The 72,089-nt window shown below is 39.1% G+C and overlaps 3 protein-coding genes and 1 long non-coding RNA gene across 6 annotated transcripts; all 4 read right to left on the minus strand.

Annotated features, from left to right (window-relative positions):
• Positions 1 to 12,505: 12,505 nt before the first annotated feature.
• Positions 12,506 to 13,072, minus strand: LOC137574910 (uncharacterized). Its single transcript, XR_011032068.1, has 2 exons — positions 13,003 to 13,072; positions 12,506 to 12,946 (listed from the first exon to the last, which is right to left on the minus strand). It is a non-coding gene; the product is annotated as an uncharacterized lncRNA (long non-coding RNA).
• Positions 13,073 to 26,344: 13,272 nt separating this feature from the next.
• GluRIA (Glutamate receptor IA) lies at positions 26,345 to 37,446 on the minus strand. Of its 2 annotated transcripts, XM_068287070.1 has the most exons (13): positions 36,924 to 37,446; positions 35,371 to 35,523; positions 34,896 to 35,023; positions 32,427 to 32,556; positions 29,653 to 29,906; positions 29,265 to 29,450; positions 28,874 to 29,122; positions 28,428 to 28,800; positions 28,108 to 28,370; positions 27,609 to 28,049; positions 27,308 to 27,552; positions 26,840 to 27,242; positions 26,345 to 26,740 (listed from the first exon to the last, which is right to left on the minus strand). In XM_068287070.1, exons 1-13 carry the CDS (start codon positions 37,081 to 37,083, stop codon positions 26,705 to 26,707), a joined length of 3,021 nt encoding a protein of 1,006 aa, XP_068143171.1. In that variant the 5' UTR covers positions 37,084 to 37,446; the 3' UTR covers positions 26,345 to 26,704. The 2 variants fall into 2 exon arrangements, with proteins under 2 accessions (XP_068143171.1, XP_068143181.1); XM_068287080.1 differs by lacking the exons at positions 34,896 to 35,023; positions 36,924 to 37,446 and having other exon boundaries at positions 35,371 to 35,455.
• Positions 37,447 to 52,192: 14,746 nt separating this feature from the next.
• eIF4E4 (eukaryotic translation initiation factor 4E4) lies at positions 52,193 to 53,554 on the minus strand. 2 transcript variants are annotated; one of them, XM_068287198.1, is made up of 5 exons: positions 53,473 to 53,554; positions 53,011 to 53,388; positions 52,846 to 52,945; positions 52,677 to 52,764; positions 52,193 to 52,588 (listed from the first exon to the last, which is right to left on the minus strand). In XM_068287198.1, the coding sequence occupies exons 2-5, from the start codon at positions 53,367 to 53,369 to the stop codon at positions 52,428 to 52,430; spliced, it is 708 nt and encodes a 235-aa protein (XP_068143299.1). In that variant the 5' UTR covers positions 53,370 to 53,388; positions 53,473 to 53,554; the 3' UTR covers positions 52,193 to 52,427. The 2 variants fall into 2 exon arrangements, with proteins under 2 accessions (XP_068143299.1, XP_068143290.1); XM_068287189.1 differs by having other exon boundaries at positions 53,461 to 53,499.
• Positions 53,555 to 54,012: 458 nt separating this feature from the next.
• Grl65a (Gustatory receptor-like 65a) lies at positions 54,013 to 55,387 on the minus strand. The gene is given in 4 exon segments (XM_068287353.1): positions 54,013 to 54,104; positions 54,256 to 54,355; positions 54,421 to 55,302; positions 55,304 to 55,387. Coding segments are annotated over 4 exon segments (1,158 nt in total).
• Positions 55,388 to 72,089: the final 16,702 nt, after the last annotated feature.

Below are 72,089 nucleotides of genomic sequence, written 5' to 3' on the forward strand. Positions count from 1 at the left end.
TTAATGAGCAACAAATGTAATTTATTTATATATCACATACATACATAAATACATGGACCCGACAACAACATTTGGAAGCCTCATCCCGAGCAGCAGGAAAAGCACACAAAATGCTTCAAGTTTTCAGCACAATTACCATAAGCACATATAGGGAAAGAGCGAATCAGAGATTGGGAATAAAGGGGAGTGAGCAACGAGGATAGAAAGATAGAGAGAGAGAGAGAGAGAGAGACGGAAAGTGATGGATAAATCGTCGGCTTCTTTTGAGGTGGGCATTCTCAAAAGTGTTGATATTTATGGATCATTTGCATATGAGAAGCTATCGCCACACTCCACTTGCCACACAATGCCATGGAGACAGAGGGAGTGAGAGCGAAAGACGGAACGAGACAGAAAGTAGCAAAACAGGAAACGCAGCAGTAGTCGGAGCAGAAAAAATGCCAACTGGCGAGACAGTAAAGCATTTGCTGCCACTTCCTCAAACACACACACCACTCACACACTCACACACAAACAAACAAACATACAAACAAGATGAAGCAGTCGGACTTGGAGCTGGTTGAAGCTATTGGAGATCAAGCTGCAGCAAGGAAGCGGGGGGAGGAGGAGTGTTGGAGGTGGAAGCTGCTTTCGAAAGTTGTCCAGTTGCGGTAAACATAAATTCTCGTTGACACGTTAATATTGTTCCCTTTTGGTTTTGCCATCTCTTTTCCATATTCCCCCTCTCTCTCACACATACACTGTCGGCATATGTGTGTGTGTGTGTATGTGTGTGCTTCTCTTTCCCTCCATTCAGACCTCTCACATTACAGCTACTGCTTTGGCTTGTGCTACTGCTGAAAATGTCCAACAAAAGCTTAAAAACATTTAAAAAGGATTTATAGACATTTGGGGAATATGCTACAAGGCTGTACATACACAGAGTACCGAGTACCGAGTACATAGCAGGACCAGAGCACACATCAGGACGAACAGGACGAGCTGAATCCAGATTCAGAGCTTTCTCAAACACACTCATACGAAAAGTCATTTAGCCAGTCAGTTGGCCAAAAACAATAACAATTTTCAAGCTCAAATCTAATTCATGATTTCATTACCAGGCACAAAGTTCGTTCTCGTTTTCATTTTGGCCAGAAAATCATTTCCTGTTTAGCACTCAATCTCCTCCTCCCCTTTGGTCCTTTGGTAATTGTTGTTTTACTTTTTCGTTTTATTCTCTCCTTTTTTTGTTTTTTTGTCGTGTTGGCTTAATTTTTTTCCTTTTTTGTTTGTAATGGCATCATGATAACAATTGAAAGTGTCACTATCGATGAAATGAAAAGCCATTAAAGGAAATTACCCAACTTGACTTTGCTTTGCCTCGGTTGCCTCGCTTTGGCCTCAGTTTCGTTTGGCATGGCATGGTTTTGGTTTACTTTGTCATTGGTCTTTTCTTAACAGTAAATGGCACATTAACCAAAGAAGACAAAACCCCGGGAAAAAACAAAAGGCAAAAAGCTGTCTATGAAGTCATCAAAGTGCCTGCTAATCACATTGCAAGGCGTTGCTCATACGGACCGTAGCCAGAAAACAGAGTAAGTGACTGCGGTTGGGCGGCGGGCGGGGCTATGTGCCAGAGTTCACTTTGATTCAGTGTAAATTGAATTGGCTTTTGAGGTAGGCCATTAAATTTGATTACAATTGGAAACAGGAAAGGGCGTAGCTAAAGAAGCATATCTCAGTCCTACCGAAAAACTTATAAAAAACAAAAAACAGAAAAAAAAGGAGTCAAAACATTTTTGAGATTGACTTTAACTGTGATAAGAAAGAATGCAAAACAAACAAACCTTAAGAAATATATACATATAAATGTGATATAACCCGTAATATCAGATACTTTGTATATTTAGTCATCTCATGTCTAGAGAAACCAAGAAGAATGTGCTGCAATTTTAAAACAAAGTTTCGATAGGGAAAAAGTGCATCTTTTTTCAAACAGTATTAACCTTGAAGAACTGAAACTGCCCTCGTAATATTTGGCCTAGTTCCGTATTAAATACTTATTGTACTTATTTACTTATAATTTTTGTATAGATTAATCTGCAGATTTTGTTGTCAAGTATAGAAAGAAATTAATTTCTTAAAAGTCTGCAAGGTCCTTTATGATTTTAAGCATCCTGAACTGAAAAGTGTGACTTCAGCTGGTAAAATATATGAAATTTAATCGACTTATATAGTTAATGACCATATTATTTTTAGTTTAAATACTTATCCATCATTCAAATGTGAAAACTTGGATCTATGAAGTATTGATTACATAAATCAGGTTTAATATTTAGGCAAAGTTATAATTTCCTTCTAGGAAATAATAGTAAAGAAAATAATAGTTTTAAAGAAATTTTTGATAAGTCACTCTTTTGAGATATTTTGCTGATGATCGATTTCGTACAAGTTCTCATTTCCTTCAACATTTGCACGGCCATTTTCTAGTCATTTTGGCTCTTTAGCGAAAAGCTTCCAACTAAAAACTGCCTTAAAACGGTTTTTTATTTGTGCAACCCTTTTGAGTGTGCGCGTGTGAGGTGTTCCTGGAGGCCACGTCCTCATCACCTTCGCATCATCATCATCATCAGGCTCGCTGATCACATGCCAAGACATTTTATAAGTGCCCTGCAACATTTGACATTCGTGTCACGCAGCAAAGTTGTTACTCAAAAATATTCTTCGAGGGCCATAAACGTGCGACAAGTTGTGGGAGGTATGTGCGAGTGCTACAAATGAAACGATGGCGAAAAGGAGACATGGGGATATATAGATACATAGATAAAGACAGGAAAAAAAAAAAGCCATCATATAGTTTTGTGCTGCAAATTGGCAGTTGTGTAAGGCAAATTGTAGTCTGTCTGTTTCGCCGCCGTCTGCACAATCTTGCTACCGGCTTGGCCCACTGCCTCATCTCCTTTCCTCCATTTTTTTTTTTCTATTTGTGGCTTCCATTAGCCAAGCGCAATCTCAAGAAACTTATCATACTAAAAAAAGAATGAAGTTAGTAAGTCTTAGCACCGACTTCGGTACACCAAGCATATACATTCGGCTGTACACAAATCTTGAAAGTAGTCTATTAAGGTACTAATCTTAAACTCTATTGTTCCCATGAAACCTTCTTAATACATATCAGTTTATATATGTAGATTCACCTGACTGCAGTAAATAGAAGCTGTTTAAGTATAGAGTTATACACATGTATGTATGTGTATCCTTTGGTCGGAGGTACATACAATTTTTTCAATGGTATATAACAATTAAGTGGGAATAATTACATTACTTTTCACCATATGGCTGTCGGTTTATTATACCCTGCACTCATATGGTGAAATGGCATATTAAAGGCGCCGTAATTTATGTAGCAGGCAGAAAAAAGCTATTCCCCATAAGGAATATATGTTCTTAAGAAGCAGCCAAGCTGATCTAGCCATATCCGTTCCCCCTAAATATCCGAGACTACAAGAGCTAGAGCCATTATTCTCTAGGTGGGGGAATCAAGGCCCTCATCAACTGGTACATGGTATACCGAATTCGAATAGACTTACTTTACTTTTGGTCTGACTTTGATGATGGTCTCAGATTATAACTTTGAATGTTATGTAATTAACAGATAGAGGCGAAAACTTTTGCCTTTGTTTCTGCCACCTCACACCTTTCATTCCCATCCAGAGAATGGACACGCACTCCCCCGAAGGTATACTACATTCTCGAACGATTGTTACTCTCGCCCCGCCCCGGTCTCTCAACATAAACCAAATTGATTCACTTAACGCTATACGCCATTAATCTGCCAATTCTGTTTCTGGTTGTTACTGTTGTTTCTGTAGTTGGACACGTGTGCTGAACGGGGGGGGCGGTGGAGAGTGTTGGGTGGGCTGCGGTGCTATTTTTACTTTTTGTGGTCCTCGGGGCGTCTTTAATCAGTGCGGCTTTTTGCAGTTTTTGGCCGTAGGACCCGGAGCCTACCTGCATGATGAGAAATTCTCTTTACCTGGCCAACAAATCAAACATATTTCAAAAGCGGTCCGCATAAGTGTGCGTGTGTATGCGTTTGGGATTTGAATTTGGTTTTGGATTTTGAAAGGTTTTTTCTTTTATTTTTCTCTTATTAGGTAAAATAAGCACTGAAGTTTTAGCAAAATTGCATAAAATATGTCTTTAATCAATTAGACCCCGACAGAGCATTTTAAAGGTCTTAACAAGCATTGCAGGGAGTTGGAGGTGCCTCAATAATTTGTTGTGTACTCTAATTTGGAAATATAAATACACGAGTAATGCAACTGTGAACAAAAGTATTTACCTTTCGATCTACTTAAATATCCAGTGGGATAATACTTTTCTATTGTTGTTGTTGTTCTCATTCTCATTATATATATTTGATCTCAGGTTACGTCTGGAAACCAAATGTCTTTAGTAATCTATTGTTGAGCCTAGTCAATGGCAAATTAATCCTTGGCAAATAACTCCTTCACGATGAACAAGACCGTATTGAATGTAGTGACATTAACTTCACTAAACATAATAAACTTTTTCTATACCTTCGATTTATAAGACCGACTTTTCGAATTCGTCGTTTAATCTGTATTCTTATGTAGGAATAGAATAAGAATATAGATATATTAAGCAACGTTTTCTTATAGAGTATTTAACGAATTCTTTGATACCCCTTTTATTATAAAAGTGGTCAGGTGAGTCCGCACCCTTAATTGAAATGCTATTGGGATCACATTTGGCATTTTAGCCTTTGGAGCTCTGTATGTATCTCTTGAGAATAGATTAGTTAATGAGCTTTGACTAACTTTCGTCTATTTGCATATAATGATGGATTTTTATGGCAATTCAGTTTATTTATTTAATTCCACTCACTGATTTTGACAGTTTCGATTTGTATGAGTTGGTTTTCTAATTTAGCAAGTTGTCAATTTGAAATGGCAAAAACAAACCGTAAAAATATTTCATATATTAAACTAAACAATAGCAAACATTTTCACTTTCTCTCTCTTGCTCTATCTCTCTCTCTCTCTCTGTCTGTCTTTTATATATATTATATATGTGTATTTTCTACACAATCTGCAACCACACAAAAGTAATCCAGAAGGAGAAAAAACACAAAAAATAAATGGCTTATGCGGCAACCGCAAACGTATGCCCCCAATATGTACGAGTATGTAAGTGTGTGTGTGTGTGTGTGTGTGTGTGTGTATGTACTATGTATAGGCAGAGAATAGCACTTTGATTTTGGCAATTTTAATATTTTTGGGTGCACTTACTCCAGCTCCATCAACCATCACTCTCTGTTCGTAAGTAAAATTTACGCATCGTTGCATACAATACGCCAAAAATGCCGCACCTTCTCCGGCCGCTCACAGGAAATGTTGCCAAGGACGATAACTAATATCACTTATGTAATACCGTGTTACCGTTACCTGGCATACAAATTTCTGCCAAATATGAAAGCTTCATGAATTATAACCTCAAAGTTGAGGTTGAGATTCAAATTTGAATTTGGATGCGGATACAGAAACAGATATAGAGACAGATGCATATGCAGATACAAATACGGATACTCAGTCCTTTGGCAGTCAAATCAAAGTAAATGAAAAATTTCATATTTTTTTCTTACAATTTGTGTCAACAGCCTACACACTTACATACATACATATGTATATGTATACATTGGGCATATACGAATATATTTTATATATTTATTAGAATATGGAATGATAACGATTTCAATTTGCGACATGATTTTTCACATAGTCAAATTTACACAATGCGTATGAATATTGTGAGTCTTGTTATTTCTTCATTGGTTTTTATCAAGCCAATAAATTACAACTGAGCTGGGCGAACCGAACGTGGGTGGAGTGGGGGATACTGACACTGGGGATATGGCAGAAGTGTGTCTCGAAACAGAGCGTCTGTGTGTGAAACCTGCAAAATTTTGCATCTATAAGCGGCTTTTATTTGGCCTGCATATATTTCATGTTGAGGTCCAAAGGCACACAGATACATACATACATACGTACATAGATAAAGCCGGAGAGTCAGGTGCATAGACAAATTTATGGGAATGAATAGTTTGTCTCATCATCTCATCAACCTTAAATAGTACTTAAAACATTGCAACCTACATATATGCATATAGTCGCCTTGGCTTATTTAGTTCAGTCTCTGTGAAACTTTGAAATCATAACAATTTCAAAAAATATTTTGGTTACCAATTGCAGCAAGTTCCTAGTTTCCTATTCAGTCGAATCCCTTTTAAGTAAGTGGCATTTATTACCCTTGTGGGATAGAGAATGAAAATCTATATAATCTTCATTAAATTTAGTATTGAGATCTATTTTGAACATGACTTTTGACTGCCAAAGGTAATTCTCGGAAAACAAACAAAAAGAAAAAAAGCTTAAGTTTCAAATACTTCGTTGGGTGTGGATTCCTATATCTGTAGGACTATCATCTAGCCTTGTTATCCAAAGGCATATTCAACATGTATCAGCTATAAGCTCTAGGGCTAGGACTATGTCTGGCAATTGACAATTTAGTCGATGTGGAGCATAACCAGTTCTTTAGGGGTAACTCCACAAACAAGGCTTTCTAATCTTTATTCTTTCTTTAGTTTAGTACTTAAGTTTAAAATTGATTGATTAATCGTTCTCGTTCAGCGTCAGGGAACTTTCTATCAAAGAGTTTTCTTTATTGTTTCCATCAATGCTCTGCTCCGATCCTCTCTTCTTTTTAGTTTTCCATTAATTAGTTTATGCAACTTTTTGTGAGCGCGTTGGGGCTTCTAAATAGCAAATTAAATGTAAACAACTAATGTTTCGTTAGCAGCATAAAATGTGTGTTTAATTATCATGGGCAGGAGTACCTACCGACCTTCTTAGCACAGCTCACCACTTCCTACCCGTCTTCACTATTACCCACTATTCTAGAGCCATCAGCCATCACCCCCGCTCTAAACTTACCTAAAAAAGTTACTAAAAGTTAATTGCGTATGTGTGTTGGTTTGGGAATGAGTATGTGTATGTTTGTATGTGTGCATGTGTGTGTGTGTGTGTGTGGGTGCACTTTTCTATGACCAACTTTTTGTTGTGCATTTCATCTGAACTTTTTCGTAAATAAAATACAACACAACTAAAAAACAAAATGTAGAAAAGTAAAATACTTTTACATATTTTTAACTATTTTGCCCTCCGCCTCTCTCGGCACCACTTTTCCGATATGGGATCCCACTCCCCCGCCCACCCTTTAAGCTTCCCCCCAATGCCATTGAGTCGAACTTTATCTGCGCAAATGTGCAACGCTTTGTTTGCCAGCTAACCGCATTGAAAAGTAGCTGCTAATGGAAAGGAAGAAATAAGTGGCAAAGGGAGCCAACCGGAAAAGGGGAATCAGGGCATGACAGGGCAGGGTGATGGATCTGGGGGTGCGCCCAAGTTGTAGGAAAATTTAACGAATTGCCAAAGGCAATTTTATTTTGTTCTTTTCCTTTTTCTTTTGTTGCTGTTGTTTTTAAAATTAAGCCCTATGATGTGGGTGACCGAGTCCAAGAGTCCAATTCAACTGACTGACAATTGAAATCGAAAAGGGAATTCTACATATATTCGTCATATGCGGAGAGTGAAGAACAAAAAAAGTTCCCAATAATTCATTACACACTTTATAAGCTTAACCACCACGGCTACTGAAATGTTCTAACGGAATGGTGAATGTTTTCTAAGTCGGCAAAGATGATCTTTGGTAGAAACATGGTTGAGTTTTTTTGGAAATTGCATTCAACATTCATTCGAGGATAATAGGATTCAGAGTGTTCTCACATCTCACAGTAAACATAAAGCAGTTCTGTCTTTGTACTAACCAAAGTCAACGTAAAATGTATGCATGTTATGGTTAATAGAGTTAGGAGTGGGAAACTCATATTTCATTTGCCTAATTTAAACCCTTTGGTCAGTTGCTCGTAGCGCTGATATCCCCTATTCAAATGGCAAAGTCACGAACAAGGACTTTTCTCAATAACTGTTGATCAATGTAGCAAGTTTGATCGAAAGCTGATGACTAACAGAGAATTGGAAAAACAACTTTGTGAGTCTGTCTCTTTTCAATCTACTTAATTTAAAGATCTTCATCCTTTTAAAAGATTTTGTTAACATTATTATCATTAGTATGTCTTGTCCATAAATGAGTTTAAACAGTTGGCCGAGAAGGCTAAAGTGCCCAATCGTAAATGGGTAAGACTTTTCAAAGCTTTCGCTTAAAACACCAGGAAAATGACATTTAACTTTCTGGACCGCCCCCATAAAACGCGGAGCTAAAAGAGTGAGAATACGTCGAAGTGGCAGGGCGTGGTACAATGATCTCTGCAGTCGGATTTTTCAAAATGTCCACCATATATGGACAGTGGCTCAATTAGCCAGTTAGCCAGTGGCTATTTTATATTAGAAGAGGCAAGGCAGCCACCCTGTAAGGCGATGAGACAACGCTGATGACGATCTAACATTTTCACATTACAAGTGAATATGTTTTAAGGCTGCGAAATGGACAAATCAACCACTCTTCAGTTTTCGTACATTGAAGACACTTCCAATTAAGCTAGTTAGTTCCTATTGCATTTAAAGATGTTCATCCTTTTAAAGTTTGACTATCGCATTTAAATTTGGCAGACTAATTTATCTTATCTATTTCTACCAAACTACCAAATTTTATTGAAATCGGACTAGAAACATGTAAAATATGCGTATGAACGTATTTTACTACGCGGTCCACAAGGCCAGAATTGGACGTTGGCTAGTAGTGAGCGAGCGAGATAGCACATAGTATAAGACATGTAAAAACAATTTAATAGACATACATTTGGTCTTCGAAATTTGAAATATTTGTTTCACCAGGTGTATGGGATACCCAAGTCGACGAGTCGACTTACTTGCTTCATTTAGGTTACATATATCGACTACCAACATGATCAGAGTTGCCAGTTCAGAATACATATTCCTCAATTTTATGATTCAGAGTAAAATATTTGGCTGCCAGAGCGGTCAAACAACGCGCTAAACAAAGCAGCAGACTGGCAGCACCATAATTTATAAAAAATACCGTTTGTCAACACTTAAATCTAGCTTTGTGATGTTTCATATGAACAAATTCAAAACATTATGAAATACGAAACTGAAATTGCACATTAGTTTTCCGACAGCCGGGATATGATACCATCATCAAATTACATACTCAACTTTGTCTTTTGGCTAATTGAGTCACTGTCCATATATGGTGGACCATTGTGCCACGCCCTGCCACTTCGACGTATTCTCACTCTTTTAGCTCCGCGTTTTATGGGGGCGGTCCAGAAAGTTAAATGTCATTTTCCTGGTGTTTTAAGCGAAAGCTTTGAAAAGTCTTACCCATTTACGATTGGGCACTTTAGCCTTCTCGGACAACTGTTTAAACTCATTTATCGACAAGACATACTAATGATAATAATGTTAACAAAATCTTTTAAAAGGATGAACATCTTTAAATGCAATAGGAAATAACTAGCTTAATTGGAAGTGTCTTCAATGTACGAAAACTGAAGAGTGGTTGATTTGGCCATTTCGCAGCCTTAAAGCATATTCACTTGTAATGTGAACTTTGTCTTTTGGCTAATTGAGTCACTGTCCATATATGGTGGACATTTTGAAAAATCCGACTGCAGAGATCGTTGTGCCACGCCCTGCCACTTCGACGTATTCTCACTCTTTTAGCTCCGCGTTTTATGGGGGCGGTCCAGAAAGTTAAATGTCATTTTCCTGGTGTTTTAAGCGAAAGCTTTGAAAAGTCTTACCCATTTACGATTGGGCACTTTAGCCTTCTCGGACAACTGTTTAAACTCATTTATCGACAAGACATACTAATGATAATAATGTTAACAAAATCTTTTAAAAGGATGAACATCTTTAAATTAAGTAGATTGAAAAGAGACAGACTCACAAAGTTGTTATTCCAATTCTCCTTTTCCCTACACTTCTTGAAGGTAGTCGCTCAATTTCCTATGATGAGTAGAAACATGGGACAAGTGCGGATATTAATAATGCCTTATGCATGGTGTTATTAACTATTTCTCAATTTGCTAAAAGGGAAGTTCCAACAGTTACTACCTGTGAATAACATCATTTTCCTTATTCATCGCCTTTTTTAAAGCGATTGTGTTTTATTTTCCTTAATCTTAAATATCCCGCCCACCTGCAACTGCAATAGGAACTAACTAGCTATAATGGAAGTGTCTTCAATGAACGAAATGTGAATAGTGGTTGATTTGGCCATTTCGCAGCCTTAAACCATAATCACCTGTAATGTGAAAATGTAAGATCGTCATCAGCGTTGTCTCATCGCCTTACAGGGTGGCTCTTCGTTACATCGTGGCTGCCTTGCCTCTTCTAATATAAAATAGCCACTGGCTAACTGGCTAATTGAGTCACTGTCCATATATGGTGGACATTTTGAAAAATCCGACTGCAGAGATCATTGTGCCACGCCCTGCCACTTCGCCGTATTCTCACTCTTTTAGCTCCGCGTTTTATTGGGGCGGTCCAGAAAGTTAAATGTCATTTTTCTGGTGTTTTAAGCGAAAGCTTTGAAAAGTCTTACCCATTTACGATTGGGCACTTTAGCCTTCTCGGCCAACTGTTTAAACTCATTTATGGACAAGACATACTAATGATAATAATGTTATCAAAATCTTTTAAAAGAATGAACATCTTTAAATTAAGTAGATTGAAAAAGACAGACTCACAAAGTTGTTTTTCCAATTCTCCTTTTCCCTAAACTGCTTGAAGGTAATCGCTCAATTTCCTATGATAAGTAGAAACATGGGACAAGTGCAGATACTCATAATGCTTATTGCTGACCCTTTCAACATGCCTTCCGTGAAGTAGTCTTTACTGTGGCTTTGACAAACAAAAGTCTGAGCAGGACAGTTGCCTCGGCCTTTTAGAGCAGTAATTTGTTGCAGGTGCTGAGCTCAGATCTCAGCCACCAAATTTGGTATGTATACTCGTGTAGTATGCACATGTTCAGAGTTAATTGGAATTTCGCCCACGCCCACATCCGCCCCCATAATTTAGAAAAAACCGATTTCCTCCTGTAGTTTTTAAAACACAATCGCTTTAAGAAAGGCGACATTGTAATTATAATTTATGAATAAGGAAAATGATGCTATTCAAATTGAGTTTTTTAAAAATAAGTAAAATGTTATGCGAGAAGTTTTTAAATAAGGAAAAGTTCATTTTAAAAAAGCTGGTTTTCAACCTTTTAAAGAATAAGGAAAAACTGATTCAGTTGTTGTCCAAGCAGAAGGAAGTAACTGAATGAGAAAACCTGTGAGTCGTCCCCGTATTTATACAGTTTTCGATAGAAATTTCTCGATGCCTACTTGATGAAAATGAAAACAGTGCTGTGTAATAGGAGTATTCGGTACTGTGCAACACTGACATTTCTATCGATAACTAGTACGTAGAAATCAACGGGAAACGATTTGAATGTTGGAAGTGAAACACTGAACATCCAGACACCAAATCTATTACTTCTATAGCCAAGATAATACGAGTAACTTTTCAATAAATATCAAAAGCCGACCTCTTAATTGATTTTGAAGTAAATATTTACTTAACAGTGTTCAAACGCGGAAAAATGTACTGAAGTTAGATTTCAGTGTTGGCAAACGGTATTTTTTATGAATTATGGTGTTGCCAGTCTGTTGTGTTGTTTAGCGCGTTGTTTGACCGAGGAATATGTATTCTGAACTATATTTCTAATATACCTATAAAATTCTCGTGTCACAATTTTCGTTGCCATACTCCTCCGAAACGGCTTGACCGATATTGATGAAATTTTTTATGCTTATGCGGTTATCTATAAGAATCGGCCAACATCTATATTCCACCATTCTACGATCAACTCTTTTTCCTCTGATTTGACCCGCAGAACAAGTAAACAGAAGAACAAATCCAGCAACAAAACACTGATGCACGTGTCAGAATAGCGCAATTGCATCAAGAAGAGCCAGAAGATACACGAGCTGAACGCAATGAAGTCAGAAGATCAGTACAACGACATCACGCTGTTTCACAGTCAATAGACGAAGAACAAATGACTCACAAGGACAGGATCTGATTCATTCCTGCGTCCATCATTCTAGTATGAGCCCGATATTGAATATTATGCTTATTCAAAAGTGGTAATTGGTGCTATGGACAAGGAATGTCCGCATTGTCATGCTCTGAAATTCAAAAATGAGCCAGCTGGGATGTGTTGTGCGTGAGGAAAAGTGCAACTACCTGAAATTGAAACACCTGAACCATTGAACGGCTTACTTATCGTCACGGATCCAGATTCTAACGTGTTCCTGAAGTCAATTCGAAGATTCAATTCATGCTTTCAAATGACATTGTTCGGAGCAACAGAAATAGTCCGAAATACTAATGCGAATGGTGAACAATTTAATTTTACATTCAAAATCAGAAGCCAAGTTTATCATAAAATAGGCTCACTGCTGCCAATTCCAAACGAACCACAAATCTACTTTATGGGCGGCGAAGATTCCGGAAGCGCACTTGCCAATCGTCTGAATGCACGTTGTGAGCGAGCTAGATGCTCTTTTGAAAACATTCAAATCACATATTCACCAATTACAAGGCGATAGTTACGCTATCGTCATTAATCCTGATAAAACACGGTAGTCAGCCGTAAAAATTTACCGCCCATGTCTGATGAGGACGTCACAGACATTTGCATTAACGAACAGGTCGAGATATGGATGGTTATGTAGAGTGTGGATGTGCTCATGGAGCGCTGTTATCGTTTGAAATACCGTTTCTGGAAGATCCAATTTGAGTTTTGCGATTAGAATGGACGTTTACAATTTAGTTTGAGTTCGAGCATTGTCCTAGAAGAGAAAACTTGAGAAAACTAAATTAAATCCTTTCTATTGTTCTTACTTACATGATTGGTCTTGGGGTTTTGGGTTTATTTTTAATTTAATTTTGTTTTCTTTACTCTGTTTTCTTTACGCTGTTATTTGTTACTGAAATGAATCCGAAACGGATTTGGGCGATTGAAAATTCAAATGACAGAAGAAACACAAGGCCTACTTTTCGTTTCAATTGAACTTATGTTTTTATCGATTCTTATACCCTTTCAAAAAGGGTATATACGTTTTAGTCAGAAGTGTGGAACGCCTAGATGTAAGCATCTCCGACCATATAAAGTATATATATTCTTGATCATCACGACGAGGCGAGTTCATACAGCCATGACCGTCTGTATCGAAGAGATCTCCTCCTAGTCCGTAACAGCTACAGTCAATTCCATTTTGATTACTGTCGTATGTTTCTTCCAGTGAATTAGCTGATTTCTTGCAAAGGAAAACTCTGGTAAATCAATTAAAGGATTGAGTTTATTCACTTAGGACTAAGGTGTTAAAGAATAATACAAGAAGAAAGCCAGGAATGCACTTGTTTCGTCCTTTTGGTCGAGGTATAAAATCACTTCGGAGGTATAACTTTAAGTTATTAATGGGAAAGCTATCGATAACTTTGCATTCCACTGTTTCGATTTGAAACCAAGAACTTGGCTTGGAATCCGAATCCGACAAAATGTCACATACATATCTGAAATATTATACTTATATAATTTTCTTTCGTGCGTTTGGATTTTTCTTGCATTTCGATTTTTAACTTTAAGTTGTAATTTCCATCTGTTTTCCCTCAGTTTTTCGCAAGACTTTGTGTTTGTTTTTGTTGTTTCTTATGTCTTTTTACAGACCGTTTAAATGCGTTTTATGCTCGAACGTTTTTGATATGAATGACACCATAAATATGCATGAACTTTTAACACTATGCAGAACAGCTGCAACCATTGCGCTGCCTCCCGACTCAGTCTGCCTGACTGTCGCACAATGGGCGATTCGGTCGAGTTTATATACCACAACTTGATGACTCTAGCGGCTATAGTCTCCGAGATCTGGGTGTTTCATTGGACGGATAAACAGACGCACATGGCTAGATCGACTTGGCTATTGATGCTGATCAAAAATATAAATAGGTATGCATATCATTTCCTTGGAGTGGTAGAAGTTAACTTCTGCCTGTTGACAAAATTTTTGGCGACTATCTTATACCACTTCATCCTCTGTCATCAACAACATAACTGGGGATAACTGGGGTTCTCTTAAGAACTAACTGAACGGTCCAGGATTCACATGGCACAGAAGTCATAACCAATTTTTGTCCTCCAGTTGGTATGATATTCGAGGAAGCACTTGAAGCCAAAAACAAGGATTTTCAAAAGGTACTCAAACACAACTTTATCTGCAGGCATCAAAAGGACACAAACTCAAGCTTATATGTATGTATATCTAGTTAATAGTCGCATAAGAAGCTAAAATGATTCTCTGATCCTTCCTTTTAGGAGAATATTAAATAGCCATGCAAACTTCATGAAATTTCGTAAATTTGTTAACAAGTATATTAAACTTATAATTATCACCCGGTGATCATCTTAAGAGATGACATTTTTGAACAATCCTATAATCCTCCATTTGCAAGGGTACAAATGGATGTTCATCTTAAAATGCCCTTTAGATTGGGAGTTATTAATTTTGTTTTGGTAGCGAAGCCGAATCGCCCACTGTGTGGTGTAGGGCGAAATGCCTTTTAAATAACAGAACGCACTTCGTACAACTCGAGGGTGTTTGCATGAAGGGAGTCGGGAAGTGGGATGCTACAAAAGGCTGCAACTCTTGCCAATTGGTAGGGCTACCCATTGGCCTCATATGCGAAAATGGAGCAGAGTGGGAAGGTGCGGAAGGGGGTAGTATTGCCTGGGCTGTACTAGTCCCATTTCATTACAAACATTGTTCATACGCCGCGTCGTTGCACATAATTGAAATGGCAAACAGTGAAAGGCAACGATTTTAACCAAATATGCAGGCGACGGCGACGGTGAAAGTACACACACAGACACACAAGCACACAGAGGGAGAGGGAGCTGTGTTTTGTTTTGTCGACGAATCCAATTGAATTTTCATAAATCGCAGCACTAGCAGCTACAAGAGAAACAACAAAGGCAGAAGCAAAACAAAGCGCTGCATTTAATCAAAACGTTGCCATATAAAACAAATTAAAATGCATTTCTATGCGAAATAGTTAGTGAGTCTGCGGTGTGTGTGTGTGTGCCCCAAAAAGTTGGCAACAGTTTTAACGCCACTACAAAAGATTCAACGAAATTCCCTTTTGTGTCTTTGGCGACATTTTACTAGCCAGTTGCCCAGATGATTTAACTCGGCTAAGGGAGGGATTCCCCGATATTAGAGTGAACAATATCTGTGCTAGATCTGCGATTCGGAATTTAAAACCCCATACATACGGCCCTTCTTTGTTTTCTTCTTTAATTGCGCATACGCCACGTTGGCTTTTGTGCAACTCTTTTTGTGCCTCAATGCACACCAGCGTAACGGCAAGTTACATTCAATTTATATAAATAAAAAGAGAAGAAAACAAGTAGTGAGAAAGAGATAAGTATAATACATGTAATTCTCCTTTCTGCTTTTTGTTGTTGGGCCAAACAACAGCAAAACCTCGATAAAAAAATAGTTGTTGCTTTACAATACAAAGTACTTACAAGTAAGCACACCGCTGCCTCTATGAAACTCTACATATATACATATATTTTATGCAATTTCTTTGCCAGCCCAAAACTCAGAAAAAAGGAAAGAGAATTGAAAAAGGATGTCGGCAAGGGACAGGACGGGACGGGACGGGACGCGACAGCCACCTCAACTGGAATTGCTGCCATCGTTTTCGCATTAACAGCCAAAGTGAAACGTATGCACTTGCCAGAAGGACGACAACGTCCTTGCGCACTTTTTCTTTCCTTTTACGTACGGTGCGGATAAGGTGAGGTTGAAGATTTCTTTTTGTTTGTTTTGCGAGCGGGGGAAAATTTCCCAACTGGCAAATATATTTTTTCAATAGCGTCACTAGCGACGTGATTAATGCAAATAAAAAAAAATAAAATGCCAACTCTCAGACTCGGGCATACTGGCTTACCAGTTTGCCAGTTTGCTTGTTGCTGGCTGGCTGCGTCCTGCATAAATTTCAAGTGCACAGAATGTTACACTTGAGACAGTAAAACGGGGCGTATGCTTGATAAAATGCGGCCAAGTTCTGAGCTGAACGGAGATGAGCGGTAACCAGGCTGGTCCGTTTACCCATTAAAAGCCGCACGTAGCTCATAAAGTTAATCAGCGTGCAAGTTGCCGCAGTTTTTCATCCGGGCCCAGGATCAGAGCGAGTAAACTACAAAGGCTACGCCCATACCCCACACCCCTTGTACCTATACTATCGCCCCCTGCTATGGCCCATAAAGATTGCCAACCACATAGCGCCCATAGTTGCGGTCGTCTCTGGGATACGTTTGGAAATCTATGCGCGGCATGCACAAATTTATCACTGGCATGTTTTATGCAACCTTCACCCAGATGCCAAAGTCCTGCCGCCATCCCCAGCTCCACATTCACAGCTACATATACTTACATACATATGTATGTATGTGTGTGTGCGAGTGTGTGTTCCGTTCGCTTTTTGATGTTTTGAGGTTTTTCACGCTAAAAAATGCTTTGCCCAGCGGCGACCACCAGCAAAAAATAAGAATAGAGAAAAAAAACTATTGGCATTTTCCTTCTGGTTTTGGTTTGGTTTCCTACCCCAACCTACCTTCCAGCTTCTATTCCAAAGCATCTCAGGCATGCCGATGAATAGACCAAAAAAAGGAAATAGAGAAAAGGGAAGCACATAGCAATGGAGTGACAGAGAGACGAGTTTACGAGAGGACAACGGGTTTGGTCTGCTTCACATATGCAACTGGGCAACTATTCTCGACTGCCTTTTAGGCGTTGCGACGGCATTGATTGCCGGACAAAGTGTAGCGCGAAATTGAAATATTGAGCGAGATGACGTTCGGCTGGGCTAGTTGTTCGTCTCGCGATACGGGACGAGTGAGGAATGTGAAATCAGTTCAAATTCGAAGGTTGCCCCTCAGGGGAGACATTCTCGTTTGTACGAATGGCTAATGATTGCTCGGTGAATGCCTGGATGGAGGACCACATGAGGGGATAAGGTCGAGGAATGGAAATTTCAACTCGATTATTTTAAATACAGAGACCAATTTAATAAACTAAGAGCAAATACAAGAAAACAAAATGTACGACGAATAGAAACGAATGGATGACTGTAGCCAACAAAATCATCATCTTCCCATGGCCACTCCAAATGTAATTTTATTTTGTTACATGAATTTAATCTATCCATCGAATCCATTCTCGCGACATTTATTTTTCTTTAAATAGAATGGCGAGTGAAAGTAATTGAATGAACTAGACGATTTATGTCTGTATATTTGTCCGTTTCTAGATGATACCCGCGAACTAAAGCTGATCAAAGATTGTTCTGCGGCAGCTGAGGTAGTCCACCATCACAATTACATTAAAACTGGGCCACTTATTCACCACTTATTACACTAAGTGTAAGACTCAGCCTTGGACGAAGTAGAGGACTAGAACCTAGTAAACCTGGGAATGCTCGTTCACACGGAAGCTAGGCATTTCTTGATTCCAAGCATCAAACATCCAGTCGAACTCTCTCTGTAGCCTAGGCAACATGTTTAACCAAATCTGCAATAACTTTTCAAATAGTTTCGATAGACATAGCAGTCATTAGTCTGTATGATGATGTCAGGTTTTTGTCCTTTCCTATTTTGGGTATCAGCTCAGTTGGATTACAGCGATTAATCGAAGTTCAGGGATATTTTTCGTTATAATTAGGTTTGGCCTGTTCGAATTCAAGTGCTCATTTCTCGATAAAATACTCGAAATGGGAACTTCAAGCGACTAATTTTCGACTAATAAGTAGTCCATAAAAGTAAGCAATCATATTTTCTAGTCGATGGCTAGTCCATTGGGGAGCGTAAATAATAAGGGGACCCATAGGTGCATCTACTTGGCTGTTGAAAGCACTAACAATATATAAAAATCAATTTGCCTGACTAACACTATTCTGCCATGGGGCCAAGTCAAACCAATCCGAAGTCAAGTTTAGCGCTCGAGATCCATTTTATATATGTATATGTATGCGTGTGTGAACTATGTATGCTGCTCTTAGCAGCAGCAGTTACCCCCAAAAACAATTGACACTTGTCGAAAATCTGCACCATCGGGTCCTTTCTACCACTATCATCCCTAAGCTTCGCTGAGTGCTAATCCAACCCCTCTCCTGCTGCTGTGGCTGGTGCCCACGACCAGGACCCGGCTACGGGATGCTGCATTTTTCGCTGCTTTTAAGCAAACAGGCAAGGAATGTGGAAACTGAGAAGCATACGAGAAGCGTACAAAAAAAGTGCCACTCCAAGTGGTTGCGGAAAAGTCGTGATTGCAGCCAAAACGCTTAGCAAAGAACGAACAAACCGAACAAAGGAACAAAAACAACAAAAAAAAAAAAAAAAATGCATGGCAAACTAAGAAAAATACTGAAAGAACGGCGAAAACTGAAAAAAGAAGGGAAAATGAAAGAAAAGAAAAGAAAAACTGCCATAAAAAATACAAGTGTAGTAAACTTGAAACCATGAAAAACTGACTAGGGGACAGATGGGGAGCAGATATAAGGGCAAGTAGGCTGCTCAAACAATAGTGTCATGTTTGCATCTGTATGAGTGTGTGTGTGAATTGTGTGAAAAGGGCTGCCGAGTAAAGTCAAGGATCAGTTCATGGACTGATGCAAGCCTTACCTTGGACTTAAAGTTGTTCAAGATTTCATCAGAGCGTTCAAGGTTTCAACTAAGGGGTTGAATTTGAGTTGTTTCAGGAGACTCACTGAAGATGGGCGAGAGCACTCGTTCTTTGTCAACATTTTTATTGTGTAAATTAGAGGAGGAAGCCCTCCCATCCATGAGCAACAAATAACTGTAATGGCTTTGTTTTGGACATGGCTCCTGAGTCAGTTCATTCAGCCGAGCTCAGTTTTGATGCAGGTGGCGAAGGCCAACACAGCGGACATTGTTCTTCTTCTGTTGGAAAGCAACCCGAAGGCGACAACATCAAAATAAATAGAAATAAAAACAGTTGAATAATATGCCTATCTCCCACTTTTTCCACTCTTATTTGCTCTGACCACATTTTGCGGTCGCCAAGGCGCATCATAAAAATGTTAATGAAGTCGGCAAGTCACCAACCCGTATTACTTCGTCCTTTGAAGTTACCAAAAAGCTGTAGAGGTTCCAGCTAATTTGCTGGTCCGAATTCAACATACCCTTGTAAATTCTTGAAACCAACCGAAAGTATCATAATTATTTGTAAATCAGAAGGGCTAAATAATATACCTTTCCTGGGATTTATGTATGTGTATTGAAGTATGGACAATCGATCCAGATGCTTGGTCTTCAAAGCAAGTGAATCGACCCGTTTTTGCAAGTGTATATAAAGAATAGCAAATGAAAAACATCAACACTAAATAAGTTTGAAGTCAATCGACGCCACGACAACAAGAACAACAACTGTTTTAAATCTAAGAGACCAAATGTATGAATGTACATATATATAAAGCCGCCGCCACCAAACGACGGCCAAGTTCATCCTTATGGTCCATCTAGCAAAAACTTAATTATAACAGTTTACATATTTGGGGAGAAAATCATTTGTTTTGTTTATACGAAGGCGGAAACTTGATCTGCGTATTTGCCGACTCTGTCTCTTAAAGTCTCCGAGACCTTGTTACCAACTGAAACAGTTAGCGAAAGAGTATCTATAGCAAAGGCAAATGTGATTTACCTCTTCCGAAGCTGCAGAGCTATGCTGAAGGACCACCATACTGGAAGATTATATTGTAGTGATCGCTGTGGAGACCACCCACTTGGCATGTCGTTTAAAGCCCGTCGTCAATAAAACACAAGGACACACCCTCCAAGTGTGCGGTGTGAATGAATCTATACGTTACATGTTCCACAATGGGAGCACCAAAAGAACTTATTTCACTCTGTATAGAACTGATTCACTGTTTTCCTGGTGTTATTCTTACCTGAGAAAACGTCTAAATTTCACGAAAGAATGGCCGACAATCTTAGGCTGAAGCAAACCAGCGCCGTTTTTATATTATTTTATTGAATGTGTAGATGACAGCTATATAATATAGTTATCCGATGTTTATCAAGTTTGGAACAGTTATTAATAGATATATTAAACTGCAAAATAAATGTATAAAGGTCACTATTTTCGACTGATCGTTACTATGGGAGCTAATTGATGTAGTCATCCGATCGAGATCAAACTTGGTACAGTCACTAAAAGAAAATAACGAAGTTGATAAGAAAAGTAATTGTTCGTGGCTTTGCTGTTTGTATGGGATATAATGATCCGATCCAGCTGAATCCAAGATATACAAACCTTGCAGTATATGGAAGCTCCAGACGGACGGACGAACGGAAATGGCTATATGAACTGCTCAAGAATACATATACTTCATATGGTCGGAAATGCTTCCTTCCATGCGTTGCTTCTGACCAAAATTAATATACCCTTTAAATAAATTACTTTTTGTTGATTCAAGTGTTAAGTGTTTTGGTAATTTAGCCTACATTCACCACTCAAATAGTCACTAAAGGAAGCGTTCTACTCACCCACATATGTAGCTTTGTATGCATGTACGTACAGATATGATTGGGTAGGAATGTGTATTTGACATAATGGCGATTATGCATTTTACTGGTTTCTGTAGTCATCCACCTCATACCTTTAAATTATGCCTTTTTTATACCCTTGCAAAAAGGATATAATTATTTTATTTAAAAGTTAGAGACACACGGAAGCAACTATATTTATATTTATACCTATATATAGTCCATGAAACTGCTTCTATATACTGCAGTGGTTGGTTATCTCGGGTTTAGTCGGATCGGACCAATAACTTAATTATTTTCTAAAGCAAGTCTTTTTTCACAAAATTTGATATTTTTAGTATTGTACAACAAAATTGGATGTCTAAATCAATAAGGATACGATGAAATAGACCGCTCTTTGGCGGAAATCCGACTTCTTCTTAATATGCCTGGAAAAGAGAAACACAAAGAATTTAAGGGTATACAAGCTTCGGCGTTAAGGTTTTCATTCTTACCCTTGCTCTCCTTCTTTTGCTCGCTATAGCTTTTGCTGTCACTCTCTCTCTATCTCTTTTCCTCTATGTCCTTCGGTGTCTTTGTTGCTGTGTCGGAGTGCAACCGAAAAATATGATAAATGACATTTTCCACTTGTTTTCCATGATGATAATTTATACTCCGTTCACTTCGCATGCACGAATTAGTCGTCGACAACGACCCAGGCTGGAACCCAGTCCTTCGCAGTGTCCCGCCCACGACACTACGTCCCCATTCTTCGGTGCTGGCCCCCACACCACAGTAAATTGCCAGTGGCAACCATTTTCATTTTCATTTATTTTTTATACATTTTTTTACTTGCACATTTGCTTGCCAAAAATAACAGAAGAAAAAAAAAAACGAGAAAGAGAGAATGAAAATGAAAGAAGTAAAAGGAAAGAGAAAAGAAAATTCGCAACGTTGATGGATGATGAGTAATGATTGAAGCCATGTTGCCATCACTTCCCCAATCCCCCCGCAACGCCCACCCACTCCCACACCCTTCCCTTACGCGTATTGTCATATATGGCTGTTGGCGTTCAAATTTTACGTTTGCTTATGCCAATTTGGCTCCAGGGAAATTACATACATTTCGTTTGTATCACAAAAATTAGTAGGTAGAAACACAAAAAAAAAAAAAAAAAAAACCCACCAAGAAAGAAATACGCAACAGCAACGAAAATGAAGAAAAAAATGTGGAAAATTTTTACTCGGCAACAACAAGCATAATTTGACCTTAGGCTGGGGACAAGTTTCTTTTTTTATTTTTTTTTTTTTTTTTAACTACAAACACATGAGTTTGAGATGCTTTTCAGTGTTGTCACGGATTTTGGAGAACATGGCCAATGGGTGGAAGGAGAGGAGAGGTCGCATTGGCTGCCTGGTGGTAGGAGTGGCAGTAGTAGGGAGGTTGAGGTGGAAATCGTGGCCGCAGCTGTTGTCGCTCTCATATTTGTTTATCAGTTTAAACAGCAGCTCTTGCACTTCATTAAGGCAAAATAAATACCAATTACTAATATAAAAAATATCAAAGAAGCCGAAGTTTAAATTCCCTTAAGGAGTGCCGATTTATACGGACATCGACTCTGCTTCTCATGCTGATCAAGAATATATTTACAAATGGGCTAGAGAAACCAAAACTTAATCAACTATGAATCAACTTGATCTTCTTCCAGTTTAAAGAAGTACTAAGGGACTCTGTGAGATCCTTGGTCAACATAAACAAAAGTTACACATTTCCTAAGTTTCTCTCTTTCTATCTTTGTTTCCATCTTTCTGTCCTTCTAGAAATAACTGGCAAAGCAACTGCATTGCTTTAGGTGTTGACACTTTTAATTGAAATTTCCAATCGCAATATTTTGTTCTGCTTCTTTTCGCATCGTATTATCGTTTCCTTTTAGTCAACTGTTCACATGGAAAACTCTTGCTTACAGATGGATTTCCCACATTTTCATTTTCAGTTTTGGCTTTCGCTTTCATTTACTTACTTGCCAACAAATCGAAACTGTTGACGGCTCTTACACTTTGACACCTTTAGGTTGCCCTTCTACCATCGGTTGGTCCTGGAGTGGGATGGGCAGCGTGTGTGCATTTCCGGCTCTGCAACATCGTAGTTCATTTTGTTGTGTTTGTGCAACTTAATATGCATAAAAAAACACATAAGGACGAAAAAAATAAAATTAAATACTACGCACACAACAACTCTTTTAGCTCCACCCTTCTTAGACCCGGCTCTAGTCTTTATCGTGACTTGGCTTACAGCTCAAGTTTATACATATTACGCTTTGCCTCTTAACTGATGCAGTTCCCTGAGTGTGTGTGTGTGTGTGTGTGTGTGTTGGGTGTGTGGTGTGTGTTCATGGCAGGCGCCCAGCTAAGCACTGATTGAATTCTTTTGTGTTGTGATTTCACAGCACTTTGGTGGTGGACGACTTGCCCCCACTCTGAAGCTCTTTCGGGTGATGTGCTGCAGCTTGGGCTAGGTGTAAAATGTACACATTATATTTGCACCTGTTTGTGGTTGCTTTACACTTTCACTTCACTTTCACAAAAAATAAAACACAACAACAACATTGAGAAGCAGAAGAAACTGCAAAGCGGCGCAAAAGAAATGCAAAACAGTTGCAAAAAAGAAGGGCGAAAACTCTACATTCACCGCTGCTTCAGGAGGCGCAAGTGTTTGGCCAAGACACACATAAAACATTTTTGCAGTGAGTGAAATTAAATGCCAGCATGACACTGCAATGCTGATCCCAAACGGCAGCACCAGCCGTGGCCACGGCGTGCCAAAGACAAAGCCATTAAAATGCGCCAACTTAGAGTTCTGGTTAAGGAAGTGTGGCCTATATTATATAAAGTGAGGCAGATAGATACATATACACACATACACACACACATACACACATACATACACACATACATACATTGCTTACAATATATTGCACAAAATGCATTTCTACGATTCTATTCCGATTCTGCGGTGGGTTAAGTAGGTGAGCTTATATTTGTATGTACTATATGGTTATGCCAAATGATGTAAAACTTTTTAAATATGTATTAATAATGATTTTATCAAGTTATCTCAAAAGAACTGTTATAATACCAAAGATTTCAATAGGTTTTTAAATGGCAACTTATTTAAATTCTCGATTATTTTCTTCAGGCTCTAGTTTTAAGGGTTCCAAAGGCATTTACTTGAACACGAATTTACTTACCTGGTGGAGTAATTTACGGGAGAAAACAAAAGAAGAAGAAGAAAAAGAAAAAAATGAAATAAATGTACACCAAACAAGCAAGGCAGTTATCTGTGCCGATTCGGCCGTGCGTAATTAAAAATGCAGGCTTGAGTATCTTTGCTGGCCAACAGCTTCTTTTCGCTCATTGCATACTTTGGGGGCGTCGTTTAACTTTGCACTTAAGGAACAACAGAAACCCAGAATGTTGGGGGCACAGGCAATGGTGGGGTGGGGGAGAGGCGGGCGGACAAAACGTAAATATCATTTGCATTTTTAAGTTCGTTGCTTGAAATTCGGTGTTTGTCTTGGAATTTTACTTGATACCACAGATTCTTGGCTGGACCTGGGCCCCGGCGGAGACTATAAACTGGCCCCAGGACAGCGCCGACCGCAAAGTAGACTGTCGCTGCAGGCTTCACTCTTTAAACCAAGACCAAAAGCGGGGCAATAAAATCAGCTAAAAGCAGCCACAAAACACCAAGTGCCGAGTCGAGCAAGGATCATGGCATAGCCGAGAGGCACGAAATTTATTTCAATAAAATGTGCATTAGTAAAGGGAAGCAAAACCGAAAACAGAAGGGAGCGCTGTGTTAGTATGAGGGTTAAGAAGGAAAGAGAGAGAGAGAGAGAGTGAGGAATGGTTGCGTGCAACAAATAACTTGAGGCTTTTAGTGTAGAGCGCACAAAATGCAAAACAAACGAAAACAAAACAAGCTTGAGCTATGCAACGAAAAAAGGCTAAAGAAACAGTTACCTCCAAGTCACACACACACACCCAGACATAGAGATATAAAAGCACATATTAATAGGAAAAGTCTCTGAGTCGTCGTTGTCGTCCTTTGCAGATTTGCTAATACCCCAAAGTATGAAACATTTTACCCATGAGTAACTCTATTTGAAATCCATTACTGCAAACGAGTCTGCCAACAATAAAAACTGCAAAAAAAAGTTTTAAAATTTATGTCAAAAAAAAGTAAGGAAAAGAACAGAAAAGAAGCAACGCAGCAAGGAAATAAAGCAATGAAAAAACTCAAAAAGTAGAAGAAAAAAAAACAGGAACACAGGGGAGTCGGAGAGCAAAAGCAGGGGCTAGGGACGGCATTGGATCAAAACTTGAACAATAGCAAAATGCGAGGAGAGAGCAACAGCACAGGAATAAGAAGAATAGGTGAATAGGCGAAACTTCAGCTCAGTCTCAGCTCAGTCTCTTAGACTTGGACATTTGCCATCCATCCATTTTCAGTATACAGAAGGGTTCCTCTATGTGCCGCATATATAGTACTATATAGTACTCTAAAGTGAAGTGTGAAGTGGAGCGGGAAGTGGGTGGAAATGGAAGTCAATAATCTGTGGTATATTTTTACAACAGATTCAATTAAAGCCCCATATACGTAGGCGACTGTAGAAGGAGCGGAAAGTCCACTCTGAATGGAAATCTGAAGACAGGTGGGAGAACTTTATTAGAGAGAGGTTTTTTGAGGCAAAAACAAAAGAATGTCCATTATAATTCACGCAACTAATAACAATAAGAAAGGAATAGACGTTTACATGCCTTCTTAACAGAGGCAAATACAAAATACAGAAAACAACAAAACGAAGGAAGACAAACAAAGTTTATGCAATACCGTCAAGTAACGGCTGTTGGGGTCAATAACACGGCGGGGTACAAAATAAAACAGAGGGACTTCGCTTACTTTGGCCATTTTGGAATTTGTATACCCTTAAAAAGTTAATATAATCAGAGATATACAACACCTGCACACTAAACCATTCCAAAAAGGGTATAAAAGTATATTCAACATCATTGACCACTGATTTAATAGCCACAAAGGGAAAGACAGATGCTGTTGTCAATTATCTTCTGAAGACTAAGAAGATCAGATTTATTAGGTACCAAAACATAAACTTTATTCTTAGCTAATTCTCTCACAAAGCTGATTTTATAGTAGTATATAGTAGAATTCGAATAATTGCAATACAGTTAAAAACGTTTAAAACCATATTAGGCTCATTGCCAATATCTAATTAATTGGGCCAAACCACATAAAAGCATAAGAACAAATATCAATTAAAATAATTCGATATAAATTTACACAGAATTTGTTTGCTGCTGTTTAATTCAGTTAAAAGTTGGGAAAGATAGAGATTCGAGTCGCTTGACCAGCCTTAGCCGACCTTAACCGCAGCAAGACAAATGAAAAAGCTTACATTGAAAGCCGCTTAAACTTTAAGTCAACTAAGCGGCTTAGTCACTCACTTACTCAGTTGCCGGCTACGCACATCACTCATACGCCCCGAATGCCAAGTGTGCTCCTCAACCCGCTCTCAACCCGGGCCATCAAACAATGGATTTGGTTTTCGTTTCCACTTAATATTGTTTACTTTATTATTTGGAATAATTTGGAATAATTCTCACTTAATCTACAGTACAGTTGTGCTTATTTAGTTTAGTTTTAGTTTAGTTTAGGTTTTAGTATTTGTTTATTTTGTATACATTTATCAAAAATACAAATTATAAATTACAAATCAATTCTGTACAGAGTTTTAAACGCCCAGCTGTCCAGCCTCCGTGATAATTTTTGCGGAAAAAAATTGATGATGATTGCCAGCGTCGTTTAACATTTAGTTCTCGATTTCGTATAATGCCACAAAAAATTATGTACAATTTCGTCGACCACTTCATAAGTATTTGAGAAGAGAGTAGGGAGAAGCGTGAGAGCTAAAGGGGCATCTTACATACTATACTGATAGCGAACATTAGATGCCAGCTAGTGGGATAGAAAGATACAAAAAAGGCGACGGGGGGAAAACGGGTATAAACCAATTGTAAAAGGGTTTGCTTTTGCCTTAATTTTTTGAAGACTCACCTCCACGCCTACCAATCGCTCATCGTACTCACTGCTCGCCTGCATGGCCAACTTGGCCTGTGAGTGCATAATTGCATCGGACAGCGAATCCCTTTGATATGTAGAGGAGCCCAGCATTCCCGATGCCACAGAGCCGGCATGATTCGTTGGCGTCTTAAGGCGTGAGGTTTTGCTGCGGCAAAAGAACTCGACTATGGCCACCATTACGGCCAACAGTAATCCGCCAATCAATATATAATAAATGCCAGCAACATTGCTCAACGACAATTCATTGGGAGTGGATGTCGCCTCATGTGCATCCAGATTGGGATTGCATTCGGTTTTGTCATACCACCATTTGTTCCATATCTTGAGCAGTTCTCCATTTTCCTTAAGCGTGAGTACGGCCAAGTTAAGGCGAGTTCTGTGAGTCGTGACACAAAAAAGATAAAGTGTGCGTAACGCGAGGTCCCCCACCTGCCCACTTACCTCAGTGGCGAACCGATGGGTGTGGCCACACCAAATCCTTTTGTGTCGATATTTCTGCCCACCTTCATGGTGTCGCAAGGGGCTCGGGCATTTACATAGTCATTTTTGGGCGAGTCGACCAACAAGACATATTTCCCCTTAGAGGTTCGCACCCTTCGAATGCCCTCGTCGTAGGTATGGACCGAAAGCCGAGAATTGGCATTCATATATTCCCACATCTTCTGATGCAAGCCGATTTGTGAGCGCTAAATGCTTAGATTTTAGCACTATCTGAGAAACGATTCGAAACGGTTCGGCTTACCTTAAAGAAGTCCCAAGTGGAACCATGCAAGAGTGTGCCATACTGGATATCGGATTGCATGGCCAGATCCTCGGGTGACTTAATGGGAGCCACCATGCGTTCAACGGTGAGGAAAGCAGCCAGATTCGCTGTATACGATGAGATTAAAATGATGGTAAAAAACCACCAAACGGCGGCTGCAATGCGTCCAGCAATCGATGGTGGCGACAGGTCGCAACCCTGCTGCATGAAGGCAGCAAGGGAGTACCAGAACGAGTTGAGCAAACTGAAATCGTTGGTTGGGTCTGGAGTGTGTTGGGGCTGCATCTGCTGCTGGTGCGACTGCGCCGGCTCACTTCCAGCTTGTTGAGCTCCTTTCACGATCCGCCATTCGTAGGGAGGGAATCGTGTAACGAAGTAAAGAACTACACTAACACCCACATAGCTCAAAATGACACTCATCTGGAAGAGACACAATTATGAACAGGTGTCTAAGTAGATTAAATGAACATTGTCTAACCCAAATTTCCTGCGAGAGAGGATTGAGAAAGCTAAAGACTCCGGGTGTTTGTTTTACTGGCTTCCTAATCATTATGGATATCCCCAGTGACATAAAGGGCTTAGTGAAATCAATGACACGTTCTCGTTCCGCTGTAATTGTCATTGCCGCTATGGCTATATCGGCCTCCTTGCGCACCAGCTCACCCACCATACCATCCCAGCCACCCGGAGCATACTGATTCTCAGACCCATAATTTCCATCCTGCACAAGTCGTAGCTCATCTGGATACAAACATTCGTTTCAGGTACATCACTTTTTGGAAAGTCTAATGCACTTACATTTTATGCCCAGTCGCTTTGCCAACAATTCAGCCATGTCCTTACAATATCCTTCAAATCGATCATTTCCCACCAGCTGTTCTCCATACGAGGCCTGCTTATGCATGAGATAAGGTTCCTCCAGCAAACTTGTCACTATATACGTGTGATTTCTGGCGTAATCGACTGTCGAACTTGATGCAAAGCGTGAGAACGACGCCATATAATCGCCACGACTGCTGTGGTGCAGGGGCAGCAAACCGATGTCATCGCGCCACTCGGCCACCTGTTGCAAAGTGGAGTTCACAGACATCTCAACCACATGAAGACTGTAGTTGATGCGTCGGCCATCCTCGTCAAATCGGATGGAGCCGGACAATCCATCAATTTCCACCTTAACCCATGCGCAAATGAGATTTCCAGTTAAGAATTTCAATTCTTGATTGTAGGCAGAATTTGGAACTCACCTTTCGCAAAACTCTCGATATCTTTTCACCTTGCTCCCAAGGTGTGACCCAACCCTTGTTCGTATTACAGTCCAGCAAAGCAGTTGATTCATTCAATGCCATGGACGAACCGACCCCACCCCCACCACCGCTCCCATGACTGCGTCGCTGCAGATGATTCGAACGAAATTGATCCGGCTTCTTGCGCAGAATGCGATTGAAGGCTTCAACAAGAACAAAAACCGCATCATACATCAATGCGGCCTGTGCCTGCAAAGGCAAACCATTGGTTGAATGGTTGGGTAAAGGCATAAAGTTCAACGCAAAAAAAACGATAAAAAGAACCGAATCAAAAGAAAAATCCATCACAAGGAACTGATAAAGGGGAAAAAAGTTACGAGAATATCCTTACCGAAATTGCTGGCATTTTGCTACCTCCGCCGATGCTGCTGCCGCCTGCTGAGCCCAAAGGCTCCAAACGTTTCCGGCTGTCATGAAAATCACGCACCGCCCGCCGATTAGTGTCCACAATGCGAAAGCCGGTGATGTTGATGGCCCCAAACTCCACGACATCGCTGGGCCAATGGTTGTCCATGACCTACGTAAGGCAAAAACGAAAACACCCAAAAAAAAAAAAACACAATAAAAATCAAACAGAAAAAAACCGACCGAAACGGATGTTAGCAATAATTGCTTATTAAAGGCGCGCCATAGGGAACCACATATACATGGATAAAGGAGGATAGGAGTGGAGAGAGTAGTGGTCAAGGATGGAAGGGCGGAGAAGCTTGTTCGCTCACCAGTCCGCTGAGCAGGTAATGATAGGTGCGCCTGCCCAGCTTGATATCCCGCACATGCTGTATGATGATCTCTTTGGCCATTTCCGCCGGGCAGTCGAGCACGATGCGCTTTTTGCTGAATCGTCCCAAATCCTCCAGCGTGTGCAAAAATTCAATGGCCATAGTTACGTTGGCAATGCGTTTTACCATTTGCACACGGAATGTTTCATTTCCGGGCTTCAGTTCTTGATAGATTTGCTGCAGGCGAAGTAATCCTGCGAACAAACAAACACACACAACAAAATAACAAAACAATTCACAAACAAAATGTTCAGATCTGTGGATTGCACTGGCATATTGAGAGCCAAGGGTACAACAATCGATTGATTGCAACTGAATGATTTTCACCACTAATCAAACCAAACACAATCCATTGTCTAGGGTCTGTTTGGGTCAATGATTTGATTCTTTGAATTTTTGAAAAGGACGAAATCGGCTCATCAAAAATATATATAAACTTAATGCAATTCATCCAAAGTAACCAACATTCTTTTTACCAAATTCAAATTCAATTCAAAGCTAAAGCTCCAGAAATCTGCTCAATATCAGAAGCTGAATGGATATGGCCATGCACGTTTGTCTGTCCGAACGTCGACCGGATCGGACAACAGTTTGTTAGGTAATTGACTTCTTTCTGTTAGTATTTCGATCGACTTGTATCTAACATCGGCCATAAACACAAGTAACAACTCATTTGCTTCTATTCCGTTCACTTCAATTTGCATTTACCAGCACACAAACACACACACACACAACTACAAAAATCGCTCACTATTCCACACAAAAGAAAACAGAAAAAAAATGAACAGCAACAACAACAACGTTTTCACACGCCATTTGTTGCTTGTTGTTGGTGTCGTCGTTTTTCCCTTTTCGGAGGTAAATCAGTGCAGCAGACAACAACAATAAACACAGTCGCGTGAGAAAAAGCGGAAACGGAAGTGCACAGACAATTGAAGTACTTTTTTGTGGTATGCTGTTCAGTTGGGTAACAACATTTCAATAAATAGCAACAACTAAAAGAACAACAACAACACAAGTGCGTATCGCAACGGTTGTTCCAAACTCACTCCAGTGTTTCCTTTTTTTGGCGAGTTGTTTTATTGAACGTTTCCTATGCTGTACTCGAAATGGTTTATTCTTCTTTTTCTACCCTCACGAAATTCATGAATGCGCCAAAAAATATGCTACCAATTTGTCGCCGTGTACGAGCTGAGCACAACAGCAGCATCAGTAGCAACATATAATGGCCCTGGTTATGTTGGATTCACTGGCAGAGAGGTGATGTAAGGCACTCCATGAGCAATGGTGGTTTTTGGGGAGAGGGGAATCGGGCAGGAATAAAGAACAAAGCAATAACAACAAACTGCTGACAGCGGCATTAAAATATAAAGTAAAGTCCCCGCTGTGGAGCCTTTTTCGTTAACAATATAAACGCCCGAGTCGAAGTCGAAGCCAAAAAAAAAAAAAAAAACAAACACACGAAAAAAAAAATGGAGAGAAAAAAGAGGACACAGGCAGCTGCTGCTGCTGTTGCTGTATTTCCTTTTCCTGCAACAAATGCCAAAGGGAACAATGTCGGCCTACTTTTTGGCGCCGAAGCAAATATTAAAAAATGTACCCGAAACTCGGCAAGAACAACTACACAAGAAAAGAAATGGGCAGAGAAAATAATAATAATAATGTAAAGGCAACAAGAGAAAGAGAGCCAGAGATTCGGTAAAGAAAGTCCAACTTGGTAACTGCATAAAGTCATAAATTTTATTTCCACACACGCGCACATAGAGTCATTAACACATGACACAGTCATTCCCATATACACGTATGTGTGTATGTATGTGTGGACATACAATCGCACACACACATCAGCGTGTGAACTCTTTACAAAGGAGACAGACAGAGGCAGCTAGAGCCAGGGAGTTGGGAAATGTAATCAGAGCCTATATGAGAATTTTGAGCAGACACTTTTCCTATTTAAGAAAAATCTCCATCTGATGACTCCATCTTTTTGCTTTCATTTTTTTTTCCCCCTTTTTTTCTCGTCCAGTAATTGTTGCCCGTTGCCTTCGTTCGGTCGCTCTTGTCCTTCGTAGTCGCACGTAGACGGCGGCAGGAAATTGCTTTGAAATAAATTTCAATACAACACACAAAAGCAGCCTAAGACTCAGCCATATGTGTATGCCTCGTTCCATGTCGCCGTTGCCGCCGTCAACCCACTGCATCTGTCTCCGAGTCTTTTAAGCCGCCCAAAGAGCCACTCGAGAAAGCACACTTGGTAGCACTTGAGTATCCTGCCTGGCAACCTCTTCCTTTCGTTTGTTTTTTTTTTTTTTTTTTTTTCTTCTCCTCGCTTTGTGCCGCTTATTTAATTACATATTAGCAAAAATGAAAAGGCATGAGGCATAGCAACAACAACAACAAAAGCCAAGTGGAAAGTTGACAACGTGGGATAACAGATGAAAAGATGTACTATGAGTTGGTTAAAAATAAGCATGCCATATGTATCATCTTTGGTTCCCATTTACATATAATACAAGATGAGGCCCCTCCACTTCTAGCCATCAGGAGTTAAAAGCAAAACAGAGATGATTAGGTTAAATGTAATCAAAGGGAAAATCAGATTATGCCGAGTTTGTTTCATTGAAATAAATTTCAGTGTCTAACCTCTCTCTGTGTGTCTTAAATAAAAGTAAATGTCAATCCATTCGATCGATTTCTCGATTTGCCATACTCACCATCGTGCGAGTCATAGAGATAGATAATGCTTTGCCAGCCATAATACTGGATGATATCAATAATCGCCTGATGATAATCCGGACGCATGCTGATAGCGAAATCCAACAGGCCCGATGACGGTGTTAGTACCTAAAAGTATGCAAAACAAAAGATACAGACAACAAGAACAAAGTAAGAGTGAGTGAGGTTGGGCTTTAACAATGTAATATGCACGCTACATGAAGCAATAATAAAATGAAACGCGTTTCCGCTTGGCGCTTGATGCTCAACGCTGCCAGCGACATGTAACAAGGAGAAACACTAAATTTACACACACACACACACACACGCACATCCATGTATGTATAGAGAGAAAGAGCCAGAGTTAGCAAGTGCAAAGGGGAAGTGAATGGAGAGAATGGTGGGTTAGAGATTGGAGGGTTCTTCCGCATACACTTACTGGCTTGCCCTCTTTTTCTAAAGGGGGCACGCAAATGCGCAGTCTTTCTATATATGTGATGCCCCCCTTGCCCATATCTTGATTTATAGTGATTGAAATAAAAGAGGCCAAGAGCGCGTCATAAATTTTTTTGCACTCCCTGTGCAAACAGACATACACACACACACACACACACACACACACACAGCAATAGCTAGTCGAGTAGTGTAGAATGGAGTGTAGGAGACGACTCATTCTTGTTTGGTATTGTCTTTTTTCTTTGACAACAACAGCAACAACAGCAGCAACAGCAACATCAGCAACAACATCAACACGTTCCTGTCGCAGTCTCTATCCAATACATTGCTGTGGTTGCTCTTGTTATTGTTGCTGTTGTTGGTAGTAAATTTTCTTCAAATTACAATTATTATGATTTGTGCTTTGGCTTTGATTTAGTGCCAAGCCACAGAGACCAGCCAGCCTAGACCAGGCTGGGACAGACTCAGAGACAGCAATTCCACTTGGTTGGTTGGAAGGTTTGCACACTTGCTCGCTTGTTGGGTAACTCTCGCTCGTTCTTGGCTAAAAAGGCACCCAATGCTCCACTTTATGCAATGACTTCATTTTTATAATACACAAGAGGAACAGAGAGAGAGAGAGAGAGAGAGATAAAAATCAGCAACAACAACCTTACAAAGTGTTTGAGCATTAAGTGCGATGACTGCTGGCTGACTGACTGACTGGATGGTTGCTTCGGTGGGGGGGGGACTTGCCGTATTGATGCCAATTGAACATGCCCCATTTAAAATTAAATTAAAATTATGGCGTCAAAAGGACAATAACAAAATATTTATGAAATTTTCACAAGTTTATTTTTAGAAACCATTTTAAGGTCGAGCACTAGCAACATTTGTTAACGAATTATAGAAATATGCACAAAGTGGAACAATTAGTTCAACTTCATAAGACTAAACTCATATGTTCATATTTCAGCATTATTATTATTTCGCTGGCTCTGTTCCAAATATACCAAAGGGAGTAGACCAAAGATAAAAAAAAAACCAATCGATTTGCCCTTTAATTAAAGTCAAATGGTTTATGACCTTAAGGAAAAACTTATTCCAACACTGACTTGATCCTGCAGAATATAAATCACAGATTGATATAAGTTATTTATAATTATTAAATATACTTAAATATACACAAGCATGTAATTCTTAAAATTAAACATTTCATTTTTAAAAGTCAGTCCTTGGGTTTCTTAGTCTTGTATAAGTGGCATCGGCCCCTAAACTAAACGAAAGGTTAAGAAGGAATCGATATTTAAAAACCTGATGAAGTCCAATAATTGATAGAATAATTTGTTGTATACTATATTAGTTTTAAAACAAAGACTAGAGAGACTTTTCAACTACAGAGACAGATAGATACTCATGACTGTATTTAATTAGATTAAAGCTTTAAGCTTTGTTTTATTTACGAAATAACCATTTCCTTTATGTCCTCTTCTTTTCATTCATATTTATCAGACTCAGTTGGATCGTACTACTATATCAAATAGCTCTAGTTCGATTAGTCGAATGGAGTAGTCACTGGACTTTTATTAATATCAGCAATCGTTCTAAATATTAGTCAGATTTTTATAATGCACCATAAAAGACTTAACATGTTTGTTCACATTGAAAGAGTATCAGAATAACTGGAACATGGGAACACAAACTTCCGAACGACCGAAGTTAACCCCGGCCATCTCGTTTCTTTTTTGTTAGGACTTCATTATGCATAACTAAGTTGATCAACTTGCCTGAAGCCCTCCACCTCCGGGAACAGACCACAAGATGTAAATAACCCAACACACACACATGCTTAGACAGATTCACACACTGAACGAGTGGGTGAGAGAGAAAACGATGATGGAGGGAGAATTTTACAATCAATTACATATGACATTTTCCGCACTTTTGGCGCTTCCATTTCTCTTTTTACCTGAATGCCAGTGTGTGTGTGTGTTTGCGTGTATGTGTGCACATGTGGGTAACAGGTAACTTACCTTCTCGGGGAACCAGGGCGTCACAAATGGCATTTGAAACGTGTTGGAGTAGGAGTGCAATGTGTCAAAGGAGTCCGGCGATACAGCGCCCAGCATTGAGTAGACTCCGCGCGAGAATTGATTGCAAACTGCAGCAGGAGTAAGAGTAATAAATTTTTGTCCTTTTCGTTTTTTCTTTTTGGTTTTCTGTCTCTGTCCATTTTAGGAGCAGAGTAGAACAGTAGATGGTGGAGAGTGTGATGATGAGTGGTGTGGAGTGAGGTGACGGGTCTAGTGCAATGTGAATTGTGTGCAATTAAATTTCAGCTTTGAGTTCGCGTATTTCCAATTTTCCAATACAACCCAATACAAAAAGGAAAACAAAACAAACAAAACGTAGAAAACGCTTACTAAATGAATGGTTTACTATGGATATTGTGTACTGGGTCTCTGAAGGAACAGATTGGGGATGAGGCTGTGGTTCCGTGACACCTACTCAGTCGTGATAATTTGAAGGCATCCGCCGTGTTGATGACATCCACATAAGCTTGCAGCTCAAAGCGACGCGATGTCACATTTAGATTGTGATTGAGCATTGCATATTTAAAGGCTGATTGCACATCATCTGTGCCCTGCTCGAATATGGCACCTGTGTTGACGAGAGATAGAAAAAACGAGAAAGAGAGAGAGAGAGAGAGGAGAATGATTATGAGAAGATGGCAAAATAAAATTTTTGCTTCGTTAAATATTTAGGCAGCTTTTGACACGTTGCTGCACTCACTGTTAATATTAAACGAAAAAGAGCGCACAGCACAGAAATATTTACACAAATGATAGCATAATGTTACACCCACACTCACACCCACACCCACACTCACACTCACACTCACATTGACACATCACAGTCTTGCTGAGGCATCAAGGAAGTGTTGATGCAGCAGTTTTGCACCGAAGCACAGGAGCAAGCAACCAGCAGCAGCCCGAGCCAGGATTTTCGTGTGCAATTGCAAGCCCAGTCAGCATGACTGTCACATAAGCAGCCATCAACAAACACTCACATTCACGGCATGGGTGTGCATATATTGCGAAATGACTGCAGGTGCAATGACTGAGACGGCAACGTATTATAAAACTAAAGCGCCAACAAAATGGGAAAGGCCAATAAAAACAAAAAAGCAACGTATTCAGAAAGCCTAAGCTAAAAAACCTCAACACAAATTTCAACATATTGAAAACCAGTTTCAAGAAGTGAAATCGAGAGAAGAAGATATCTTAAAAGACAACAGAGCTCTATAGATTTAACGGGAGTATCCCGTTAAAAACAAAGCAGAAACGTCCTTCTTAGTGGCTAGTTTTTGTTTTCTAAAGTTTAATCGAAATTTCTTTTTAATTCTAATCACATGATTAACAAATTCAAAATATAAAGATGCTTATCACGCCATGTCTGATTTTTATGTAAGTGTATTGTGTATATGTGTTTATATAAATCCTAAAACTGATTTAAAGTGAGTAGAATATTGAAATTGTAAAACATTTTTTATATTTTTTTCCCCTACGAAGTAAATCAATATTTTCATTTGTCTAAATTTCGATTGCTGGGAAAAATAATTACAAAAATAATTTCAAAATTTTCAAACATTTAATTTCATTTATTCGGTATTTTATGTTTTGAAAATATTTTGTTAACATATGTTAAGATTCCATCCAAATAGTTTAAATTAGTTATTTGTCTTCTTCTCTGCTTTGAATAAAATAATGTTCAGCACTTTCTAAGGAGACGCTTAGAAGTATGCTACAGAAAAAGAAAGCGACTTCAAGAACACATTCTATTACATACACACACAGACACACTCAAGAAAAAATTGAACAAAAAAACCCATGTATATATACACACACAGTCGCAAAGCTTTCAGCGAAACACATTGTACCACAATCCTAGCGACAACTGCAACAGCTTCCGACTAAAGGATCCCAGCTCCTGGCTCCCGGCTCCCGGCTTTTGGCTCCCGGCTCTTGGCTTTAACTCTTGGCGGCGCTTTTGAGACTCACCTAATGGTATTTTCTCGGTTAACGATGCTGTTTGTTGTTGCTGTTGTTGTTGTTGTTGTTGCTGCTGCTGTTGTTGTTGGGCTGCGCTAAATTCCAACAAGCAAATGCTGCTAGCGCATATTAAATGTAAATATGCCAAGAATTTGCGACTCAAATGCATTGTAAGTAAATTTTTTGCACTGAAGCACTCGATATTGGTTTAAGATCTGGCTCTGCTGCCTTAATATAGTTATATGTATATGATACGCCGCTCGGTTTTTAAGTATAGTTACTTAGGGTGAGTCTTTATACTAGTCTGTGATGTATCATTTTCGAGAACCTCAGGCTAGTTCGGCTGACACATTAAATTCACGTTTATCAATCGAAATTGAAATTGTTTAACCTTTAAGTTTCTGACACGCACTCACACAGGCGCATACACAGACACAGATACACTCAATCACAATGTACTGAACCACGAGGACATACAGAGATCGAAACGGAAATCAGTTGTCACGCATCCGCTCTCATCCAACCGAATGGCCACGCATTGTAATCAGCACTAAAAAACCTACTAAGCCAGCCCAGTAATAGGAAGCCCTGAAACGAAGAACGTCCGATTGAGCAACAAGGCGACAAAGCTACAACCACATTGTAGCTTTACACGAATCAAAGAAACGAATTCGGAATAAGAGAAATCGCTTGCTCTCACTGTTGTGAGGCTGTGTACTAAAAACTCCTGCAAAGCGCAAATGTTCTTTCCGGCTCTCTGTGTATCTTTCGCTCTCTCATTCTCTCTCTGTAAGGAAGGAGTCTGCAAATTATGGAGTTAACATTTTGTTATCCTGTAACTGACCTACTGCGTTTCTGGTATCATCATATCATGGTTTACGTTACGCTTGCATTGCTGGTCTACATAATTGACAACATGAGGGTAAAAAGTGGAAGGGGCAACTGGCGGGGTGCCGAAGGACTTTCAGCTCTCATCTGCTCCATCGCCTGACACGCTTAATGAGTAGTTTGGTTTTTGTTTTAGTCTTTTTCTGGTTTCGCTTTGTTTTCTTTCGGTAATTACTGATGATTTGGTGAAAGTCTCGACAATCCTTTTAACAAATCTCATTACGTATAAATGAAATCTCATTAACAGGCTTTAAAATTTTGCACTATGCGAACCAAAAGATGCTCGAGCAGAGGAAGGAAATTCCTTTTCACTCTGCCACGCCTAACGCCCATGCCGTGGTGCTTCCCGTTGTTGCTGACGACGATTTCATCATAATCTGTAATTAGTTTATACTGCGCGCAGGAACTGAAAAGTCAGAGCCAGAGTCAGGGCAAACGGCAAATCGATGGATGCTGAAGGCGAACAAGTCAGGACAATTAACATAAAAGTTAATGGCAAAATTTTTTAATTAAGAAAATCAATGATTATTATTTTTTATGATTATAAGTACTTATACCCTATCGACGAGGGTATATTCCTTGATTAGAAATCTGAAATAGAAATTGATCCATCCGACAATAAACATTTATCAGATTTTAGCCCACTTAAAGTTCGTTTTTTTCATATTTAGAAGAAGTATCAAGTGCCAGCCTCAGTCTTATGTACAAAAAGAGAAGAATAGAGTATCAAAATATTCGTAACTAAGAATTAATTTGGGTTACATCAGTTTTAGCTTCGATTGGAGATAAAAAGGATAACGGAAAAACGTAAATATCTGATATAAAAAAGGAACTTCTTCTTTTATTCTAAACACTTTTAGTTAAGCACCTAATTTGAACTTTTTATTCCTTTTGTTTATCTGCAATTATTTAATGCAAACGTTCATGAATTTTAATTGGCATTTTTTTTTGTTGCTGCCATCTTTTTTCCTTTACACACACAAATATAAATATGTGTGTGTGTATGTTTTTCTTTTTTTTTTTTCGTTTTTGTTAAATCGTGTTTGGTTGTTTTTCGCTTTGGCTATTTAATTACAAAATTACAATTTATGCGGCTGCCTAAATCAACAAAACTAAAGTGTTTAATTAAAAACCGCAATGGCAAAAAGCAGCAGCAGAAACAACAACAACAACAACAACAATGAAGACAACAATAATAATAATAGCCTGGCATTGCTTGAAGCCGCAACAAAATCAAAGCCGCAAGTATAAAGATAAATAAGTGGCATTGTCGGGTTTCATTTCCTTTTTGGCTTCCAGCAGCTGCAGCAGCATTTGCATTCAAATCGTTGTGTTGGTGTTCCCAAATGTGTGTGTGTGTGTGTGTGTGTGTGGTGTGTGTGTGTATGTTTGTATGCGGTATATAAGAACATTTCCAACTGGTTTTTAGATTTAAGCTAAAAGCACAAAAATAAAGCAATAAAAAACAGCACGCCACGAAAACCAAGTAGTGGGCCAAGTGCGGGTGAAATGGATGGCTGAGTGGTGGGAGGATTGAGGTACTAGGGGGTGTGGCACTCTCAGTTAGTAGCAGCTGTCGTTTTCATATACTCCCTTCCATCCGGTGGGTATATCTCACCCACCGTCTCGTCCCGTTTGTATTGGTTGGCCTCGACTGTCTTTCAGTTTCTCACTTCATCAGTTACGCCAAAAAGGAGACTCTACAATAAATTTCGCTGATTGCTTCCGTTTTTTTCTCTTTCTCCCTCTCTCTCTCTCTAGCTCTTAGTTTATTTCCTCGTTTTTGGACGCTTAAAAGTTAGCTAAGGAACAGCAGTAGCAACAGGAGGAGACGTTGGAGCATCTTCGCCGATTTCTTTTCGTTTTAGCTCGGGTCTCTCATTTTTTATGCCGCTTGATAAAGTAATATCCGCTTTAGGTACATTTTGTTTGGTCCCCTGTAAAAGTCACTGTTCATGACGTTGCACAAGGAAAATTCAAAGTACGAACTCTTTGGATACCCTACGCTGAAGTATAATATTAATATTAGGTATATTAAAAGTATTTACTTCTGGAACGTCTTTGCGGTGTAATGTTAACTAGACTTTAGCCAATAATTTTGTTTAATATCTTGCCTGGCGCGAATCCTTTTGCTCTTGTGCGTTTACAATGTATGTTGGGTACAGGGTATCAAAAGAATTACAGAATCTCTGCAAGTAATGTGCGAACTTTATGCTATAATTTGGTCACACAGTTTTATGCCACCTTTTACGTTCTTTCACCCTGCCCTTCAATGCAATTTTCAATTTTAATTTTTCGTTTCAGTCCCTTACATTTCGTTCTTTCCTTGGTTTTCATCTAATTTTTCTTTTTCTATTTCGGGTTGCCACTAACACAGATTTGTGGCCTTGGCTATGCGTCATATCAGGACACGCATACGCAGAGTGTAGGTCAATGCTGTTGGCCCAAAGGCTGAAGCTGAAGCACAGGCACAGGCAGAGTCACAGTTTGCATTGGCCTTGCGTTGGGGTTTATGTCTCTGTGTGTGTGTGTGTGTGTGTATGTGATTGTGTGTAATTGAAACTTCCGTTTTGGTCAGTTAGCGCAATTTAGCAAGCTGCAAAAAAGTTAGCCACGGCTGAAGTAACAGGCAAAGTGCAAAGTCCATTGCAGCTACTTGCCTTTCATTTCAATTACAAACTTTAGAAGCATCTAGGCAAAAGTTAAAGCATGGGCAAGGGGGAGACCATCAGTAAATAAGATGACATGAAGAGAGACACAGAAAGGGGCAGCAGGGTCACACACACACACACACACGCATACATCTATGTAGAAATTCAAAATTATTTTAAATGATTTATTTCACAACAATTTTCATTAGGTTGGTTTCCCAACCGACTGCAATGCAGGTTGTTTCCCTCCCTCCCACTTCATCGTCCTCTCTTCACCTAGCCAACATTAATTCACTTTTGCTGCAATTTTCCTCTCCTTTTTGGGGGGTTTTTTTATGCGAAAAATTGCCTTGAGTATGTTTGCCACATATGAAAATAATTATATATGCGGTCAAAGCACAGACAGAGGCTGGGGGCAGTGCAGTTATAAATTCCCCCTATACCTCGTACCCACTCTGCCCCCCCCCCCCACCCCAACAGCCTTCCTCGAGGAATTTTTTCAGTAAATGCAAGAAGCAAAAAAAAAATGGAATTTTTTGGACTGCTTCATGTTCCATGTTCATGTTCCGATGGGCGACTCTGCTGCATAACTTTTGTGGAAATTTAACTAGACTCCCGTCGCCCCTTTCCTCACGGTATCTTTGCTGAATGTGTCCATCTTTCTCTCTCTTTCATCTCATCTGTGTGCAAAAATTAGTAGAAAAGATGCAAAACAAAAAATGAAAAAAAAAAAAAAAAACACCAAACAGCCACGAAGCAAAACTTGAAAAAGGTTAACAAGCAGGAAAAGCACTGGGAATTATACAACAACAACAACAGCAGCAGGCACAGAGACAGCAACAAACAGCAGCAGTAATAGCAACAACAACAAAAACTTAACAATTTTTGACCAAAAACCCAACCAAAAAAGCAAAAAAAAATATTTAAAAAAATTGGGGAATGTTAATGAAAAGCAAGCGTGAAACAAAATCATAAATTTTGCAAAGCTTGATGGGCACAGAGGGGAGGGAATAAGTGCGAAATATATAAGTGAGGTTTGACCAAAGGGCATTTGTATGCACATATTGCAAAGACAGACCGAGCGAGGGAGAGAAAGAGGACAGCTTTGGTCTCGGGTCTGAGTGCATTTGCGGTCCCCACAAATGCCCTCAAATGTATGCTACAATAATGCTATAAGTAGAGAAGTAGGAGATGTTTGTGTATGTGCATTAGCATTTGTATGTGAGTGTCAGTAAAAGTGTGTGTGTTTGTGTGTGTGTTTGCGCGCTCGCCTTGCCAATAGAGTCCAGAGTCTAGACTTGGTTAGCTTAGCCACCCATATGAGCATTCGCCAAACAGCAGTTTTTGGGTATGTGGCATTGGAGTTGAAAGCAAGTTTGAGGCAAGATCTACATCTGAAATAGCTGAGTATAACATAAATCAACATTGTCCAAGCGAACAAAATAAATGGCCACACAAAAATTTCAATTATTCTGAAATTCCATACCCGTAAGCTAAAAGAACACTCGAACTAAGAGCAAACCCTATTCAAGTTGCCTTCATATGGGCAAACGTCATGAATATAGAGAATATCCAGGAAACAATAGAATTCATACCCCGGAAACTCTCTCCTCTCTATCATATTAATAAACTATTTTATGTTTAAATGACCACACATAAAACAACCACATACACATTATGTATCACGCAATGTCGGAGGCAGTGGTAATAGAATAAGTGCCGCAAATATAACAGATCTTTCTGATCAGATTCCAAATCCTAAGGACTAACTTGCGAAACTCATGAAATTTTCTAACTTCAACTGAAACTGCATCAAAATTCTATGAGTGAGTGATTGTTAAATTGGTTTAGTGAATGTTTTATATTGTCTAGTTAAGTTACATGGATTTTGTTGTGTTTTCTTCATCATTTAATTGCTGATAAAAAGGATTAATGAATAAATATTTGACTTTTCTTTCTTAGTTACTGCCTTTAAAGACATTGATTGTTGGCTAAATTTTATTTGACTTAGCTTTGACTGAATTTGATTGCAATTAATTGGCATGAACTGATTGCGAGTTTAAAAAAATGATTTGAATTTGGTTTAAATAACTTTTCTACAACATCTGCCAACAAATTTGCACAAGAAATTTAAATTTTAAATTCGGAATGTTGATTTTAGTGAAATATATATTTTTAATAGACACCCTGCAAGCGGGTATCGGGTAACGGACGCTGGGAAAAAGGTTTGGTAAATTGGGGTCTGCGCTTTTGTTATGCAAATAATTGTCAACACCTTTTGTGAGTTTGCAAATTTCATTTCGTTGTGCAATTTTCAACCGGTATCCAGCAGGGCGTGGCGTGCCATAACGTCCTGTACGAGTGTGTGTGTGGGCAGCAGCAATGTTGCCAATTATTTACACACACATCCGCACACGGATACAGCAAGTGGGAGAGAAAAGAAGAAAAAAAAAAAACAGTGCGACGGCGGTTTGGCGTTTATACAATGTTGAAGCGGAACGAACTGCCAGCTATATCACAAAATTACCAGGGACCAGCTAACCGCAAGCGTGCCCAAAAAGGCGTGGCACGAACAAAATGTGAACAAACGCGCATCATGGCCCATTGACAAAGTGAGGTGTACCGGCCAGCGGGGCTCGCGAGGGGTGTTGGCTTACCGGGCATATTTGCGGCTAATTGGCTTTAAGTAGTACTGATTACAGTCGATATTCAAGTGGCCCGTTGCCCGTTCCCGCTCCCATCTCCTGGTCTCTTTCTTTGGGTTTCTCTGGCTGCCGTTTTGGCGCGACGCGACGCAAGCAATTTCAATTACAAAATGCGCAAAATTAGCGAAACGCTCAAAAGTGGGCTATACATTTTTGTTAAGGCGGAAATCACGAACGTAGGGGATGGCGGAATCGTGAAACGGTGAGACTGTGGAACGATGGCATTATAAAATCCTGGAATACAAAAGTGGTGAAGAGAACTGAACTGGGGGCGTGGCCATAAATTAATGTCATTAATTTGAACTTAACATTGGTTTATGCATCGCCAGCTTTAACTACAACTTACATGCCTGGAACAGGGGACAGGGCAACAATAGTAGCAACAGCAAAGGCAAAAGGCAGGAGCAGCGGCAGTAGCAGCTGCTGTGCATTTAATTGTTGCATTTTAATTAAAATTTATACACAAAAGCTTTTAGCTTAAGTAAGCGGCCATTGCCGGTGGCCGTCGGCTGGCACCCAGTGTATGAGTCGATGCTCGACGGTCAACGGTCGGCGGTCGGTCGGACGCCCAGCAGTGGCCCAGACATATAAATAAGTATGCATACAAACACATATATACATACATATTATGTATATTTGTATATGTAGCTGTGTGATTGTGTGTCTTCTACATAAAAATGCAATAAGCAAAAGGCATGCATAGGTGGCAAATTATGCCAGCCATGCACCGTAATTAACTTAATATAAAGCAGAAAATGTATTGTGTGGGCTAAGGGAGTAAAGTGGTTAGCAAGGAAGTTGCAGCTGGATTTGCAGGTGGAATATACCGAAAGCATCCGTGGGTTATGGTTATCTGCCCACTCCCTTACATTTAACTGGCATTTTTCGTTTGCTGCAAATTGCAGGCACTTTATCGTTTTTGCCCAGGCAGCCAAGGCAACCATCCGGCCAACCAGCCATCCAGCCAACCAACATCTTCCCCTCAATCATCCTCCACAGTGTCAGGGTCTATGGTGCGCCTTCTCAAATTTTCTTTCATCCTTTTTTTTTATTTTATTTATTACTGTTTTACACGTAGTTTTTCCCCAGTCCGCTTTCAAGTGCAACAAATTCAATTTGCTTTGCCACTTGCAAACGGAACGAATATAAAAAGAAAAACGAAGAAAATAAAAATAAAGAGAAAAGATTCTAAAAAACGAAAAGAATGCACAAGAAAAGGCTGATAACATTATAAATTATATGTGCTGCGTATTCTTGTTTTGTGCTCACAAAAGCGTTTTATGATATGATATTTCTCCTCTCCCGATCCCTTTTTTTCATCTCACCATCAAGTGCGTCCAATACAAAACAAAAAATATAAATTCTTTTCTTATGCTCGTCAATGAAATAAACTAAAGATAATAACCAAATAAGCGAATAGTTTAATTGAAGGGAATCGCTGCCTCGTACAATACCATTTCATTCTACGATTGCGTAATCTCAAGGATTGTATTTCTAGTTCTCTTGTTCTTTGTTCAACAACTCTTTATTCACTATCAGACATTAGTTATTTGACTTATCTCCTGTTTGTAAGACAAATTTGTATATCCTTAGTTCTGTATTACCTGATTAGGGATTCCTATTAAAGTATTTACTGTTTAAGACAACTGAGAAAGATCTAAAATACGCAATATCATATTTCTAACCGATGACTAATTTCGTCGATTGTCTTCGCTCTACTCTTTCTGATTCTTGGTTATTCTTGTTCTTTAGTCTGGTGTAGTGAAGACGTCTCAAGTGATTGCTGGAAACTCTATGGCATATTAATCAAGATGATGCTACGTCTAATACTGGGATGTCATCTAAACTATTCAATATAATAGATTTAAAGTATAAGAAGTTAGTTAGTTTTGGTACCAATCACCAAACATCAATATCAAATACATTTTAACTTATTAACATTTGGGGGAGGTAGGAGGAATGGGACTGATTGTCAAGTTTAATAGAATTAATCTTCAGTTTAGTCTTTAAACTTAAGTTTGTCTTAATTCACTTACCATTTACATTCCGCTTGCAAGTAAACTGGCTATCATTTTGCCACCATCTCAGTGAGCAATACTCTTATGTTAACCAACAATTTTGTCATCTTTAATCCCACAAGATTGCTGCCACATCTTCTTCTACATCTTTGGACCGCATCTACAACACGATGCTCGCTTGGTCGGTGGACTTTTCGTCCTCGCCCTCGTTCTCGTTCTCATTCTTGTCTCCTCGTCGAAACAAGCGCTTATGAATTTCTCATAATCTTTTGGCGCGCGCTTAAGATGTCTAGACGCAAAACTCAAATTACATAAAATTTGAAAACAAAAAACTCTTGGCTTAAAATTCCGCTACCCTGTTTTCGTTTTTAGTGAACATTTGCATACTTATTAAAAAATATATGAGATTGAGAGTGGCGGTGGGGGGGGGGATGGGGGAAACAAGTTGACAGTTGTGTTGAGAAATTATATATTTAAATTTGGCCAAGCTTTGGTTAATAATAACAAGTAAAATGTTGAAGACTCGGAACAGTTATGTGCCCGGCATGCCAAATAAGGTGCCAGAACACACACACACACACACACACCCACCCACATACACACATACTTGGACAGAAGTGCAAACAAACAACTGGCAAAAACCCTTTTTAATGCGACCGACAACTGTCTGGATGTTGATTTGATTATGCTACCTTTCAATCCTTCAGTGCACATCAAAAGCCTGCGGTTCCGAAAACAACCTTTTCAACACCTCAAATTAGTCGACTTTGTAGTTTCGATTTCGCACAGAATTTGTCTGATCCATAAATCTTTCAGCACTGGAAGCACGTTCAATGGCCTTGGTTTCGTCTCGGTCTTGGACTCGGTCAATGATTTGCTTCGTTGACTAAACAAATTAAGTATACGACCCACGTGTATGGACTGTTAAGAGTTTTGTATTCCTTTTCCTTTCACTTTTTTTGTTGTGTGTTTTTTTTGCTGGCCGTTGAATAGGTATCACTAAAATGTTTATAATGAGCTAATAAACACAAATTGATTGTGTGTGAAATTAAAAAGAGAAAAAGAATGAAGTAGAAACTTCTTGGCATGGAAAATCTATATGTATAATTGTAATCATTTTGAAAACTTTCTAGCTTTAATGAGAGCATTAATTTAAGTAGGTACATCTATTTATAGGATTATACGTAAGAATGAAGACGGCTAAGGCTTTAATTTTGATATCCTGACACTGAGATTTAAATTTAACAGAATTCACAGCTAATTTTCTGTTCGTATCCTGACAATCGCTGACCATATTTTTGGGCCAACACTTTTTGGCAATAGGCCAGGCCAGGAGCCATAAACTATGCATTAGCTGCTGGGTACATGTTTAAAATACCAAAACACCTTCCAGGCACGCACAGTGGCACCGATTCCACCATAATGTTGCCAGTAGTATGTGTGTCCATTCTTACCAGCACTCCGCGCCCCGCTCGCCCCGCGCTATGGTCTTTGCAGTTGTCTTTTGTCTTTCGTTTTGATCTTTATCTGGCTACCGCCTGTACAATGACGTGGCGTATGAGTAATGGGTGTGACTGACTGCAGTTCTATAGAACTTATTACGTATACGCAACGCGTAGCATTTTGATGTGACTCCAACCTCATCTCCATCTCCATCTCCATGTCGTTTTCTCCATCCCGCTCCAGGTCCACCTCTACCATGGCTATGTATAATAAAGTGTTTGCGACTTTTTCATTGCTCACGTACGCTTTTCATGACTGACTTCTTATGCTTTAGGTTTAGGTTAAGGTCTTTTCGTCTTTTCCATCTCAAATATGTCTGTAGGTCTCTCTTTGTGTGTGTGCGGTGGTGCGTGGGTGGGTGTGTGCGTGCTAAGCGAGTGCTTTATTTCATTAAGTTTGCGCTCGGGTCCGAAAATCTTTGTGTGCTTAATATCCCGTTGTGAGTTTTCTATGCGGTTTTTGTGGGATTCCTTTATAGTTTTGCCATCAGAATGGGGAACGAAAGTCCCTGTATCTATCTCCTTTTCGATTCGTTTCGTTTTGTGGAAATTGCTTACAAAGTAAAAGGAGCATTTCTTTTGTTTCTCCTCCTTTTTCGCCTATGTTACCAACACGCCTACCCCACCGTCCCACGCTGCTTCCCATCCCATTTTGCTCGCCTCGTCCTGCTCTTGTTTTACATATTTATGAAGACCTCCAAAAACGAAAAAAGGAGAAGAAAAATATTAAGAAATGTGTATAGACAGGAAAAGGCAGGCCTGCAATGAGATGGAATTCCTCCTTGCATATTTGCTTGAAAAGGAAAGCATTTCTTTTTCTCTCGCCCTCTCTGCACCTATATATTTCTTTGTCTCTCCCTATTTCTCTCTGTTATGGAACACAAATTTCGAATAGCAATAATATTTGTAGACAAATATCTCGTCGGCATTAAGGTCAGGGGGCGCGTGTGGTGTCGAGAGAGGAGAATGGGGGGACAGGCAGTATGCAGGTTGAGGTTGGGCGAAGGGCAGAATAAAAGGTAAATTCAAAAACCTTGCGGTTGTTTCTCGTTTTTGTCATAAATTCTTATTAATTCATAATAAAAATTTGTGAAGAGCCAGAAACGCAAAAACTTTGCGTTCGGAATTTTGCAAATTAATATTTCATTTCAAGTGCCTTACATTGGAGTGGCTTTTCTTTTCTCACTCTCTCTCCCTCCTAACCTAACCATCCTCTTCATATTGTTATCTCCTTTCGTTTTCTCTCACAACACACTTTCTATCCTTTTTTTTTTTTTTGGATAAGTTAATAATATTATCTCTTTCTGTTGCGGCTAATGAAATTCTCACTCAGAGTTTTGCCTGACTTTAGCCCCTTACCATCCGCCCATGCTTCTGCAGGGCAACTCTCCGTCCCTTACCGCTCCTCTCTCAGTCTGTCATGTCTGCCAAAAACGATTAAGTTTGCTATAAATTCTAATTACCAGAGAATTACGAGTTGGAAAATTACATTTTATTATATGATAAAAGTTAAGCTTCAACTGGACGACGATAATGTAGACTGAAATAGATTTACATGCGTATTTCCCGGACCGCAAACTCTACTTAATCATGTGTAGCTGCCCTTAGTCCCATAACAACAGCCCACCTCCTACCCGCCCGCCATCCACTATCACCAAAATGCGTCCAACTAGGCCACCCCCTGCTACCCGCCACCGAGCTCCTTCACTGTATTCAAGTGTCAGAAGTGCAATTTATTTTTATGTTGTGTAGTGTTGTTTTGCCAAAAAACAACAAAAAAAAAAGGGAAAGAAAAAAGAACGCAACGAGCAGTGGAGGGTAAGCAACCCACAAACCAGCAGCGATGGCTCGCGACCGAGCCACGGATAATACACCAAATAAACAAAAGCATCAAGGAGGCAGGGTAAAGGGATCAGATTGGAGTTAGTTGTAACCTGTGGGGGGCAGTTAGAGGAAGGCGATACTTGTGCCCGTTAGACAGCTGATGTGGCCATAAAAAGCAAAGTTGAAGCAGACTGTGAGTTGCTTCTTGCTGATATAGGAAAAGTGTTGATACATGTATGTGAGAAATCCAAAACGAATTCGAGTCGAAACAGTGAGTCAAATGAAATGCGCTTCAATCGTTTTTATGTATATAGCTTTTATAAATATATTACTTTACTTCTCTCTCACACAAATCGCAACATTCTGACCTCTGAGCTTTTTAGAAGTTTGGAAATATAAGCGAATTTTTAATGAGTGAAAAGTAAAGTTGAGATGAAACATATGAAATTTGACAAAAAGAAGTTCAGTGTTGTAATCGGCCAAGATAAAGCCAAAAGCGACAGAGAACTAAAAGACAGCCTGAACGATAGAAGAACTAAAATCAATTTGCTTTAACACATTTTTCCACTGGGAGTACGAGTGCTTTGTTGAAGACACATTTCATTTAGGCCAACCCTGGCTAACCCTTTGGCCATCTCCCCCTCGTGAAGTAATACTTCAGAGAGGGATACGGAGCATAGGGTAGGTTTTAGTGCGGTGACCACTAACCAAGGTTATATACCTCCTCTTACGCTTTAGTTTTTAATGCTTTTTCCAATTGAAGAGTTCATTCGCCGCAGCAGACATAACGAATATCTATTAAACAAGTTTCAGTTCCAGCAAATTAACGGCCATTAGGAATAATGGTTAGATAGTGAATTACCCTAGTAGGAAATACCTTGTACCCACATGGCTGATCCATACGAAAAGACTTCTCATGAATGCCACCCTCTGTCCAAGAATGTAAGTACTTTTCATTGATTTACTTAACGTTTTCTTGCTTAATGATCCTGTAATTCCCAACGGGTTGAAGCATAAAAGAGTTGTTACGTATGTAAAACGTTGCCTGTTACCAAGTATTTTATGTATATATTTTTAAAATTTGGCGAGCAGTGACGATAGAATTGCATATGCAATCCGTGTACTCTTGGGTTAGTTACTTTACGTTGATGTTGCTTGTTTGGGGGACTATATTCAGTGGAATATTTAATTTTGCAATTGCAACTTTTCTGTTCAGGTCATTGTTTCTCTCTTTTTCTATATGTGTATATATAGTATGAACGCGCAGTTTTTTTTGGCCCGACTTGATTTTCGGGGCGTGGAAATGTTATGCAAACATATGCCGCACTAGAGCGCAAATAAAATGCGTTGCCTCTCGAATTTCGTAATAGTTCTTTTTCGGGTTTTTTTGTGTTATTTTTGGGAGGAGTATGTTGTTTTTTTTTCTTCTTTTTGTTAGGGCTATAGAAGTGCACAGCAAGAGCACAGTGACTGCAAAAGATAAACGTCCACTTGGCTCGCTTGGCTGGCCGAGCAAAAAACAAAAGACAAAAGGGTCAACAATAGGAATTGTCCATGTCCATAGCCGTGGAGCTATGAAGCGCTGAAGCCATGGGGCTAGTGCGGTATGAGTCGAGGAGGTTGTGGACCCAGCATAGTTAGAGAAGCCTGGCCTGAAGCTGGCGTCGAGTGCCGTAAATTGGTAACAATTGAATTTTGATGAAGGCAGTTGCTGCTGCTACCGGGCAGCATTTAAAATTCAAAATGCTGCAACTATTGCAGCAGAGACTTTAAATTGCCAGAGCAGTTTCGAGTGCCAAAGGGAAGCATTTCAATCAACATTCAAATGGCAATGGCACGTGCCTTGACAGTCAGCCAGTGGGTGAGAGGATGCACTATGTAAGAGGTAAGAGGCAGAACTGCAGGTGGTTTTGGCATTGCCTCTGACAAAACTAACAACCAGCAAAAGCGGTAATAGCAATAGCAACAGCAATATCAAGAACTTCATTATGAGCAACTTTAAGCTGACAGAACTCATCCATCCCCTCCTGTACACCCACCAAGTTTTCCAGCCACAGCCGCATCCTTGTATTTATCCCTAGACTGCGTTTTATGGGCTTAAGTTAAGGGGGCTAGCGCAGGGGCTTACATGAAGTGCTGTTAACCCGAAACCGCATCAAAACCACACACGTCCCACATGGCATGCAGCTGCCTAAGCAACACCTCGCCTGCTCGTCCTCCAGGTTCCCTCATTCGCCACCTTACACCTTTGACATATCGCCAGGTGAGCAAGGAACACGCAAGAGGTGTGGGGAGGTGTTACAGGAAGCAGCTGGAGATAAAGAGAGACTTTCCACACACAACACCGCAAACTTTTTGCCCTTAGACGAAAATTTACAAATTAGTTGCTCGAAACGTGACATCGAGAATGTTGCAATGTGCCGTGCTGCAAAGGAATAACAACAACCAAAATTTATGTGCAACATGCAACTTAATTAGAAAATAAATAAATTAACTTGCCATTAGTTTTTGTTAGCATTACTCTGTTACTTGCTGCGAGTTTCCATCTCGCTTTCAATTTCTGTGTGTATTTTTTTTTCTTTCATTTTTGAAACTCCAAGTTCCAAGTAAATAAAGGAGGCATATTTTCGACTTGTCCAATCGATTGACCGACAGAATTCTGAACCGAAATTCGGTTACAGAACAGTAGCAGAGACCGTGGCAGAGTTAGGGATAGACAGGGACAAAGGCAGAGCCAAGGAAACACACGGCTGTCCCTTGCCACATAATAATTCAGCCAGGATTTGTGCCGTGTCCCTACATATATGCCAATTTATTGGCTGCCATTGAAATTGAGCACAAAGCATTGCAGCAAACAGTCGCGAACCAAACCAAACCTAATAGAAAGGAGCCGTCGAGGCCAACGTGGAATGTAATTGTGGGTTGAAAATCTACTTAGGCCCACTTAATCAATTGATTTGTTTGCTATATATAACATGACGATGTAAATTAGGTTAAGGTGAGCAAGAGAAGAGGTACAGAAGGTAGTTTAATAAATGATGTTAAATTTACGATGTTTAAGACAACATAAAATTCTCATAATTGAACTTTGTCAGCTTGAAGTATCCTTAAATTGGTAAACATTAGAACTTGACGATTGCTAATCCATAATTCAAATGCCTTTTTTCCTTTCCTTTTCCTTTCCTCTATATTTCAAATGTAGAGACTAAGTCTAATTGTAAGAAATAGCAATTTTACCTACCCTCTGATTTTTTTAACTGAACCAAAGCCTTCCTCTATCCTGTCTAAAAATCTAGCAATTTGTTTAACGATACAATTATGCAGAAGTATGGGGACAGTATGGGGTAATGCCATGATTAATTTGACTACTCGTGTCTGAACTTTACAGATTCAGACACTATTTCCGGGAGCTGCTAAAAACTCGTTTGACTCGCCAGACAAAAGAAAGCTTTCACATTAAACCCACGAATTTCTTTTTACTGTAGCTTGATTGTTAAGAGCTTCAAATCCCAACTTTTTGAAGTAAATAAGATTATCCTAACACTACTTTCCAAAGTTCCAGAGTTAGATTTCGCATAACTCTCTATTGTTATGCACAATGGTATTTTGGGTAACACGACTATTGAAATATAAAAGGTTGTATTATTTTTTCGCACTTTGAAGTTCCGTCTCAATATTAAATCTGCCAAGTTTTTACGGTTTTTTGGCATTTATTTTTTGCCTACACTTCAGTTTATATATTTTATAGTCTGGTGTTAATATTTGTAACATGTGTGAGTGGAAGTCGTGTTTGTGGGGAGGAGGATACGGATGGATATTAGTGTTCTTGGTGTGAGTTCTTAAAATTTCTGTTTTTTTTTACGTTTTTGGAATATTCGCACTTCCAGCACCTCCAACGAGAATAAGAGAGTACTACATCAGGGGCTTACACTATGTAAACGGCTTTGACCGGCGAGCCCTGCTTGGTCATCAAGTCCTTGTGCAATTGGTATTGCAGCTGATGTGCCTGGAACCCCAGTAGGTCGCGCAGTTTGCGTCCAATCTCTATAACGGCCACCTCGTTGTGCCCATTGGTTGTCCAAATCGCTGCGCGGAGTATGGAGAGAGAAGGAGTAGTGGTATTAGTATGGAGTTCGCTTGCACCTGTTTGGTTGGTTGGTTGGTTGGTACCCACAAATTTTGTTGGTCTTGCCCCGCAAGTTGATGACGGCTCCGCAGATTTCAGCGCTGTGCTCAAAGGTCTCGCCAATCAGTATTAACAGCTGTCAGAAGGATGTCAGAGGGAATATGACAGGCAAAGAGGACAGGGGACAGAAAGCTGCTGCCGAACACGAGATACTTACCACATCTAGCCAGAGCTTGTCCAGTTCATGCTTAGCGCAGCGACCCATATTTATGACCCAACGACCGCCACACTTGTTGTTCTGATCTTCCCACATGGGTCTGTGTGTGCACAAATATAACAACATATCAGAACTTCGTTTCTACCCATGCTCCATTATACTCACAGTATGCCCTTTTTGAACAGCGAGTAGTCGCTGCCAATCTTTATTTCCGATGGCGTCTTAATGTGGTTGTAGAGACTCCAGAAATCCTCTACCATGTCGAAACTTGTTATCTCATTTTGCATATCCTCCCAGGACTTGGAGCGATCGTTCTCCAAATACCACAGTGTCCAAGTGTGCTCTAATGGATGCTTCAAATTTATGTCATATGGCTCCTCCATCTGCTGCATTTCTGTACCCTCCGAGAGTGATTTTAGCTCCCCACTGGAACTGGTGGAACGTGAACGCGAATCGGTCAACACGTCATCCGTTTCACTGTCTTCTGTCTGCATCTGGACCTGCGTTTGTTTTGCTACCAGCATTATAGTGTGAACAGAAAGTCTACGCGAAATCGGAAAAAAATCACTTGAAAAAATAAAGTTTTTGTGTTTTTCTACCCGAAAATAAATTTACTTTTTTCAATACCTATCTATATATATGTATATACGTCTGAAAACAAACTGAAATGAGGTTTCTCGAAACGAAGGTAGTGTGATATAAATGTTTGACAGAAACAGTCAATGAGTATGTGATTTACGATAGAGAAGTCTGAGTATATCGAAATACATCTCTGACTACTTTGGTTTCATTTCACATTGATTTCATTGTGACTTATTGAATGTAAGTTGTTTTTCCCCCTTTTCCTCCTTGCCACACTCCTGTTCATACATACATAACAAATAATGAGACACTCGTCGTTTTTTTTTTTTTTGTGGCCCTTTTTCTGTACATTTAATTCAACTCCAAATTTTTTTTATGCTCCTTCAAATGACAGTTCTTGTTGCTATTGGCCTTGTTTGGTGATAAAATCGAGTGCCCTATGCTTTCATTCATATTAAAGTGTTAATTTTATGACCCAAAAGAGACGAAAAACACTTGACCTTCCTCCGTAAAGAAAATTTACGCACTCGCCATCCAGATAGCAGGTCCCAGCCCTCTTAATTTTCTCTCTTATCAGCTAAGCCACTAGAAGCATGTTAGGAGAAAAGTCTTTACTTCTTCTACCTCCAAATTTGATGGTATTGTTGCCCATTGTTGTTGTCCTTTCAGGGTTTCACCTAGAGTCAGAGACATAGACCGATAATTATCGGTTATTGATTGTAATCAATACTCATTACCAATTGGTAAATTGTGTTAAATATCTTTTTCTCGTGTGTTAGAGGATTGCTGCCATGTGGCTTTGTCTATTAACGAATATATAAAACATACAAATGGAAAATATTTTGAAAAGAAATTTCATATCCAGACTAATGCCATAGATGGAGACTTTTATGCGTTGTACGATCTCCTGATGGAATAGCCTTTCAATCTGCAATGATAGAAGATGGAGGAATAGAAAAAACGTTTATTCCATAAGTTTATTGTTAAACTTACCGTCCTATCGAATTCCGCATGGTAATTGATCAAATGAAAGTGCCAAAAACTTTTTGACAATTTCGATTTCCATACAAATATCTCGAATATGGTGCAATAGAAGGCTATATTCATAAGGGAGATGGCGTGTTTGTACATGACCATCCGATTAACGGCCGGGACCAGGAGAATGGGCAGCAGCCAGTATACAAAGGTGCAAAGCCAATGGAAACGAAAGAGCTTAATGATCTCCACATTCAGACGATGGACCTGATAGCGCAGTGAAATCAGGTCCTCGGTAAGGCCACACAACTGCTCCACCAGCAGAAACAATTGGCCGCCTTCCAGCACTTGTGCCTGCCTCAGTGTGTGCACCGCCTTGGATATCTTTTTTGTGCTCTGACGCAGTTCGTCGTAGCAGGCAATCAGCACAATTAAGAGGCAAATGTTAATGGTGATCTGCAGCAGAAAGGTGAGCATAATGGTCGAGGTTATAAACAGGTAGATCGCAGTGATTTTTAGTTTGTGTTCTGGCCCAATGTCGTAGATCCCCGTTAACGAACGCAGAAAATTCTGCACAGTCAACAGCAAGAGCAGCGAATGTGACAGTCGGAAAATATTGGGATGCTTGGCCATCAATTGCAATTTCACCAGCATGTCCTGCATCTCGTTCAATAGCCCTAGGCATTTCTTATTATTGATTAGGACATGAAGACGGACTACTAGAACCAGAAGATTGCATCCCATGAATATGACAACTATGGGCAGCGATCTGAATTTTTGGAGAGCATAGATCCCACAATACAGCACGTGCAGCAGCATCACCACAAAAATCACAAAGCCATAACTCCCAAGCTTCCATGATTGCCGGAACAGTTGTTGTTTTTTGTCATAAACAAAAAAATGTGACGCCAAAGATTTGAGTCAGCAGCACAGTGAGCCGCAAGAAAATTCGCGTGCAACGATTCAATAAATTCAACGACTTCATTTGGACAGGAAAGTTGAAGTGAGACTAAACTGAAGGTGGACCTACCACAGGGGCAGACTGAATTTGAGTTATGACCATCCATTTTTGGACTGATGTCAGGGTATTAATAATCTGTCCAAATTTTGTTTTTTTGTGTGTGTTCTAGATGACCTAATCAATATGAAAAACAGACAAACAGTTATATAGCTTATCAAAATTTAAATATCATTTAGTTTAGTTTTAGTTTATTGAATATCCTCACTATGATATGGAGTGGATATTAAGTAGTAAACTCGAACTTGTCTGAATAAAGTGAAAAGCGATGATTAATAGTATCATATTATATACATACAGCGATACTGACCAAGCTCTCCTATTGCCTACAAGCCTTACTTGCAGAGACCTACAAACTTGATTCGAATATAGTCAATATAATATAAACCAACTTGCCGTTTAACCTACTCGCGACATTACTCTGCACTTTATAAGTGCTCTTTAAATGTGGGTTCCGGGTATTGTTGGGACATGATACTATTTCACTCACTTGTGATGATTCTTTTATGTTGTTCTTTGTGTTGCTTCTTACTGCTGCTGCGGGTCTTTTAAACCGATTTGCACAGGACTTTATTGCTGTTTGCTTGCCCGCCATTGTATCCTTGCATTGCCGATGCCACCGTACGCTTTGCTTTCCAATATGGTTGAAGGTAAAGCCATTTTCAATCTCTCCATCTCAATCTCATTTTACGCTGCCCTTGCTGCCGACCAATACATTTAATTACGCAACATTTACGTTAAAATTTTATTGTCTGCATTATTGAGCCCGGACTCAGACCGAACGCAAAACTTGGCGCTGGCTGCCATCCGATAGCTTTCCCTGGTGGTTTCCCCAATGCATTATGCACCATATTACTGCACGACTGGGACTGGCATTCGGGTTTCCCTTTCGCTACATTTTGGTGAGCAAAGTAAGTCAGAAAAACGGAACACTCAATCACCAGAGTTTGCACTAGAAGCAAGTTGAGAAAATTTAATTGAAATTGAAAATTTAAAGCATGCGATGGAGTAAGAGGTGTGCGGAGGAAGAGTGTGGAGGAACGTCAATTGTCAGTTTGTTGCATTATCAGCGTTTTACGGCTCATTTGCGTTTTGAACATGTGTAAACTCCACCCGGCCGCTATTCATCTATGGTATCATCTTTCTGTCCAGGCTGTCTCTCTCTCTCTCTCTCTCTCTGTCTCTCTCTCTGTTTTTCTCTGCCCTTTGCACAGGATATGGTTTATCAATTGCCGCTGGCTCAGTTGACAGCCAACATAGCAGTGAACACAGTGCACTGAGCACTGAGCACTGAGTACAGTTCATCATCAACAATTTTTAATATGCTGTGATTTATGAACATATTTGAAACACAATTTCACTTGCAGTTTGCAGTTCGCATATTCCAATTTATTTGCGCATATTTAATGAGCATAAATATGTAAATTATATGAAACATATACTTTGACGTTTGTCTGAATGTCGAATGTCCTCTCTGTTCATACACATATTATCCAAAAATATATATGTATAGATGTTTTCCCCTTTTTATACCCTTGCTAATAAGAGTCTATTCATTTTTGTTCAACGCTTTGAAGAAAGCATCGAGAGGCAAGTTAAGAAAGTCATTGCCTTCTCTTAGATAAAATCGAATCATATATGTATAGATGAAATGTTTCTGGAAAGGGTAAGAAACAAAACCTGCAAGGGTCTACAAACTTCGGCACGACCCGGCCTTTGGGGGGTTTTTGTTGTTTTGTGTGAAAACACATACATATGCCAATGACGTGCCTTATTAAGCGCTCATTACTCACGCTGCTGTGTTTTGCTTAAATTTGGCTCACAAGAGCAGGGTTAAGGCAGGGAAAAGCAGCACGCGAAACCGCTTGGATGTGGTTGAGATGACAGTGCAGGAAGAATTGAACGGATGGTTGCCAGTTGGTCAGCGGGACGGTCGGTCTGTCCATGTGGTCCGCAGTTGTGGCCGCAAAAGTGTAAACTGGTCAGTGGACCGCCACAACGAAGAGTCATAAATAAATCCACGAAAAATGGGTGAGTTATTAGGACACTTTTAAAATATAAAGTATCAATTTATTTGAAATTTTGCTTATGGCCACATATAAATTATGTCTTTATGTTTCAAATATGGGTCCGAAACAACTATTAAACTGCTTTTGTAACAGTTAAATCTGCCAATAAGCAGACCTATTCCAATTGGCAATGGCAATGAAAATGTTGACTGACATAACGAGTTAAACAATATACCAAAAACTGTCAGTTAATTTTGGAATCTAGTGCTCCTTTCCTTACTATGAATCATCCATGAACCCAATCAGTCTTCTGCTTAATTTTAAAGTCATTCTCTACTATTTTTTGCTCAAGAATGTTAGTCCACCCTTTGGAGTTTGACTACTGAATCAATCGAATGCAAGGACAGATCAAGGAAATATCCCTGTGATTAGATGTCAAACTATGCGAATGAAGTGAGTAACTATAATCATTAATACCACAGAATATAGAGTTGAGTTTTAAATTGTTTTCTTTACTCTATTTTCAATTTTGTCGAAAGGTATTCTCTTCGATCGACTTTGTGCCTGGGGAAGGTCGAATTCAAAGAATTTTCGATTTTGGTTTTATCTATATATGTACAGATATAGTATATTTGGGTTTTTTTTTTCAAGTTGTTATTTTTGCGTTAAGTTTTGGCCCTCAGCCATTGAATTCGCATTCACGTTTTACTTATTTATTTATTGCACAGGCAGCTCTTGCATTGTTATGCACAGCCAAGGCAGACAAAATAAATACCAGCACACAGAACAATAAATTTTAAATCTAATTACGCGCACCATTTAATATCGAAGCGTCGACGCAATGGAGAATGGGAGAAAGGAGACAGAGAAAGCGAAAGACGAAATGCCGGGGATGAGATAGAGAATGGAACGTGAGGCAGGCAAGTCTCTAGCGTATAGAAGGAAAGAAATACACATTGAATAACAAAACAAAACAAAAACCAAACCAAACCAAATCAAAAACAAACCATAACAAAAAAACAGAAAAAAAAGAAATGAAACAGAAAAGAAAAGAAAAACAAAACTCAAAGTAAACCACACACAAACATTGATTCAATTCAGTGCGCCGAAATTTATATACCCTTGCGGATCCTCGAAACCATGAACTATTTCAACAAAAAGGACTATTTGGGTTTCAAAATGCAACGAATCTAAATCCCTGGGTAGTTTCCTTACTCTTTGAGTAAATATATTTTAAGCCCTTTCCCAAATAATTACCCCCAAACAGGAACTTAAGGCAAACGGTTATCAATACAGCTAAAAGTTCACTAATCAATCATAAAAAGGTGAACCAGAAGTCGAATATCAAATTCTTAGGGTATATCCTAAAAAGGAATAAATAAGCCGCGACCATATCTCAGAAGCAATGGGCAAAAAAAGTAATTAAAATTTTGATCAAAATAAAAACGAACTCGAATAGTTATCTTTTGCTTTGTGCAAAAAGAATGAACAAAAAAAAAAAAACAAATTTAATAAAATTGCCTGCGGTTAAGCTTTTGACTTGCGGCTACCCATCTCTGGCCGAGCCCCAGAAGCACTGCTGGTGATCCATGGTCTTTTATGGTGTGGAGCGAAATCATGGAACGAGTGTGAGTTGAAGCTTCTGAATACAAATGAGTTTTCTTTGTTGGCCTCTTGTGCATGTAATTTACACTGAGAGTTAACAGGGAAGATGGTTGCTTGAGGTGGGGGAATCAGACGAATGTGGCCCGGAGATGGGAGGAGGGGGCTCGACCACATCCGCAACCAAATGGTCAACATTGCTCAACTTGTGAAAAATACATTATGGTTTCAAGTATTTAATTGCACACAATTTTTGGGGTTACCAACCAGAAAAAAAGGGCCCAAAGTCAAACAAAATAGATGAGATGTGCGTGTGTGTGTGTGTGTGCTCTCTGTTTCCGGTGTGTGTGTGTGTGTTTGCAGGAAATTTAAACTGTATGAGGTCTGCTCAAGAGTAGCTGAAGCAAACAAAACACAATTAAAACTAATAATTAATACGGCAACAAGCACACGTTTCACTCTCTCTCTCTATAGTTCACTCTCCCTTTCTAAGCCAAACTCCCCTTCTTTACACCATGATGCCCTCCCCTCAAAAACTCCCTGTAGATTTATCAAGTGACCTTCGCAGTAGGTTTTCTTCTAATAAAATTATGCTTAATTTATATGCAGGCTGCGTCATTTGACTGATGCCTACTAATGACTTCCTAACAATTTTTAATATCTATGCAAATGAACATAAATTGTTGGACTCGACTCTCTGCGGCGGGGCGACGCGCCTTGAAACAGCTCGACAACTCGGCTCGTTTCCACACGGACTCGAACTCGGACTCGCTTCTGTGTCCAAATTATGTGGCGCTAACTTTGGTTAACCGTTTAGCCACCGTTCGTTGTTGACCCCCCCTGGCTGCCCATTCTGCCGTTGGCCGGCAGGAGAACCAGTCAACAACAGCAGCCAGGAGGCCTGGAAACTGCTCTCTGGCGTTTAATTAAATGACATTATAGCTGAAGCGCCAGAAAGTAGGCAGTGAAAAATGCTACAATGTTTCAACCGCTGTTCCTGTCAGTTCTTCTGCTACTTTTGCTACTGCCAAATGTGTGCGATGGGAGCTGTATTTCAATTTTTGTTATGCGTCTAGTTACTGTCTATTACGAGGGCACAGTTTCGGCCGAGTAGAAGTTGGGGAATTGAGAAGGCTTTATAATAATGTGTATGTAAAAAGTTTCGCCTCATTGGCGAATTTTGTTGAGTTGAGTTAAGCTAAGCACCCACAAAAGTGTTGAAGGACCCAAGTATATACATACATACATGCATATGCATACATTTGCATTTTTATCTGCAAACTAAATGTTAATCTGTACGCTTAAACTTTATGCGATAGCTCGGAGTAAAGGGACAATAGTAAAGTCCAGAGGGGCAGCAAATCACGTTTTTAAGGTAATCGATATCTGTATACGTCCATTTCCCCAGAATTTAAAGCTGGATCTCTACTTGGAGGTAAAGACGCCAGAATTATTGTAACAGTTGTTAGTATCTTTAGTGATAAAGAAGCTTTTGTTGGAGAGTGTCGTTTTGGCCACCAGCTTCGGGCAAAAATGAATATGAATGAAGAATATGAATCCAAAATTTTGAGTTTTGTATATATATTTAAAGTAATCTTTTTCTTTTTTGCAAAAAGTACGTCCATTTTAAGTATGAAGTAAATATTCAAAATTAATCTTATAAGTAGAGTAACAGAATCTAATTAAAACATTTAACCTTGGGGTATATTTATTAACGGCCTAAGTTTCCATTCATATAAGAATTTTTGACGACCTTTGTGTTATTGCTTGTTATGTTTTCGCAGGATCCCCATAGTAAATACAGTAAACAAGTATTCAAACGGCGCCTCTTTCCTTTGACATGTTGTAAAGGTTTGCTTTCAGTCTAATCCGAGACGTCTAATCACAATCATATTGCTATTGGTTTGTCTTGATTATTTAATTGCCTTCCATACCGGCGTAAAAGCGGGCTTCAAAAGCTTATTAATAATAAACAATGGATGTTTTCTAAGCAACAAATCATCACAACAGCAAAGTTTATGGAGGTATAAGCCACTCGTTCCTCAACAGATATTTGCATGCAGCTGCAAGGAAAGTGGGTTGGCCTCTGGAAGACTTTGAATACTGTGCAACCCGGGGCGGCAGACCCACGTAAATAAGAGCATTCCGCGTAATCGGATCACTGCAGAAACGTTGTTCGTCTCAAATTTCTGACCGCCTATATAGGCTTACAAACTACAAACCAAGCTGACTCCCAATTGAAGGATTCGTAAGTCATTGTATGTTGCTGCTCTTAAGTCAGTCATGGTAGCTGCAGTATCTAGTAGAGAACTGCAATGATTATAATTGAGTAGGATCAATTAAATTAAACACAAACTCCTATCATTCCGCTCAACATCTGTACTCTGCTCACCCAGTCATAACAAAAAAATCATTAAGGGCACCAGCTTAATCTAATTTCGAAGTGATCTTTACTAAAATACGAATCAAGCCGAACCACATAGGCCCAAACTCTTTTGGACTTACGAAGCTGTATCTTAAGAATATGCAAGTATCAGCAATTTTCAAAGGGCGCAGTTAAAGGTCCGGAGGCTTTGTAGTACAATCAAACACTAAAGTATTATATGTATAGTGATATACCCCACCCAAAAACTTAGTAAAGAGTAAACACCTAAAACTTGTTGTCAGACTCCAAGGCAATAGAAGATCCAATAAAAATCATAGGGAATGACTTACTTTAGCCATGCCGAAGTTTGTATAACCTTGCAAGTTTTTTATCGCCTTAGAACTAAATAAGTTTTTCTGACCAAAATTAGTTCTCATAAGGGGGAAATAAACTACCATGCAAGATTTGGTAAAGCCGAAGTTAACCCCGGCCCTCTAGTGTTTGGTTTTGAATCTGCTTAAAGTCTCAACATCCAGTCTTCCTGTTCTAATCTCCCCCTCTCTTTCACTTCCATGCTCTCTGTCTCTTTTGCTCGTTTGGTGCAATTTAACGCTGTTGCTCTTGTAATTGCAGCATTTCTCATGCAGATGATGGCTAGCATTTCATATTCCCCCAGCAAGAATTTGCATTGCAAATAATAATTTTAAGTTGCTAATGATGGCAAAAACAGGCCCAAAGAGAGCTCCGATGGCTACGAGAGAGCGAGCCTGGGTTCAGTTAAACAGCCAGCCAGCCATCGGGCAAGATAAATTAAATCATTTATTATGCGTTGCATTTAAAGAAATTAATGCGCTTGTAAAAATTGTTTGAGCCAAAAAAGTTTTAATTGCAAACGGTTTTAACGAGAGGAACTCGGGTAAGAGTTTTGAATGTTTGATATTAGTTTTTTTCGAGACATTTTGTCGATTGACTTTGCCGCCTGTTTTATTTTGCATTCGTTTTTCCCCCCAAGTTCGAAATGAAATCAAATCAAGACTGTTCATGAGAGACAGAGAGAGAGAGAGAATGGGCTTTCCCTTTCCCATTTGTGGGCCAAAAACTTAAATTGCAGTAAAGTTCACTGTTTGGCTCTTTGGCAGCTCTTTGTAAATCTCTTGGCAATTTGTTGCAGCTGGCCAGCTAAATTGATGCCAAATTGAATGTGTCAATTTCCTCGAGATCTCCACCCCCATCCTCAACCCCAACCCCAATTCCATCACATTTCGTATCATGCTGGTTCTGGCATGTTTTATTTTTTGTTGTTTGTGCCCAAAGTGCTCCAGCTGTTGTGCGTTGTGTGTGTTTTGTGTCCGTGTTTGTGTAACAAAAAAAAAAAAAAAAAAAAAAAAAAAAAAACAGCAGCAATGGATACATGGAAAATGTATGAAAATTGTAATTAATTGCATATGGTTACCGAATTCAATTTCAACTTCATATCCAATGCAGAAATTCAATCATTTAATGACCAAACACTGTGAAATGAACACGAAATGAGCTCAGAGACAAAAAGAGACCGAAGCCACAGAAGGCAAGCAACACAGTTTTATTTTTGTTTTATAACAAATTTGATTTACACAACGAATTCATTTCTTGGAACATCCCCCACATAATCAATGGAGATAAATGGGGACAGATGAAACAATGGACAATTTACATATATGTATGTATGAATGTATATATCCAACTGTATTATAATGCCCATTTATGCATATTTATTTATATTTATTGAAATTAAAATGCTCTTAATTTAACTTTTGCTGCTATTTATATTTAAATTGTAATTAATTATTCAAATGCTATGAAGCATATTTTAAAATGCCAGCTGCATTTTAACAGCCTCATACATGCTGTAAATACTTACTAACAATAAGTAAAATGCCAGCAAATTATAATATTTATTTAATGGAATGGCACATAAACTTTTCCGTATAATAATTACATATTTCCAGCGATGTCCAGAAGCCATCCCAGCCACCTCAGCAATGAGGGTGAGGTTGTGGCCAACGTTGGTGGGCGGGACAATAGAGGGATGCAGGATCAGCAGTTTTAGTCCTTGTTCAGCTGGAATTGGTGAATATTTTGTTGATAATGCTTACACACATGCGCCATTTTGCGGCTTAAAATTTTCCGCAAAAAAATATAAAAAAAAAACCAAAAACTAAACGGGAATCGGGGAGGAAAAAAAAACACAAACAGAAATATTTTTTGGCTCAACATAAGCGGCTTACAATGTTAACATACACACACATACACACACACACTCACAGACCAACACACACAATATATATCCTCGGATGAGGGGAAAGAATTCAGCAGCCCAAGCCAGGAATTAGATCCCTCTCGTTTGTTAGTAACTTATTTGCAGTTGGTTACCTGCAGTTTAACACAAATGTTTAAATAGCAAACTTGTGTTTCCACCCCCCCGATGTCTCCCTCCCTCTCTCACACTCTCTTCCTATCGCTCAGCCTATTTATGATGGCAAAGCAGAAATCGAGAAAAAATAATAAAGTTTTGACCATGCGGGTTGGCGTCACCTGTTAGCAGAAGCAGCAGGATCTAGTGCATCCTGAATAGAGGCATATGTGTAAAAAGTTGGCACATGATAGCGAACTTCACTAAGGTATATAGAATATTATTGTTTCATATTCCATTTTTAAACTTTTCCATGTATAAACACTTATTTGCTCTTTCAGTGAATTCCTGACAAGGGCAAGGATTGCCTGTCGAAAAGCCATATGATCTATTTGTGTTGTATATCCAACATTTGTAATCAATATAATTCAAAAAGGAACATTTTCTTGAAGTGGAACGACATCTGTGAATGTCAAATGTTAAAATCTGAACTGATTATAATAAGTTTGAAAATGTAAAGTAATTTTTTTGCCTATAGTTTTTTTGATTGCACAAAGCTGAAAACGAACTTGCAAGTTAGAAAAGTGGGCCGGAAAAACTACGTGAAAAATGCCGTAACAAGAAATCAATTTGCACACAAGCCACCAAGTGGGAATAGGAGTAGAGAAGGATGTGGTAATAGCAATTGAAACTCACTTTCCCAAAAACTCTACGAACATGAACACTTGAAACGTGCTATCAATCCATCATTCGCATATATACCTACCTGTGAATACACCCTGTATCTATTGAATCTAATAATTAATAAGAGGAAATCAAAGGTCGACTTTGAACAAAATGATGTCAGACACTTTGCGCACAAATGTAGGCAACATTTTCTATAATAATGCTTCCCCAAACTTTTTCCTAAGCTTAAAAAACGTATGAATAATATCTTACAGCAATATTTTGCGACAAAATGCAGAAGGAAGCTCCCCCAACCTCATGAAGTATATATATTCTTGATCAGCATCAATAGTCGAGTCGATCTAGCCATGCTCGTGTGACCTTCTCTCCATGATTCTTGTGATTAGGAGAAAAAAAAGACGATTTCCTCCCCTAATATTTAAAATGTCGCAATCAAACTTGGACCGAAAATAACCAAGTTATGTGGATAAAAGTTTTTCAATAGGAGAGCCATTGGGGCGGAGTCGGCCATTGGCTGGGGGCAGCGCTAGAGTGTAATAGCGAAGACGTCGAGAAGACTTACTTACTTCATTTAATTATGCATGCAAAGCTGCTTGTAGATACTTTTTATCTTGTATCCAACTACGTATGTATGTACATGTTGCCAGGAATCTGACTATGGGTCTATGCCAGGATGCTGGCCACAAATCAAACGTTACCACACCCCCGTGCTATTAGAATTGCCCTGCGGTGGGCTGGCTGACACTTTACTAAATAAATTTTCGATTATCGCTCTCAGTGAAATAGGTATACATAGGTATATGTATACAGGTCCATAGGAGCTGTATTCCGTTTTATGATTTTGTTTTTGAAGCAATAAAAATGTAATAAATTTTCAATTTCACGTTTTTTTTTTATCAAATTTACAAAATCGATGATAAAATTAAATGAATTTTGGTTGTCTGCGATTGATAATGAAAAGTTGCTCCTCTAAATAGGAGGTGGAAAATGGTGCCGCTGGCGTTGTTTAGTTGAGTTCAGTTTAGTTTACAGTTTTCACTTGACAGCAGGCAGCAAGGAAAATGCCTTTAACTTCAACTTGATTTGTTCATTGTTTGCTGTTTGTTTTTTCCGTCTTGTTTCTTCTTCTCCTGCTTTCTTTGTGTTTCTTTTTTTTCTTTCTGTGGGCATCGATTTCAATTTTCATACTCGATTACCTTTTCTGCGGGCTAGCCTATTGCCAGGCTCTGTTTCAGTTGCCACTTCCAAGGGGTGGCAGTCCCCTACAATGAGTACCTAGCCGCCCTGAAAGCTTACTGTGTGTTTGTTGCCTCTGCTGCGTTGCAAACGCAAACATTTTATTAAAAAACTTTTGTTTCACTTTGGCAAGCAAAAAAAAAAAAACAAAAAAAGGAATTTTTTTAAAGGAAGAAAACAGAGATTGAAGGAGGCCTTGGCGAGGTGGCCGCAGGCCTGAGCAAAACTTTACACATAGAAATATGATTTTACATTTGCTTTTAATTTTAACTCTTGCAATCATTTCTCGTGAGTACACCTTTTGGGAACAAAAATATTCTACTAAAAATAACTTTTCTTTTGTGTTCTCTGCCATGGCCACTGCCAAACAATAACCATAAATGTTGGCCGCGTAATTGATTGTTGCAACAGCGGCAAAGGCAACGGCAGAAGCAGCGCAAAGAAAAAATGTAATAAAAAACTTTAGATGAAAGTTACATGCTGATTCAAGATATACATACATACACGGAAAGCAAATTCGAAAGGAAGATATATTAACGGTGAAAAATTTTAGACAAAAATATTTTCTCAAAAGGATTGCCGTGGCGTGAAAATTTGCAATGCTAATGAGCTTTTAATTGCTCACTTATGTGAACCCCAGTGTATGGGGGGCGTATACGTAATCTGTAATCCCACCACCTTTCGCCCGCTCTGGCTCTCCTCTCTCTCTATCTCTGGATCTGTAAATATTTACGCATGTGTGAGACGGTGGAAAATTAATGAACCTCTTGAGTGTGCGTTTTACAAGATAAATCATACAAAACACAACATACACACGTCAAACTTTAAGCTCAGCTCGGCTCTTGGCATTCAGCATGTTAATTACTGGCAACAGTAATTCGCCTTTTGAGTTAATTCAAGTTCTAAGTACAAACAATACAAACAAATGAAATTGCAGTTGCTGCAACTCGATATCAACTTGCAGTTTATCCTGCAAAACTAAATAAAAAGAAAGTAAATGAAAACAGTAAAGTGAAAACTCAAAGCAAATGAGGATGGAGGGGGGAAAAGGAAAGGTTTCAGCCAAAGTATTTGCATGGCAACTTCTTGGCCAAATAGACTTGAGCTTCCGACTCTTTTTCCCCAATTGCAATCAAAAGTAAAACCAAAGGAGCAAGGAAATGTCTTAATATGGGAGTGTGTATGTTGCTCTATGCTGGGTAAAAGTTTTAATTAAATAATTAACAAAGAATTTTTTTATGCATTTGGATCGACCACTTGTTGAGATGGAGTCGGCACTCAAAACATAGATACCTGGATTTTCCGAAGTTTTCTTGGACAAATTGCCAATAATTTCACCTGGCTTTGTGTGATCTTAATCTTAGTATGAGTCGCTCCAGACTACACAAAAAAATCCATTCAAATAGCAGTTCTTGTTTTGTGCTCTCTGTGGCTTTAGCTGATAATGGGATCGCTAAGTCAATTTACCTTCGTATTCTAATAGATTTTTTTAGATTAACCTTCCTTCTATATGTTACCGCAGAGTTTTGATTGCTGTTACATCACGCAGAAGCTGACTAATTGACCCAGGTTAATCTTTCGGATATCTAGATATCCCTTTTGTTATCAGTCGATGTTCTACTATGCCTTCTCTGCTCTGATTTCAACCGTCCATCCTATAAAGTTTTCTTTTCCTTTACTTAAAAAATCTTGTGTATTCGTGCCTTGCGATAAAGGGCTGCACCTCTTGGTCAGTCGAGTGGGAAGTCAGCAGCAATCTGCTTGGACTAGCGAATAACAGGCTCTGTCCTGGTGTCGTAGAGGCCCCTTACGACAAACAAAAAGGAATTTTTCAGAGTTTTTAATTATAATTTTTCATAAATTAAGAAATTGTAGTTTATAACTCGTGATCAATGACTTTTTCAGCATAAACATTGATAGCCAAGCTAATCTCTTGAGGATTTCAGTATTACTAATACTATACTAGGGTATAGGAAAACGTTTTCCGAGAATTAGGTGTTCTTACGGACAGCTGGACATGGCTTGATGGATTCGGTTAATATTGCTAATTAAAAATAAACAAATGGGGTCGGAAAAGCAACCTCTTGCCTGTGGGGGTGGCTGGTGTATTTGAAATAGTTGAGCACAGCCATTTCTTAGGCATTCGGACCAGGATAAGCCTTATGTTTGTGTATAAACATATAAACGCCAACTAAAGTCACACCGAGCGTAGAACATTTAAACAATGGCTTCAATCATTCCGCGTTGTCACATATGCATCTAAAGTCCGGTCAACATCCGTTGTTGACCAGCCGCCCAGCAGCCATCTACAGTTACAGGGAGTGGAACTTCCTCTGGATAACTATTATGTACGACCATTTGCAACAGTTTTTCATTTTCATTTGAATTTTGATTTTTGTTTCCTTTTCGAATATTGTGAAATTGTGTCACTTTGCATACATTTGCAGCACAGCATAATTTTAGGCATTTTGCGGTTGAAATATTTGAAGGCAGCGCGAACAGGAGCAATCCGAACAGGACACAGCTGCCCAGGGACATGGTAAATGCTTTATGCAAATAAATGTTGCACCAAAATATGTAATTAAAATGAAACGAATACCAAACATATGACACCATAAAAACTTCAACTCGATATGTCTGTACGTGTGTGTGTGTGGGCCTTTGGTTGTGACTGTGAGTGTGTGCTTGTGGACCACAGTGCGTATGATTGACGTTGGTAAAGAACTAAACAAAATTTTTATGGCTAACGAAACTTTTGTCGCGTTTATTTGTTTTACACTTAAGCTCAAGCAATATCAGTAGAACCTATCAAACGGTGTGTGTGTGTGTATGTGTGTGTGTGTGTGTGCGTGAATGTGTGCTTTTGGCGGCGCGTAGAGAGTGTTGAAATGAGGCAAGGAGGAAACTAATTTATTAGGGCCACGTGTAATGCGCCGGGCAATTATTGAAAGCGTGAGACAAATAAAAATATTTTCGGGAAAAGAAAAATCTATATGATGGCTGAGGGTAATTGCAGTTGTCCGAGCACGTTCTTGGCCAACAAATCACAAGCAATTATAGAAATTTAAGAAGAAATATCCTTGGCCAAGGACCAAACAGTTAACAACAGCTGCCGATGACACAACATAAAAAAAAAAAACAACGAAAAAAAAAAAAACAGCAGATCCGAAACTGTACAAACTGCCGACTAAATCGAAAATGGTTATAGATAAACGTTAAATATAACGTGACATCAAGAGCAGGCAAAGTTATTGGTCCTGTTTATTTCGGCCCGTGTCCAGTGTCCTTTGTCATTTGGCCTGCCCACTTCGTCTCGCGTTGAGGCACTTTATTGTTAAATGTACATGAGCGATTATCACCGTGTTCTACTTATTTGTGTTCATTACATGAGATTAGAGCCTGAAATCGTTTTGTAATCCTTTACACACAGGCCAAAAACTCTGTCAGTCTGTCGCCTACCTGCATGTCCCTGTGTGCGGATGGGTATGTGTATGTGGATCTGAGTGCGCCGTTGCGCCCTATAAACTACTTTAATTTACATAATTGCACTCAAGCATGTTTAATTTGTAATTATTGCATAATTCCGCATATCAATGTGCAACAAAATCCAGTGAAAACCGCCAAACACAATGTTTCAGCTGGTCGCGTTTAATTCAGCGGCTGATTAGGGCTGATTTCGGCAACGATTAGTGCCGACTAATGTATACGAAGTTGCTATCTAATCCATCCAGGAAATACCCGGATATGACATAATTTCCAACCATCTAAGGAACTTTAATGTTTTAAGTCTCGTTTATATTATATGAAAATGTATTTGTTAATGAAAACTTTCCATATTGAAAGATAAATTAACTTTTAATAATGTAAACAAGTTATTTCTAAAAACATCCACAACTTTTAGAGCCAGAAAAGTCTATTTGGTTATGTCCGGAATGGATAAGCATGGGAAAATGTAATAAGAGATACAAAGGAAACTGTAATAATAATTAATTTTTTCAGTAACTTGGTGAGGTAAGGATTGATTCGAATAAAAAACTATTACCTATTACAAAAAATAACTAAAGAGAACAAAAAAAGAACAAGAAAGGAAGCTATTATATTTCCCCTTTAATTGATCTCAATTTTCGTATAGTCGAAAATAAATTTCTTTATGTTTTACAGTTTCAAACACTTAAAAAAGGAAAAATTTCATTAACATATAAGAATGTTTGGCATTTGTAAAAAAATAAAGAGCTAAACACTTAACGAAAGTTTATATAAATAAATTTTAGTAGTTCTTTCATATACCAAAGTCGAGGCGACGACTTTCTTACAACATTTTCATTGTTTAAGTGTCATTACCATCAGAAACATGCTCAATCAACTCACACTCTCAACTATTAATAGTCCTTGTCATATGGATCTTATAAACTTGAGTTTTATGATAGAGAAGAACGAATGCAAGAGATTAAGACGAAGGCTGAGTCGATAACTTCATTCAAACCACTTGCCAGAATTTTCGATTTTGATATACCAAATACGAGGAGATTTAATCGTCAAAGCTGCACAACAACCGCATTGCCCCCATCCCCTTCACCATCCCCTTCGCCATCCATTTCCTATTTGCTACAACATTTTAACAGCTGTCAGTTTTATGGCGCGTGACTTTTACGACAGCTGACTCTGACTGGCGGGCAAAAGGTAGTGTGAAGAGGGGGGGGAAATAAGATGTGCCATTTACCGTTTTACGGGGAGAACGGGTGATTTTACTTGCTTTCGGCGATTTTCGGAAATCGGTTTTAATTGCCAACTAAAACAAAAACAAACAGCACAAACGCAAAACAACAATAACAATCAGCCCAGGACGCCAAAAAGTATGCTTTACTTTTTGGCAACAAAAACGCATTAAACCAACTGCATAAGCGAGACAGAAAGAGAGAGATAGAGAGAGAGAGAGTGAGAGTATAAAAATAGTTTTATTTTAATGTGGCCCTGTTATTGATGTTGGCGTGTAAATGTTTGAGTGCTGCATTTTATTACATTTTCCGCTCACATACATATAAAACTCATTTTAATATGCAACACAATGCAAGCTGATTGGTTTTTCTGACTTTTTGTTTTACTAACACCCTCATCCATACCCTCACCCACAGTCACACCCACAGCCATCGACACAAACGAACCCGACCCTATTGCCATTCCACTCATTTGCTCCCACTCTCTCGCTTACTCAAAATTAAATGCGTCTAGTGATTTTGAAAATTTTGCTGCCATTGCAAGAAGTTGGTTTTCTGCTTTCTCGAACAAACTTTTTAAATGCATTTGCTTTGCATTTATTTTGCAATCAGGCGACGACGATGAAGGCAACGACATGCGAGAATTATAAAAGTTTCTTAAAAACAAAAACACTAAAAAAATCCATTACCTTAAACCCAAGTAACGACTCGGAGACACCCTAAGACAATTGCTCAAAATGTAGAACTGAATCACTCATAATAGTCATGACATCTTTGAATCTTCTTCTTTTAGTTGAAATCAAGCGAATGAGTCATACAAGGCTTCAAAGACATTCTCCTACTCGTACTCGGCATTCCTATGAATATTTTATACCGTGGAAAAGCTTCACCGATCGTCCTTCTCTACACACACAAACACAAACAATAAACATATATAAATAGAGCCTCTTTAAAGACAAATTTTCTTATTTCAACATGAGAAAATTTAAATATTTGTTGTAAGAAAGACTTCGCTATATATTCTACAACATTAGAACTTAACTTTTTTTTGGCATTTAGCCAAGCAAAATCTGTGATATTAGAAGACGCGAACGAAAAACCCTTTCTATTCCTTGTAAACATTTTTCTAGTAAAGAGCAATAAATGGAATACAATATTGACTGCGAAGGAAACTGCAAAATATTTAATCCATCTTCTTTTGTTTTAAAGGTAATCAATAATTTGGTTTCTGGCTTTTCAAAGCTCATTAATAACAATGTAATATTTCGTTAAACTTGAGTTAAAACTACTTAGTAAGTAGGTACTTAGTACTTGGAACAAGATGAATCGTCCAGTATGCAAAGTGCTGATGCCTTGAGCTTATCAACAAGGTGGAAGCTGTTTATAAAAACAAAGCAAAGACTAGAAAAATGTACTGGCTTCTAAGACCACGCCTCCAATTAAGCCTCGAAAACTAAATTACCGTATAAAGAAAAAGTTTAGAAAAGTTGTAAGGTAACGGTACCATTGTATGACGCTCTGATCCCTGACAGGTGCTTTTTGCCACATTAACCAATTATGATATCTCAAAGATCTCAATGTGCGATTTTTCAAGGACGAAATAAAGCCATGTGCAGAGAAATATATAGGCAAACAGCATGGCCATGATAATATCCTTTCAATA

The sequence above is a fragment of the Drosophila tropicalis genome, unplaced genomic scaffold (genome assembly GCF_018151085.1).
Source record: "Drosophila tropicalis isolate 14030-0801.00 unplaced genomic scaffold, ASM1815108v1 contig_115, whole genome shotgun sequence".
Taxonomy (NCBI): domain Eukaryota; kingdom Metazoa; phylum Arthropoda; class Insecta; order Diptera; family Drosophilidae; genus Drosophila; species Drosophila tropicalis.

Bases quoted from the DNA above. Each gene is read 5' to 3' on its own strand.
- GluRIA (XM_068287070.1), bottom strand. From the start codon at position 37,083: ATGCATTTGAGTCGCAAATTCTTGGCATATTTACATTTAATATGCGCT. The intron at 35,024-35,370 runs GTAGGTGTCACG...CTCCTGCTGCAG, and splicing joins CTTCAAATTATCACGACTGA to TTTGCAATCAATTCTCGCGC. The intron at 27,243-27,307 runs GTAAGTGGGCAG...CACGACTCACAG, and splicing joins CCCATCGGTTCGCCACTGAG to AACTCGCCTTAACTTGGCCG.
- eIF4E4 (XM_068287198.1), bottom strand. From the start codon at position 53,369: ATGCTGGTAGCAAAACAAACGCAGGTCCAGATGCAGACAGAAGACAGT. The intron at 52,765-52,845 runs GTAAGTATCTCG...TCCTTCTGACAG, and splicing joins ACAAGCTCTGGCTAGATGTG to CTGTTAATACTGATTGGCGA. The intron at 52,589-52,676 runs GTGGGTACCAAC...TACTCCGCGCAG, and splicing joins GGGCAAGACCAACAAAATTT to CGATTTGGACAACCAATGGG.